This window comes from Parasteatoda tepidariorum, chromosome 10, assembly GCF_982258835.1.
Source record: "Parasteatoda tepidariorum strain Cologne lab strain chromosome 10, Ptep-v5.0, whole genome shotgun sequence".
Classification (NCBI taxonomy): Eukaryota; Metazoa; Arthropoda; class Arachnida; order Araneae; family Theridiidae; genus Parasteatoda; species Parasteatoda tepidariorum.
In genome coordinates, this window is record NC_141764.1 from 100,047,895 (window position 1) to 100,119,983 (window position 72,089).

Below are 72,089 nucleotides of genomic sequence, written 5' to 3' on the forward strand. Positions count from 1 at the left end.
ATTGTTGTACGTTTTTCATGTTCGCATACTTTTCGACTAGATAAACTTCAACTCCCAAATCACAAGTAAAGAGTTGGTAAGAGTCATAAAAATCAGGCTAACACAAGCACTAATAAAAGAGTAGCACTACAAGATGAAACAAAAAAACAGGTAATAATTGGGTACTTGCACTTCAAGACGAACCGATACTCACACATGTAACCTAAGATGTCAGCACCAGCTAAATCTTTATCAGCGAAAAGGCGTGTTAAAGTTCAGCTAAATTTCTCTACATAAGTTAGAATGTTAATGAACGATACAGAACAATTGAATACAGAGTCGTTTCGGAACATCGAATGAGTTGAAATATAAGTCTTTCTCGTCTACTTCTTTTACTTAACTTAGATTTATTATTTGTTTATATATTTTATTGTAACCGTGATATATTTTTGTTTTGTGTACCTGGCAACTTCCATCCATAATGAGTTTGTTTATGTTCCGCATGATTTCGTGTCTGTCTTTGTGTTAAGTCTCCGTGTCAATATAGAGTGAAAGAATTGAAATCTTTGGGAAAGAATCTTTGTGAAAGAATGTAGAATGTGTCACTTAAGAGAATGGGTTCTTGATGTGCTTGGTCTACTCCAAATGGAATGGAAAGAACGAAGGACACGTTTCAACAACCCATCAGGATCAACATACCCACACTTCCCAGATATCCTAATTTTAGAATTTTTTGGAGTTGATTGTTCTCCAAACTGTTTTGTAAAACATACAAAACAAACTTTATAAAAGTACTTTTCTTGGAAGATTAGATGTTTAAACAAAATCTGTTTACACACGTTTCAATTAAAACTAAAGATGAAGCATCTGAAAGACAAACAAACTTCAATTTTTGTAGTTTTCATTTCAAGTGTCTTTGAATTGCGATTAATGAATGATCCGGAAATCAAGCACAGTGTTTGCAAGAACAAATATTTGTTTTCTCGCCTTCTTATGCCAAAGACCCCACGTGCTTCTTTCGATCAATAACAGGTGTGAGGGGGGCGCTGCCAAACTATCTCTCTCACTTTCTGAGAATTTGTTGGCTCCCTACCTTGCCACAGAGGGCGCTGGATAAGATCTCCTTTTCACCCAAACTATCCTTCCTTACATACTGTTTCTCAGTTTTCTCCGTTTGAGTTCGGATTGTGTGAGTTCTGTTTCATAAACTTTTCCTATCGTACACTCATGCTGTAGAATAAACAAAAATTGTAATAAATATTGACACATTTTCAAAGAATTCATTTGAAATCGTGATGCCGTATCTGTATATCGAGACAGCTAGAGAAAGATTGTGCAGAGGCAGCAGGTAATAATATGTTTATGGTTTAAATAATCTGGACAAATAGTTTTTTGTCATTATTTTAACCCTTTATAAGGATGTGGGAAGTACAGTGTACTTCCCGATATCTCAAAGTATAAGGGAAGCTAAAAACAATTTCGAAATAGCGAGTTTTCCAGATAAAACATTCGGAACTCAATATGTTCTAAAGCATAAAAAATAGGTTCGAAAATATGACTCTAAAAATTAGAGTCATAAAACTTGAGAATAACTACTAATAAATATGTATGTCATGATAGTGGACTATAAGTCTAAATACAACAATAATAACTTCATTTTTAAAAGTAAGGCAAAAATGTTAATGTATTAGACAGAAAAGATTTAGTTTAAAATAAACTTACATTGTGCTTTTTAAGAAAAAAATGATTTTTTTTATTTCGGCGTAACAAGGTTTTGAGAAGAAATTCTTCGACTTAGGAATTTAAATTAACTTTAGGTAAATATATAACACCAAGGGGAAAAATATTTTTTTGACGTGACAAGGTTTTCGAGACATCGAAGTTCGAGAAATCACTCTGAGTACACTGCATATTTCTCCTCACTAACTTCTTTTATTTTTAAATGTCAAGATGCAGCTATTTTCCTACCTATAATTTGTGCAGCCATTTACTGATCATTTCAGAAATTGCATAAAGTAATGAAGTGAATTTTCTCCAAATTCACTTATTAATTATTACATACATGCATTTAGACTTGCGCGCTTATTACGAAGTATGATTGGATAATCCCATGTCAAATTGAAGAGCACGCATTAGGAAAAGACATCACTCAGAAACATACAGGGGCGGGATTCGAACACTCTACCTCGTTGTGTTTGGTCACTCAACGGCGAGACCGCACGCCATTGAGGCCTTCATTTTAGTTGTAATGAATCTCTAGTTGTAATGTTGAGTAATGAATCTCTAATTGTTATAGATTAGTATATTTTTTATCCTGGGCAAAAAATAAGAAAATAGGCTAATGATAATTATTGCGCCGTTAAAAAAATATCCAAAAAAATATCATTTTCAATATAAATATTATTTAAATATTTTTAATAATGAATAAAATTGCTTAATTTTGTTTAAATTTTTAATTTAAATAACTATATAAATTAAATAATTAATTAAATTAATTTTTTTAAAATAATTAATAAAATTTTTATTTTCATCGTCTAATATTTTAAAAAAAAGATAATTTCTCAAGGAAAAATGTAATATTTTTTTCCGGCTACTTGAGCAAAATTTAAATTAGCTTGGGATATTAAATCAAGCCTTGTTGAAAGTCTTGAATTTAATTTGTTTCAGTTTTATAGTACCTAAAACCAAGGATAATTCCTCGATTTTAGGGCCCAAAACAATTCTTTTACTTGGAATGTTTAGTGAAATCGCAAGATCTTTATAGTGGGGGGAAGTAACGAAAAGGTATGATATTTAGCTGGAGCATAAATATAAGATGAAATTTCCTCGATTCTATTTATCTGTATCTTTTAACTATACACTATCTGTATCTTTTAACTATACACTATCTGTATCTTTTAACTACATTCTATCTTTCTATATCTTTTAACTATGCAGTTACAAATGTTTTGAAAATTAAATTGATAATTTCTACGATGACCTTGTATGTATCATTAGAATTCAGATTTTGATCACTTAAAAATCTCTGAAATTTTTCATAAAATTGAAACTAAACTCATTTGAAATTAAACAAAAATTTCAATCTTAAACATCGTTACTCTCCAAACCTTTTAGGTAATTAGTAGACTACGTTCAGCAAACCGAGTCTTTTTGACAAACTGTATATTATGAAATTTTTTTAGGGTTTTGACCGGCTACTAATTACGAATATAATGTCAGATTTTTCAAAATTCATTGCAATTAATCTAATACATCGATGAAATAGGATTATATTGACAATATCTTACAAAATGGTATTGCGACACTTTGATAAATGAGATTCTATTTATTTTCAGTATTTCTGTTTGCTAATACAATGTCAATCGATAAAAAGTTTAATGCGGATGTAAGAGTTTTTATTCTCAGGAACTCTTAAACTGATTTTGCTCAAATTTTGTATTTTGTCATGTAAAATTATGTTCCTAAAAATGATGTACAAAATTGCATATCTTACTATTAAAAAATGTATCAACTATTGTTAAATGAAACAAAATACAAAAATGAATACAAAATAATAAATACTCAATAAAAAATAATTTTTTTGCGTGGAATTATATTTGGGTGAACAATTTTTTCAATTCGCTTACAAATTTTTCTCAATATGGTATAATAAGCAAAAAGTAAAAATTACAAGCTTTGGATCATTCTCCTGATCAAATAATTGGGACCTTATTTCGAAAATTGCGGTTACCCCCCCTTTATTTTGGGGATCAGAAATCCAAAACCATAGAAAAAGTATGTTTATTCAGAGAAAGTACGGTTGTGTGACTCATTTCGTCATCATCTGAATTAATTAATTAGCATATTTGAAGTCACCCCCTAAACCGCTAAGATTGAGTCCTAGAACAAGAAGATCCGATCATTAAAGAAAAAGTTATTTAGGGTGGACCTCTTATTTATTTTTGCTCACTGTACTCTTAGATGTTTGTAATATGCACAATATCTTAACGTACGTAACAAATTGCTGCTAAAAATGAATTTTGCTGTTAAAATTTACAAAAAAAAGTTAATGTCTGTTTTTACTGTTAGTTCCGATGATAAAAAATTCCAGAAATTAGTCTGGTACAGTATAAAATCCAATAAAATCTTTTTTGCGTTTGCATTGTCTTCAAAGTAATTTTGTTACTTATTTTTAAAGGTTTGATCAGTTTTTATAGCGTCAAACGCCCGCAGAATCTTTTTACATTTTAATTTTCAACATTCTTTGATGCAAATGGGAGATTATTATTATTATTCTTTTTCTTACTGAATGAACGTTTTTTTACAAGACCCATACAGTTTCAAAACTGTCATATGCACCTAACATGGAATTCCACAATATTTAAATAATTAATGTTTGCATGTTCTGAATTCTACAATGTGAAATACAAGTTTAAAGAAAGTATGTAATTGGAATTTTTTTTAAAATTTGATTTAATTTATTTACACTTTTGCATTAGTTAAATACAATATTTTTATAAGATAAAAACATTTTGTCAAAAAATATTTCTTGATATCAAAAAGTAGTTATAATCGAATTTTTTTTTTAAATAACTGTTTTAAATTTTTAGCCATTTTGTTTTGGATGTAGACTACTGTGCGGTGTTGTTTAGGATGTATTAAAATAGGCAGAAAACTTACTTTTCATTTTTTTGTCGTTGAACTTTTTTCCTTGTCGATATTAATGTAAGATTTATAGTAATTCTTTTTAATTTACTTTGCTTTCCTTCTCAAATTAAATAAATTAACACATATTTTAATTATCACACAATTTAAAATTGAGTTGCATCAAATTTCTTTAAGATAGTGTTCTTTATGGAAGAAATAAAGAAGAGGGCTGTTTATAACATTGCATCCCTCGATAATTGGTAATGCTAATTAACGTAACTGTTTCCGAAGAAAGTTTCTCAGAATGTTTGCTTCCAGTCAGAATAATTCCTTGATTAGATCTCTAGTGATTCCAATTAGTCAACGTTTGTAGCTAATTTGGGAAAATTATTTGCTAAAGGCATTGTTTTTGAGATTATCTCTTGTAATTATCTGGAAGAAGATGCTTATTCATTGATGTTTCTGGGAAAGGAAATTTGCCCTAGTGATCAGCTAATAATATTTTATTTTACAAGGAAACTCCTCACCTTGTCCGATCCGCTCACATAACACTACGATTACTTCAGATTTATCATTGTTGTCCCCTCAAAAATGAAGAATGTTTTGTTAATAAAAATATATATTTATTATAGCTTTAACATTTTATTTACAACAAAATAAAAGATCACCTGGATTCCAAAATAGCCAACTACGTTTTTTTAAGAATACAGAATACGACAATGGGGAAAAATGATTGAGAAATAATTTCACTTTTGCAAAACAGTATAAATGGGAAATTACTTTTATTTTTTATGAATTCAGTTTTTTATATTTTTGAAAATTTAAGATTATCTTTGGATGATCAAGATTTATCTCCGGATAAGAAATGTTAAGATTTGTCTCGGGCAGCACGTTATATACAGGCAAATAGGTTAAATGTTTGGTTTCATTTTTAGCAACACATTATGCTTTGAAAAATATGTTTAATGTTAAGAGTTATCACTAGCAATATTTTACAATTAAATGTTAAGATTTATCTCTGGCAGCATGTTATCTTCAGGCAATTATGTTAAATATTGAGATTTATCTCAATATTGCGACATTTTACAATTTAGTGTTAAGATTTATTTCTGCCTCTTTTTTTGTAACTTTTTGTGACATCATTTCCAGCACGTGCTCGTTAAAATAAAAATCCTGAGAATAAGAAATGGGTTCAGCTTCGTTTTTCACCAATTCTTTATTTTTAGTTTTTAAAAATTTAAAAGTATTTTAAGTATTATTTCAGTAGCGATATCGTTGGCAACATGATTGTTAACTGTGGCTATATCAATCTGGAATTGATAGTTTGTTTACCATTCTAAATATTATAAAAAAAAGCAAGAATCAACGAGTATTGAAAAAAAAGAAGAGATTTGTGAATAAAAAAAAAAATCTAAAGAAAGAAAGGGCATATTCTGCCGGTGCATTTTAGCTTGTATACAGATTTCCCTTGAGTTTGTGTCATCGTGAATTGCATTTAGTATATTTTAGTATTGTTTGATAATATAATACTCTGATTATTCGCGTGCAGATCGTCGGGCTACCGAAGCGGGGGAGCCATCCCCTCTGCAGAGGATCAAAATTGTGATAGCATATCTTCGGATCATCCTCAGGGGTGCTTCCCAGACCGTCGCCAATAGCCCATCGTGCAGCTCTAGTGCGACGTAAATTAACTGCAACAACAACAACAATACTCTGATTATAATTTTGCTTGTTTTTGAAAATTGTGTTCATTTTTTTGAATTTTAAAGCATCTCATTATGTAAATAGTTCATAACATCATGTTTATAGTTATTTATTTAAAAAAAAAGGAAACGTTTGTTCAAAGTAGAATTTAAAATAAATAACCAGTAAAGGAGCCATTTTTACATTTACGAATTTCAAACTGTTCCAGCCAAATGAATTTTTATTCTATTGAGCTGAAAACTTGATACTATATACTTCTGAATGCTATTAACTTTTTGATGGAAAAGTTTTTTTTAAATTTAGTAATTAATATTATATTTCTCTGCGATATTTTATTACGATCTGAGGATTCCTCTCCCCCCATTTTTTTCCTATCATTTGTTTCGACAGTAAAAAATAGGAAAAAGTTTTTTGTCACCTAATAAGTAATATTTTGAAAGAAATTTGTTATTTTAACAAATTTTCAGACTCAAGAAATGATATAAAAACATTAAAAATTTCAAATTTTTGAAATTTTCAAATTTGAAAATATTTTTTTGAAATTTTGTATATAGGTTGTTTTTAAATATACAAACTTATACTGAAAATTTCAAGCAAATCCTTTGATAATTCCTAAAAAAATTATTATTCATATATTATTTTTAAAAATAATTTTGTCTAGAAAATCTTCTAAATTCTTAACAGTGTTTTCGAAGTTTTTTCACTCAGAGAATAAGAAATTTACAGTTTCAGTGCCTAACACTTGAGGCAAAGCTATAATTTTAAACTATATATCTTTTTTTTTTGTAAAGTACTTTGCTGTAATTTTGAACTGACAAATAGTTAAAAAATTATTATTATTTAAAAAATCATTATTAAAAAATTATTTTTAGTTAAAAAATTATTATTATTTTTTAAATTTTGCTGATTTCGTAAGATTTTTCAATCAAGATGAAAATCATAAAAATCAATCAAAAATTCTCGAGCTATGTTCATTTTCGTAAACAAGTATTTCGAACTGTGTTCAGATTTAAAAACTCATCGATGGTATCTTCTTGACAAATCTGTCTTCAAACAAAAATCTGTCAACAGGCAAATCTATCTTCAAACAAAAATCTGTCAACAAACAAATCTGTATATATTATATTGCTCAATTCTGTATACATTATATTGCTCAATTCTGTATACATTATATTGCTCGATAGTTATAATATTGATAGTAATATATTATATTGCTCATAGTAATATATTATATTGCTCAACATGTTCGGAGCCGATATAAACTCTGATTTCTTACCCTAGTATGTCCGCCTGGGCATGCAAATCTTTAATAAAAATATCGCCAACAACAATTATGCGTCTTAAAAATATTAGGAAATAATCCAATATGTTGGATAGGGCACAAAAGGAAGAGGGAAAAAAAAAGATTTGATGAGACTTAAATTATATTGACGAATAAAGAATTTATGAGACATGTTTTACTTACACCTCTTTTACCACCTGTCATCGTTATTTTTATTTTTTTAACGTATTAGATACAAGAAGATTATTTATACGAAAGTTTAAATTGCATGTGAGAGTTAAAACGAGAGCTAGAGGCTACCTAACTTTTATAACATGACTTGAAACGATAAATGTTCAGTGATGAGCATGATATGTGATGTCTTCCAAAAACTTATTATAAGTAACGAAGTATTCTCGCCTACATACTAGCAAGTTCCTAAACGAAAACTTTCGCGTACATTTAAACTACAGTCTCATGATCTAGCAAGTGGGAAAATGCGAATAAATATTCTAAGTTACACTATTACTATTATTACTAAGTTACACTATTCTAAGAAACAAGGATAAAAATGAAGGAAAAATGATTAAAATTGTCCCAAATTAGTGAATCACGAATAAATTGTTTTTTAAAATTTCTCAAGTGAGGTGTGGGAGACATGGTGGCTCAGAGGATTGAGCTTTCGCCTCCATCAGCTATGTCTTGTCAGTACGAATTCTGCTACTGGCTCGCACAGACACACAGTGCTGACGTAAAATATCCTCAGTGGTGGATGTATCATGGGCTAGAGTCCCTTTGCCTTCGGGCTAACCGTGAGAAGATTTTGCGGTTTTTACTCTCCATGTGTTACGCAGATGTGCGTTAGTTCCAGCAATTATGTCCTCCAAGAAAACTAGTTTATCCTAATGCTTGATCCAGGGGTTTTCTTGTTTTCTGAGTTTGGTTCAAAATTACAAGGCTACGCTGTCGAGCAATGATAAGCGTAAGCTCAAATTCATGTTGGTTATTCACTTGCAGTAATAAAATAAAATAAATAGAGGTGCTGGTAAAAACCGCTTCTCCTTTAGCAATACCATTGCTGGCTAGTAGCACCTAAGCAGCAACCAGACTGTTGCTGGCTAGTATCAGTAACCAGTTGTCTACCAGTCCGTTGCTCTTTAGGACTTAGTGATAGAGCAGTTTTTTAAGCTGAACAACTTGGAGACTCATATTTTAGATCCTCCAAATCCATTCTTGATGTACCTTGTACCACCATTCTTGGACTAGATCTACCTTGGAACTTGTACCATTAAACTCCAGTGACCTTTTCTTGATTTTTCTTTAGTGGACTCATTTAGCAGCTTCAAGACTTATTTCTGATTTTTCAGAGAGAACGTTTTTCGTTTGGCTACACATTGTTTGTTTTAATTCTGCTTCAGTAGTTCTGAAATAATGAAAAATATTAAAACTTGTAAGAAAGAGTTTTCTTAAAATTTATATTTATGACTGGAGGGACAACAATGCCGAATGAAGCAAAAAAGACTTCTAGGACATATACATTTCGTGCCATAAAAATAAGGTTTTTTTATTGTTCAAATTGTTTTTTTATTTAATATTTTATGGTTGTTGGTATGAACTTTTAAAATCATGAAAATTATGTTTCAAAACAACGTAAAAGGATATAAATTATACTGTTATTATAGCATTCACTTTTTCTTAGCTCTATTTCAGTTATTTTCCTTTCAAAGTAATGCATAAATTTTTGAGAGCGAGAAATCACAAATGGCTTTGTGAAGAAATCAAAAACATGTAATTTCCTCAAAGCTTTGCCGCTGTAACAGTTTTAAAAGTCCTCCTACTATCCAAAATAGAAGGAAGTTCAAAAGACGGTAAAGTGCAAGTTTATTGTTTACATAGGATCTATTTATTCCAAACAGTCTACTTTTGCTTTAAGATAAAGAAGTCAACAAACCTTATTTCCATCAATGACGAATCAAATTGAACGAAAGAATCAAAAGGTGAATTGTTTTCGTCTTCTGCAGTGGCCTCATTGATAAGTAAAAGGTTCCATTAATTGCTTTGGAGTTTGGGGATCATAAATATTTCATTATCTCTTTGATGTTTCATTACGTTCTTTTCTAAACATTCAAGGAGAAAGCTTCGTCCGACAAGTAAAATAAAGTTTGAAAAATGAGTCAAATTTGAATTCGTATACCAAGCATATCATTACTATTTGTTTTATAACTTTGTAAAATGGTTTAAAATTTCATGATTGACATATACACTAAATCATGCGTGGTGGCTCTTATAATACTCACTATCTTGTTATTATAGACTTTATCATTTTGATAAATTTTAATTATAAATTATTAACTTCTGAGCTAGAGATAACTAACACTTAATAAGAAATTTAAGTGTTTATTTGGTAATAACATAAGCGTCTTGATAGAAGTGAAAGTATGGATAGTGTTTTCTACATTAGCGTTTTTTTTCTCCAAATGAGCTGCACAATCGGTCTTGCCGATGAGCAGACCTACTGCGTTCTCCAGAGTTGGTATCCACTCTTTCAGGACCACCACAATGAGTGATATGCCGTTGGTCATGTTAATTTGGACGTCTAGTTTCTGCCACACTAGACGGCAGCACCGAGACTCTTCTATTTGGATGCTAAAGTGCACTAGGAATTTAATTTTGCCGGAAATGCCAAGAGCCAATAAAGCACTTCAGGGATCTTTTACATGCCGCATAATCATACGACATGGCCGCTGAGGATTTTCTGCATCCCGAAAATCCGGTGTCTGGGCAGGGGATCAAACCCGCAGACTTGGGCTCAGAAGGCCGACGACAAACCAACTGCGCCACCCAGCCACTTCTACATTAGCGTACACTAGCATCATTCGCTCTTTGATGAATGCACCAAATATTTATATCATTCGCTCTTTCATGGATTAATGACTTTCGCGTTAAAAATTTTAAATCATTCGCTCTTTCATGGATTAATGGCTTCATGCGTCAAAAATTTTAAATCATTCACTCTTTTATGGATCACTTAAATATTACACTTAAATATTGCACTTAAATATTACATCATCTGTTGGATCAACAGCTTCTAACTTCCAACGTCAAAAATTTATATTATTCGCTGGCACTCGAATTTGGGGCTTCTGGTACAAGAAATTTACTTCATTTTTCTCTCTTAATGATCAATGGTTTCTTGCTCCAAAACTTAAACTTCATTCGCTCGCTCAGAGATCAAATAGTCATACACCATGTTACAACTCCTTAAGGAATCTTATAAATATTAAAAATAATGCGTATATTTTAAAGTACTTTGTCACTCAATGACATTTTCAGAACTCCGTACACGATACAATTTTAAAGATATAGCTATGAGTCTTATGGCGTTGTATAAATTAAATTTTAAAACATAAAAACAAATTTTGTGCCGTTCTGAGACTTATAGAGAGCCTATAAAATGTATGAAATGTCCAAAAAAGGTATTTAAAATGCAGAAAATCTTTTTAATTGTGGATATTACTCAATTTTTAATATTATTTCATAAATACTATTTTTTTGGCTGAACACAAGATTTTTTTTTTGATGTTCTTTACACTTTATTCTTATGAATAGCCACTTCCATAAACTTCCTGTAAAATAATGGTGCAAAGGTACTCTATTAGGTTAAGGTCGGGTAAAATTGCAGGCCAATTCCTTGAAACGTAGAAAACAGTGATTTTTGCTCAATCATGCTGGAAAAATTTTGTTGATTTTAAGACGTAATTTTCTAGAGTGGCCATAGACCACCTTTAGATTACATAACGTAAACGCAATATCCTATTTTTCACATCATGAAAATGAAGCCCAAATAATAATAATAAGTCCATTTACCGACTAAATTTTACATCTTGATGATTTTTTCCATGGAGACTGTCCAAATAACGTTTAGTAGGAACTTATCGGTTAAAAAAGATGGCAAATTAATATTTAATTTGTGACGGCGGCAATTAAAGAGCAAAAAGTGGTAAGCGGAAATACATCGTGCCCTGTTTAATTGCCGTAGGATCAGATAAGAGTTGACTGGTGACGCTTGAACTCTTTATCAGGCAATCAAACTGATTTTGATGTATTTCACAGCTCCCTTTCCCACTTGATGATTCAATAGCAATTTTGGTTTTGACTAGTATTCTTAAAATATACATATTAAGGATGGTCATTATAGGCATTAAAAAAGCTATCTAACGATTTTCATCTATTTTTTTCTTGGGGGGGGATATTTCTTTTTCAGGATAAAAATACGAATTTTTCTTTGGGTAAATTTATAAAAAGCTTATAGTGTTAGCATTATCGAGCATGTGAACCCAGGAAACCGAAATGTTTCTTGTTTGTTTTCCTTTTTTTTTAAATAACACAATAATAAAATATTTTGAAGAAGTAACATTGATTACAGTTCATATGCTTCGTTTTTTCCAAACAAGATTTTGGAATATTTTTGCTATAGTTTCCTTTTTTCAAATAAATTTTTTTTTTCTTTCTTAAAGTACACTCAAAATGAAGTCATCCGATTTATAATATTTTAAGCACTTAACGCTTCAAAAGTAATTTTTGGGAAAAAGGAAAAGAAAAAAAAATATTAGAACTGTTTCTGATTGGCAGTTCCGGCACCACGTGTTATTTCTAATCGATGACAGGTGTGATTTGAGAGGGCGCTGAAAACGTCCACCCCCTTTCGCATCGTACTTTTGCAATAAGACTTTTCCAGAGGAAGAGCCGACGTAACTTCGTTTCTCCCAAAATTTTCTCCATCAGTACAATGTTTCCTCTTCTTGCATCTTCAAATAATTCCAATTTATTCAGTTTTGATTTCTAAGAAAAAGGATTAGAAATAGTTTTTTTTAAAATCGGAAGTTATAAGGTATAATCATGCCGTTTTTATACGTAGAAACTGCCAGAGAAAGGTTATGCAAGGGAAGCAGGTAAGCTAAAGAAGCACTTTTAAAAGTTTGATATCTTACTATACAGTTCCTTACCAAATTATTAGACGTACGATAAGATTCTATGTAAAATCTTAATGATCAGCCTATACTATACAGCTTTATTGTTTTTACGCTACTGAAACCGGTTTACACTTGTTTACCTTTGTGTATCAATGGATTAAATTATTCTGTATATAATATAAATTCGACGATACATTATATAAATATAGAATATTTATTATATCATGTATTATATTATAATAATTTGACGAAATGATTAGACGCACTGTAGTGTTTTAAAAATGACGTGTTCTGCACTAGTTTACATGCAATACTTTTATATTTAGACATACATGTACCGGGTTTTTATTCAGGAGATTTTTTATATACTTCCTATTTGTATTTATTTTTAACGCATTGCATTTCAATGTTAACCAACTGATACACGAACATAAACAAGTGTAAACTGGTTTCAGCCGTGTATAAACAATAATGCAGTATAGTATCAAATGATAATTAAGATTTTACATAAAATCTTATATAGTGTGTCCAATAATTTGACCAGGGACTGTATATAAAAATCTAATGATGGTGTCGCAGTTTTTTATTGTTGTCAACGCATTTTTATTGGTCGGAAAATCACATGGTAGGATCCAGTTTTCCCGCATTAATTTCCATATTATTGGTTTGGTTGTCATCAGCATAAAATTCATATTAGTCATAAAGTTGTTGTTTTCCTATAAATATTTTTGTATCCCTCATTTAAAGGTTGAAATCACCTCTACTGTTATTATTAAAGTTTAGGAGGATTATCTATATTATATAAAACGCTAATACGTACGTATCAATAAAACCGATGATATTTCTTTTCTCGCGCTGGCAACAGTTTTCATTTTGAATTGATTGGATTCGGCGCGCAAGAGCACGTAGTGAGCATCATATGGCTAATCAATATTATATAAAACGCTAATACGTTTTAATTGAAAGGCTTCGGCGCGCAAGAGCACGTGGTGAGCATCATATGTCTGATCAGGTGAATTCTCACCGAATTATTAAAAAAATTCTCACAAAATTATCTTCATCGAAGCAGATGCTTTTCATCCGGCTTTCAGTACTATTTCATATTGTTTTACAACACATGGTTTTAGCCCTCTGGTGGGAAAGACTTTAAAACAAAACTTACAACAGTTACTTTTCTCAACAACTAAATTTTAGAATAGTGTAATTAAGAAAAATATGTGAACTGTTTGCAATTAATATTGAAATGCACAGGTTTAGACTTTTCTACAGTGAAAACTTTTCGGAACTTCAGTGTTCAAAAAAGTATACAAAAGCTAGACGTTAAGAACGTATCCTATGAGCGAGCATTGGATTGCAAAGCAATCCGAAATGAACTGCAAAAGCAGTTCCGGGGGTTGGCGAGCGGCAGCGAGCAGGGGGCGTAGCCTGCTAGTTATTATTATTCGAATAATGATAATAATAATCCTCCATCTAATGTAATTATGCGTTACATTTTAAGATTAAGTTATTTAAATCATTAGCTGATCTTATTAACCGTTTTACAATTTTTATCTTTTGATGCAAATTACATTAATATACTATTACTGTTAAGGAGATTCGTTAAATGATTTAGAACTTAACTTTCTGCTTCATGCACAAAGTTATGAATGCAAAAATTGTATTTAAAATATACATCAGTCCATTTGGCAAGCAAAAATAGCAAACAACAGTTGTGAACTGACCAAAAATTTGTTTATAACAATATACTTTTAATTTTAAAAGTTATTTCAAAAAATGATTGCTTAGAAAAATGATTTATAGTCACTTATGGATCTTAATAGTATCATAAAGGAAAAATTTGGACGTAGGAAGTGGCGGGACAAGTGTTCTTTTTAACTCACATCTTTTTAATTGAATCATTTAAACTGGTTTAATGCCAAGAAGCAACAATTATTGCGAAGCAGTCATCGGGGTGGGGGAGCGCCAGCGAACAGGAGGCTGATCCCCCTATTACGTTAATTAATGTTGAATATAAGTTAAAAAAATGCTTTAGTTGAAGAATAATTATGCACTGTAAAGGTTCCCAATTTTTTTTTTTTTTTTGACTGTGGAACCCTAAATGAGCGATCTTTTTTTGGCGGAAAGGCCAGAATAAATGAATGAATTGCACAATCTACTGTAAACATATTGAAAGAGTATAAATTAGTTTGAAAATAAGTTATGTCCTAAATTTTATTAATTACTTGAAAATATTTGAGGAATGAATAAATGCATCATATTGTTTTACCAATACAGTTGAATGAAGAGAAGCTTTGCAATGAATATCCGATCATTAGATCAAAAGCTATTTAGGGTGGTCCGTTTCTTGTTTTGGGCACTTTAACAATTTTTTGAGTGAGGAAACCTCCGAGTGCTAGGTCAATATAGCCATTAAACTGAATGTAGATGATTGTAGACAATTATGTAGACAACTGAATGTAGACAATTTATGAATTAATGTTTTTGGTAGTACACTCGAATCCTCTATAATGAAACTGAGATGTAGTGAATGCTTTTTAACTCCTGATTACCTCCTAATACTGATTATCTCCTGAGCTCCCATTTAACCAATGTTATTTTATATGTTTTTAGTGGAGAGCTTTATTTCTTCAGTTTCTTTTTCATTTCCCTCACTTCAAATTTGCAGGAGCTTCGATTGCAAATGACGTCATTTCTTTACAATGACCCAATCTTATTTTTGCAAGCTATTCCCTTTTAAACTAGGACGAACAAGTTGATAAGCAAAGTTTCTACCTTTCCCCATACTATTGTAAAAGAGCAAGAAATTTCGGCAACTTATCTCGGAAGTGATCATGTTTCTTACTGTCGAAAATAAAGAATAGAAAGTACTAGATTCTCTAATCACTGCAGATACGAAAATCGGCGAACTCTAATTAAAATGGAATAGCAGTCAATCGAAAATCACTGATGTTTTTCTTAGAATTGAACAATAACTATTTTCCTTTTTAATATTTCATTTATTATCGTTTTAATCAGTAAATATTACTGTTTGTCCCGCAGTGGACTGATCGTTAAGACACGGTTCCCAGCAGATCACCGAAGTCAAGCATCACTGGCTGCGGTCAGTGTGCGGGTGGGTGACCCACTTGGATCAGTCTGCATAGGGACCGAGGGTGTGCGGTATTGGTCCTCGTTAAACTGTGCTACCGTAAAGTGCTCGACTTCGCGTGCAGGTCGTTGGGCTACCGAAGCGGGGTTGCCATCCCCTCTGCAGAGGATCAAAATTGTGATGGCATGTCCTCGGATCATCCTCAGGGATGTTTCCCAGACCGTCGCCAATAGCCCATTGTGCAGCTCTAGTGCGACGTAAATGAACTACAACAACTACAACAATATTACTGTTTATATAAATCTAATAATGGTGGCGCAGTTGTCCGTGCATTTCTATTGGCCGGAAAATCACGTAGTAGGATCCAGTTTTTCCTCATTCCTTTGCATATTGTTTTGACCGATATCAGCATAAAATCATAAAGGTATTGTTTTTCTATAAATATTTTTGTAACCCTAATTTTCCTGTGTTGCTATTATTACGCTTTCAATTCCATAATTGAAAACTAAGATAATTGTTGTTTTTTGTATTTACAAGTGTACTTACTACGCATAAATTTTGTGTACATGCATACATAAGTAGTATATACAATGCATGTTAGTATGCATATATACACATGTATATACAATCTATGCAAGGATGTAAGCAAGCGTACGAATATGTATGCAGACGCACATACAGTGTACATATGTGCGTAAGAGCATAAAATGTATATAATGTGCGCATAAATGTAAATGTTTGTAACTAAAAATTTAAGTACGTACGTGCATAAACGTATGCATATGTGTACATGCAAAACACGTACAAAAGTATAGATACAATACGTACGTTCACACAATATATTTACTTATGCACTATGTTAAAAGCAATGTATATACGTTAGTTAGTTCATACAACGTATCTCCATATATATGTACAAACGTACATAAAAGAGTTGGGCATCGATTACAGTAATTGATTACAGGCAGTTACAGCAATGTAATCAATTGCTTGTAATCGCGATTTTTATTTTCAGTGTATGTATTCACGTTTGCACACTATATGTGTGTACAATTATACATATAATGTGTATACATATATTGTACATATGTACAACATACATTTGACATGCATACATACTACACATGTACCAACATACATTCGACATGCATTAATTGTTATTATGTGTATACATATATTGGACATACATTTTTGTACATATGTGCGCACAGGTTTGTCCAATGCATATATTTATGTACAATGTATGTATATCTTAATATATTTACAATACAATATATACAATTTGTATAACTCATCTAAATTTCAAAACTTCAATTATAACTGCCTCTAATAACGATTTAAGCAATTTAAATGACTAAATCAAACGATATTTAAAATCAATAGTCAGCTTTAATTGTTCTATATCATTTTAAAAATATTTGAATAAAAAATCCTTTTCAAGTATTTTTATAAAGTTTTTGAGGCTTCAAATTTACTTTTATGTAACATAATGCATAGTCCAGAGAAATATTCACATGGCAAAAAGCGTTTAATTTCTTAAGTTGAAATTATATTTATTAATTTAAAATAAGATTATCATTTGGTTTCAAAAGCGATAAGAAATTGAGTTTTATAGATATTAGAACAAATTTTAAATTGAACTTAAATAGCTAAACAGTTATAAACTTTTTTTTAACTCAATTAAGTTTAAGAACTAATAAATTTTACACTGGAGTAAATTAAAATAACATAAAAATAAATATTAATACATGGTTTTAGTCTTATGGTTGAATTCCTTGTAATAAGACGTTAAAGAGCAAACGATATTTTGCATCTCGGTTCGTGGAAAGCCGTAGCATTGATGGTTAAAGACTTTGACTTACATACACATAATGTATGTATGTATGTACAAACATTGGTAAATACATATATTTCTTGTACTTGCTCACATTTATGCATTATATGTACTTACGCACATACATACATTGTATATGCATACGTATAATGCAAGTACATACAAACATTTTTGTACGTACATACGTACATACATATGAACATATAATACACGTACAAAACATGCATGTCCTTACATGAATTTTATATGCATAAATATGTACATTATCGTATGTATAAACAAAGTTCTTACTTATAATGCATGTACATATCTACATTCTTACTATGAATGTACTTGCGTGCATAAATACATGCATAAGTACATACATATACTGTCCCTACATACGTTCATACAAAGTAGCATACATGTTAGCATGTATATTATATGCAAAATTAAGTACGTTTAATGGACGTGCAAATAACGCTCGTGCAAACATACGTAGGGGAGAGGGGGGCACATGTGAACAAATTTTTTTATTTCTTCATTTTTCAAAAAATATCATTAATTTTTCATAGTAAAGAAGTCCATACGTTTAAATAGTCATTTCTTTGTCTTATGGAATTTTTTGAGATTTTTCAATAAAATATTTCTTTACTTTATAATTGTTTAGAAAAATGACTTCAATTGTTCACATGTGCCCCTATTGGGGGCACATGTGAACATGCCTGGGGCACATATGAACAAGATTAAAAACACAAAGCAATCATCATATTTCAAAGAAAAAAATCTTTAATATAACAGATATAGATACGCATTATACTGAGGGGATTGTAGCTTACTATGTGAATTTAAATTGTACAACAGTACTGTCAATAAGAAAATAATTTTTCAGCTGTACAATAATTTTTCCGCTATTGGGTTTTTCGCAACTTCATGTTCCACGGGAGTTGTAATGGGCCTTTTTCTTTCTTCTGTAATACTCTTTCATGCTTTTTTTTCTTCATTTTTTCTATCTTTTCATTTGTAGCTTTAGCAATTCTATTTCTCAGTTTGTATCAGTTAATATGCGTGATGCGTGATCAATCATTCAATAAAAAAATTTTTTTAAAGGAAAAATTAATAAATTAATTATGGAAAATTAAATAATAATAATTTTAAATGCATACATATTTTTTAAACTTATAATATCATGAGGATAATAATCTTAATACTATGTAGGGGCACTTGTGAACTGTTCACATCTGCCCCAGATGTTTTGTTCACAAGTGCCCCATCATCCTTCTTAAACCTAACTTGAAAAATAAAGAATTTTTAATTGAGTAAAAAAAAAGAATAATTGTCATAAACTTGCCTGAATGTTCATATAATGATCTGCAATAGTTAATTTTAGTTTATTAGTTGATTTATATTATGCTTTCACTTGAAGAAGCGAGTGATTATAATATATGCAACACCAGCTGATGCAAAGAAATTGTCAGAATAGAACAACAAAATGTCTCATTGTTCTGAAAGTTTCTCAGAGAAGTAGGACTAGTACTGCCATCAATTGAAAATTTTTTGAGATTTTTTATTTCAAATCATATTGGTAAAACATACCATGTTCACATGTGCCCCCCTCTCCCCTACATTGTATTTACATCTGTGCATTTATACATATATCTTAAATGTACACGCAAGTACATACATGCATACGTACAAATATGAGTTTAAAATGTATCTATGTATGAGCAATTGCACATATGCTACTGATTCATATATACGTCTACATACATACGAACCCTCATGCATGGTTCGTAGATTAGCGAATTTTATTTATATACATACGTTTATTCTACGCACATAAAAATATGTGAACACGTACATATACATACCTACAAAATGAATGCTTGGATTTTTCACTGTTTACTCAAGATTTTAATCAGAAAAATGAGTCATGACTAATGAATTCATTCATCAATCATTATTCAAAAATACATTTGCAAAATGAATGATGAAAAATGACTAGATTTGCATATGAATAATCATTCAGAATAAATTTATTCTGACTAAATTTAGTCACGAATAGAATTTCCGTGAATGTTGTCCATCACTGGTTAAAAGGCACAACAAACAGAATTCCTTTTAGTACATGCATGTTAAGTGAATAATTTTAACTTTAGAAAAACTGTTTTCGGCCAAGAAGCAACTATTATTGCGAGCCAATCATTGGGGTTGGTGAGCGGCAGAAGACAGGGGGTTTAGCTCCCTAGTCATTAAAAAAATAATATGTACCATCGTAATCACTATTTATAAAAATACTGCTAAATTTTTTTTCTTCTTCAAAAATGTAGATATATGTGTGCTAGATTTGCAGACAGGTAACTGTAACGAATTTCCACTGTATTCATCTCAATCTTCCATCTTTAGTACGCGGCCTTCATTTAACACAATCTTTTTACATTCATCAATGTTAGAACTTTATCTTTTTGTATTGAAAAAACCGTAAACAGCGCAGGTGGCATTTTTAGATAATGTCCATCATTGCGCCATATTTTGTTCTACTGCAATAAGACTTAAATATGTGAGGGTGACGAGGATGTATGAAAAAAGGAGCAAAAATAAAATGGATGACAAAAAATTAGCATTTGATAGTTAGTTCAAGAGTTATTAACTGTTAAATTTGTAAGAAAAAAAATGTAATATAAACCACTCTGTAATCCGCAAAAATTTCATAATAAAGTTGAAATTTGATGTGCTTAAAAGGCTATTTTTATTTATGAATAAAACACGAGTCATTATAAGTATCTTTTTTGTGGTTTTTTCACTTTTTTGCATTCAATAATTGACTAGGAATAATTGTATAAACTCTATTTCTTTCGAGATCTTCATAAGTTCATGCTTGACTAGATGTTAAAAGTAACAAAATGAATAAAAAAAAGAGCGTGAGAGATTAAATGCTGGTAGATCTAACAGGAAACAGGAATATATCCTGAGAAATTGAATTTGAAAAAAGTCATATGTACTTAAAATTTGAATTTTCAGGAACTATTGGACCAGTTTGGCTCAAATTTTGTATTTTGCATTATAAAATTATAATCTTTCAAATGTTGCAAAATATTTTACACCTTACAATTCCAAATTTTTTTTGATCATTTAAAAAAAATGATAAAAAATAATAAATATTGACTAAAAATTATTTTTTTAATGGAATTATCTTTGGATAAACGAATTTAATAATTGTGTACAAAAATTTTTCAATTTGCGTAATACACAAAATGTAAAATTAACATTAAAGGATCCAAACTTATGAGCGCTCTCCTGAGCAAAATATTGGGACCGTATTTCGCCGATTTTTATATTTTTGAGGTTAGACATACGATTCTGTCAAAGAAAGTCATCTTTTATTCAGACAAAGTACATTTTTATGTCTGATTTCGCAACCTAAAATGTCGTTTGCAATAACTAATTAACATATTTGAGGTCTCACTCTCGGCCCATTAAGATTGAGCCTCAAAACATGAAAATCTGATCATTAGACCAAAAGTTATTCGGGATGGTTAATTTTTTTGGCACACTGTACTAGCATAGAATTATAACAATCATCTATAAATTAAAGGAACTCTTCTTAAAGACTTGCAAGACGAAAAATAATGAATGAGAAACAACCACGGGGATTGGTGAGCGAGGTGAACAGGTACTTCATAAAAATTTATTTTATTTTTATGAAAAGGTTGAAATGCATTCAAATATGCTCTAGCTTGTATGCTAATAAACTTCAATTGACCAAGAAATTAAATTTTTTTTCTTTGTGCTGCATATTAGCAAATGTCAAAAAACATCGGCAAAACTAAAATATTTAAAAAATCTTAACTTTCCAATATAAAAGACAATTACATTTGGAGTCGGGGGTGTTATAATTTAAAATTCGTTTTTTTCTCTACATATAAAAGGTTAATTCATATTTTTACTATGTGCAAATCCAATTCTGGAAAATTCGGGGCTAAAAATCTGTGCAAAACGGGCAAAACATGTTTCTTTTTTAAATAAATGTTACTTTTCTGAAATCATTAGAATTGTTTAATTAAATATCGACATTATTAATTATACAAATGAACTTTAAATTATCCAGTATAATGTAATTACCTCGGCCCAATTCAAGGTAACTAACAAATCAAACGCGCTTCTGTACTGCAGTAAGAATGAGCCATAAAGGACTTTCTTTTTACGCTTCTAACACTTTTTGAGCTTCTGTTTTCATATTTTGTAATCTGGCAGTCTTATTACAAAAATAATTTAAATCATTCTTGAAAGATGTAGGTAAGTGTAAGTTCATTTGAATTCGCTACTCGCTTTATAGATTAGTTCTGCGTTTTGTTCTGTATTTTCTTTACATTTTATTTTATGTTTTTTGGCTTAATATGTTTTATTTCATATATATTTTTTTACTTAATATGTTTTATTTCGTATACATTTTTTACTTAATGTGTTCTATTTTCGTTTCAATTTTTTGAGTGCTCCTCACACTATTGTATTGATGTATTTTGCTTTGGCTATATTGATGCAATATTAGAAAGCACTCCCTTTTGCGGATATAATCGTGTGAGCTGATGAAGAGATATCTTATCATTGTTTTGTTTTCCGATTTTTAAATGCATATTTTTTTAAAATTTTTTTTTGCTTTAATAATTTTTCTTATTCTCTTTTCATCGATCGTTATTATTTTCCATGTTCTCTTCACATTTTAACTTATTTTATGAGTTCTATATACTTACAGCTTATTCTCAGTAAATAAAATTTATAAATTTTTATCCATTAACATTTTGTACTAAGATATTTAAAAGTGTATTTAAAAAATATTTTTATTTCAACATTTCTAGAAAAAAAATTTGACACGTGCACTAATGACAACTATAATGCGTTTTTCTTGGGGCAAAATTGAGGAATTTTGAAAAAAGTATTTTATAAGAATGAAGTAGACAAATTTCTTGTGAACGTATTTTAAAATTAATATGGATCAATTCAACTGTTTCCTATTGAAAAAATGACATCTCGTCGAAAACATTTTACAATTTTTATTACTCATTGGGAAAATGAGTGTTGTTCTAGGTTTCTTCTCGATCAACCTCATTGACTAAATCAACTTCAACACCATTTTCACAAATAAGGAGTTGTAAGAGCTTTAAAAGAATTAAAAAAAAAAGAAAAAAAATAGCGCGAAATAAAAAAATACAAGCAGTCGATCATTTAGGAATTTTTTAGGGTAGTTTTCCAGACTGAGATTTTTCTTTTAATTTTCACCAGCGTGCATTCTTCATGTTTTTACATCATATTAATGTTATTGTTGTTGTTGACGTATGCCTGTTTTAGGCAGAGGGGGTGCGATTGTTCTTGTTTTCCAGTGGTGCCATCTATGGCAGGGAATTCGACTTCGCCCACACTTTACGTCACACCCCTTTATAGGGCGGACCCATTCATGCATCCACAGATCGTAATTTTGACCTGAATCAGAGAACGATCGATCTCCAATCCAGTACCCCCAGAGGTGTTGATTTGTTATGGGAACATGGAGGACTTTTGAGACTCGACAGATTTAACGTGCATCAGTCACTTTACCACATGGAGAGTCTTCGGCCGGCGGGGTTCGAAGCCACCAACTCTCGGACATGGGCCCATCGCCCTACCGACCAGGCTATCCCGGCCACATGATATTAATATAAAGTATTTATATTCTTTTTATAATTAACTTATTCATTGGCAGCGATTTTTTGTAAAAAAAATGGTGACAGGAGAAAGAAAGTAATGTTGTGGCTTCTTAATTAGGTACTTGCACTTCAAGAAGAAGAAGATCTCGGAATACCCCCAGACATGTGACCTATGACGTCAGCGCCAACTGATAGTTACTAGCAAAATGTCGTGTTAAAGTTGAGCTAAGTTTCTCTGCATAAATTAGAATGTTAATTAAAGTGAACTCAATTAAATACAAAGTCCTATCTCACCTCAAATTTGCTCTTCCTTCTCGTCTACGTCTTGTTTACTTAACTTAGATTTATTGTTTTCTTATGTATTTTATTGTAACCGTGATATATTTTTGTTTTGTGTACCTGGCAACTTCGATGCATAATGAGTTTGTTTATGTTCTACGTGGCTTCGCGCCTGTATCTGTGTAAAGTTTCCTCGTAAGTATATAGTGAAAAAATTTAAATCTTTGTTAAAAAATCTTTGCGAAAGAATATAGATTACGTCATTTGAGAAAATTGATACTTGACGGATTTGGCTTACTTGAAATAGAATGGAAAGAACAGATGCCACGTTTCAAACAAATGCCACGTTTCAACAACCAATCAGGATCGAGATACCCTCACTACGTCACTTGCAGGTATCCCATTGTATATTGGCTGGAATTGGAAAACAATCACGCCCATTGGAGGACAACAGAACAAGCATTGAATTGAATTTTTCTACCCATGACTTGAAATGTTGGGGCTTTTATAAAAATCCATTAAGTAAACATAGGCCAAATAGTAAACGAGTAATGACAATAATACCATCACGATGTTTCCTCTTATGTAATTAATCACCATTTTTATTACTTTAAATATGCCTACATAAAATCTTGCATTTTGTGTACGCATTTATCGTTGCTGTCATAACACAGTTGACATATGTTTAATTAATATAATGACACTCTCTTTTTATGCTCATGTTTATAAAGAATCAATGTCATTTTCAGAAAGAGTCTATCATGAATAATTCTTTCTGTTGGAAATTCATGGGAAAGTTCGAAAAGTGATTTTTGTTTTTGGGACACACTATTGATTCTTCGAATTCATCTAAGGAAAGCTCTATTTTTTTCTTCTTTAATCTCTGAATAAGAAAAGAAACTGTTGCTGTCCAATAAATGTAAAAGCTTTTTATAAGCTTTGAAACCATTTTTCTTCGATGTTTCCAAAATATTTCTCTCCTCTAATCCCTTATTTTCAAGAGAAACAATGCAGTTAAATTTACTTGTTTACCAACGTAAACAACTTCTTACAATCTTTTGAAAAATTTTAAAAGTTCGCAGCGTTGTGACACATTTTAGATACTTTTAAGTTGAGAATTACAAGGAGAACAGAAAATAAATATTGTTATTTTTCTAACAATAAATTTAAACACATATGAATTAGAAAACTGTGAGGATAGAGAGAACTCGACTCTCAATGAGGTGGTGAGTGTTCAAATGACAGCGATGGCTGGTCGATACGAATTTTACACAAGGCTCACACCGACCACGGTGATGACGTACACATATCCACCGTGGTAAACAGATCATGGGTTAGAGTCACCTTGACGTCAGATCAACTGTGGGGGTTTCCGTGGTTTTCCTCACCAAGTAACGAAAATGAGAATTAATTCCATCAAAAAGTTTTCCACGAAGACTGGTTTCTCCCATTATCTCCCATTGATCCAGGAATTCCCCTGTTTTATAGATTGGGTTTTTAAAATTACAAGGCTACGGAATTGAGTTTTGGTGGTTGTAAACTGTTTGCTCCCGCTCACCAACTCCAATTATTGCCACAATAATTGTTGTTTCTTGCCATAAGACATTTTTTCTACGAAAGTTGAAATCATTGATTTAAAATATATCTTACTATGTATAAAAATCCCCGGCCCAGACACCGGATTTTCGGGATGCAGAAAATCCTCAGCGACCATGTCGTATGATTATGCGGCCTGTAAAAGATCCCTGGAGTGCCCTATTGGCTCTTGGCATTTCCGGCAAAATTAAATTCCTAGTGCACTTTAGTATCCAAATAGAGTCTCGGTGCTGCCATCTAGTGTGGCAGAAACTAGCATGACCAACAGTATCTCACCCATTGTGGTGGTCCTGAAAGATTGGATACCACCTCTGGAGAACGCACTAGGTCTGCTCATCGGCAAGACCGATTGTGCAGCTCATTGGAAATAAATTGGGTATACTATAGCCTACGTCACAGGTTGTGTTATTCCTACTAAATTTAACCCATGAACGGCATTTTCTGCGAGCCTAACTTCAAGCCACAAATAAACAAACGAAGTGTTTGATCGTTTAAATAGCTGCTCGCCAGATTTTATTGCATTATAAAGAAAAGTAATTGATATTAGATTTTTGATTAATAATTGATTTATGTGGATAGTGGCAAAGAATTTAGCATTGCGTCATGGTAAATGTTATTCCTACTAAGTGGAAGTAGTTGTGTTTTTTTTATATTATACCCAATTAAAATAAAAAATTTTAAAAATCTGATGATGGTCTCGCAGTTTTCCATTGTTGTCGGTGCATTTTTATTGGCTGAAAACCACAGGATGGAATCCAGTTTTCTCACATTAATTTTTATAGTATTGATTTGGTTCTCATCAGCATACAATTGATATAAGTCATAAAGTTATTGTCATCCTACAAATATTTTTGTATCTCTAATTTAAAGGTATTTTGCCTGTACTGGAATTACTACGTTTTAGATTTTGTTTATTTCCTAAAATAAGAGTTGAAGTGGGTTGTTCTTATGATTATTATTCGAATAACATAATTCTACTTTATATTTTGAGATAACGTTATTTAAATCGGTGGCTGCTCTTATGAACCGTTTTACAATTATTTATTACATTAATATAATGAGTTACGATTAAGGAGATTCGTTAAATGAACTTAACATTCAGCCTCAAGTGATGAATGCAAAAATTGTATTTATAATATACATCCGTTAAACAAAAATATTAAATTGCAGTTGTGAGGTCACCCAATTTGTTTCAACTCACCAAATGTTATTTCAAAAAATGATTACTCAGAAAAATGATTTATGCTCACTAATAGATCTGAATAGTATCACAAGAAAAATATTTGGAAGCGGGAAGTGGCGGGACAAGTGTTCTTTTTAGTTCAAATATTTTTAAATAAATGATTTCTACTGTTTTATGCCAAGAAACAGCTATTATTGTGAAGCCATCATCGGGGTCGGCGAGCGTCAGCGAACATGGGGAATAGCCACCTAGTGAATTAAAAATAACTAGTGGGCTGCGCCCCCCGCCTGCTAACGCTCTCGAACCCCCGAAAATTGCTACGCAATCTTATATGGTTTGCTTCGTAAACCAAGATCGCTTCGCTCGCTACTAACTTAGGTACATTGTAAATGCACAAAATTCTAAGAATTCAAAACAATCATTCAAATCCATATAAAAACTTTTTTTTAAAAAACAAATTACATCTTTTTAGTAAATACTAAGTCATTAAAAAAAGTGGAATTCAAATAAATGACATGCAATTCGTTAAACCTATTAGAAATGTGCTATAGTGCAATTCGTGATATAAATCAAAAATCGTCAAATAAATTCGTGAAAAAAAGTGCTTTCGACAAAATACTAAAATAGAGATCTATCGACAAAGACTACTCACTTCTGCCTAGCTTAATAGTATGAGATTGCCGCAGCTGATGCTCTCTGGTTATTTCAGTTTCCGTTTTTAAAGCGCTATATATTGAGCCACCTCAGCTAGATTTGGCATGTGACATTTTTAGCGGCAATCATGGGTCGATTCGCCGTGTAAGAGAAATAGTAACGTAAACAAAACAAAGCCAACGTTGCCAGCGGCGGAAAAGAAATACAACCAAAATTAGGAGCCACGTAAGAGAATTATGTATATTAGATTCTGCCGGCATATGCTTGTGCCTACACTGCCTACGTCCAAACGTTTCCTTTATTACTCTATTAAAACCTGATAAATAATTTTGCTCAGTAATCTACGTTTTTCATTACCTGTCAAATCATTGTTTAAAATAATATTATATGTATATTGTTATAACAAATTTGGTGACTTCACAACTCTCATTTTATATTTTCAACAGTCAAACAGTGTTTCTTTATATATTAAATACATTTTGCACATGCGTTACATGAGGCTAATGTTTAAGTTCTTAATCATTAACTCTTTCTTAATTCAAAAAAAAATCTATAGAGTAGAGTAAAAAAATAAGTGTTTCAGATAAACAGCTTTATAATAAAGATACAAAAATATTTTGTAGGAAATCTTTATAATTTTATGCTGATGACAAAAAGAAGAAAAAAAATAAATGTGAGAAAACCGTATCCTATACAATATGATTTTCTGGCCAGGCAAAAGAGCACCGACAAGAATGGAAAATTATTACCTGATTTAAAAACTTCATTCACTTCAATAAATATATCAATAGAAAATGATCGTCGACATGTTTCAAGGGTTCAGAAACAGACACTCATGTTCAAGACCTGCCAGATGTAAAGGAGAAGAAAGAAAAGTGACATGTCTGGCAAGTCTTGAAAATGGGCAACTGGTTTCGAGAGCTTGAAATAGGTTGACTGTTATTTCCAATCGTTTATTTTTGAAACGAATAAAGTTTTTAATCGGGTAATACATTACCGCTTCTGTTTCATGGGATTATGTACTTCATTTACTATATATTTATGACCATTAAGTTTTTATGTTATATAAAAAAATTCTTACTGAGTTAAATTTTTTGATCAGCTGACTGAACTCAGTTTAGAAAGTTTGAAATACTTGGTTCTCCTAAGATCGTTTAGATAAGCTAAAAATCCGATCGTTACAAGTGATATCTTGAGTAGACGATCTAAAAAATCACTCAATCGCAAAAAGTCTAGATAAAATGTTTTTCTTACGATTTCCATGTATTTCATTTTTACTAGAAACTTTTGACGCTTCTTTTTCTATAATAAATTAAATAGAATGGACGTATTAATGCAATTGTATATTTATCGAAACTAGTGCGTTCAAAAGTAAATAATTTCAAATATTGTAAACACAGTTATATACAAATATAAATACCCATAACGCATAGACATTAGGGAGATTGGAAAAAAGAAAGTATAATGCTTGCTCTGCTGTGGTATTTTCATGAATGACAAAATGTCAAAGGATTTATTTCTTTGTCTGAATTGTTGCATTTATGTAAGTCAAATTATAGAAATACTTAAAAATTAATATTTGAGACAGTCACTGCTCTTGTATTGCAATTAGAAATTAATATTCTGAAAAGTTTCTTTTTGCACACTATAAATCAGTGGCCCCCGTACCATTAAATTATTTCCCTTTTAATAACTGTAGTGAATTTCTCCCATGTTTGTATGACTTTCCATGGACGAGAGGTGAATCGGGACCTGAGAGATGTCACCTTAAGCCGCATGCAATTGTATTTTATTTTGAAGGCATATTTAAATACAATTAAACTAAATCAGAGCATTCTAAAATCTAAACACTTAATGTCCCATTCAGGATAAAATTATTAAATGTTTACCGTCCCATAAAAAGGTTGGGGAACACAAGTATGCATATTTTTTCCTTCACGTTTTTTATTTTGCTTGAATTTTTTTCCCTATCTCCCTAATATCTATGCGTTATTTTTATTTTAATGTGCATATAACTGTGTTCACAATTTTTGATGTTATTTACTTTTGAATGCACTAGTTTCGATAAATATACGCGTATAATCGTCGTTCGATAAATATACTCAATTTCTCGTATTTTATGAAGATCAACTATAGATTTTTATTGTTATCAGAATTATTTTGTAGTTTGCAAAGAGAGATTTTGAGCTCAGCGATTGCATTTTTTCAGCAACACCTTCTGTGCCGTATGGCTATTTCAATCCAGGGCTAAAGAGAATAGAAGGGCTGGTTCACTCCTTTGAAGAAACTCTCGCCGCGCCAATCCTCCGATATTCTCTAGTGACGTCACTTTGGCGCAAAGCTCGCACTTTTACTTCAAGAACGGAGCGTTCGGCCTTACTAGCTCTAACTAATATTGGAGCATTTCTTTTTGTGACATATTCTAAGACATTTGTTATTTTATATAATGACTTTCCTCAGTTTTTGCAGTGAATTTACAAGAATTAAAAACTATTATCGAGATGCCAGTTTGCGCGATTGCAACTTGCAAAAATTCTGATAGAAAAACAGAAGTAAAAAATATAATTTTCCGCGTGTTCCCTAAAGTAAATGAACAACTATGTAAAGAATGGATTCCAAAATGACACAGTTAATATAAAACAGCAATACGTTTATTCTGTCGTTAAGAACTTTTATAAAAATTCATTATCTAAATCGAAACCGCCTCGTTACTTCAAAAAGAAAGGCAGGTGAAAAAAATTAAAAAATGGATAAAGTCAAAGAAAATTAAAATGTAAATAAAAAGTATAAATAAAATATATAGTATATAGTTGAAATTCTCCTAATTTCATAACATATTTTTTAATGTAGTTATTCTAAATATTTATGATTTTTTTTTAGATATTATATTCTCTTAAATTTAAATATCTATAAATTATATCATCGTAAATTTAAATATCTATAAACAATTGTAAAATTTCTAATGTCATTATGAACCTAAATCATTATTTTGTTTCAGTAATTAGCGTTTAAGGTTGATGTTTCCTAATGATGAAGTATGAACATATTGCTATTAACGGCATATTTTAAAATCGGGGATTCCAAATTTAACTCAACTTATTGTTATAAAAGAATATGTAGATAAAAAAAAAGTGTTGATATATGCTTTCATTTTTCTTTATAATTAAAGTTAAACCTGAACTTTTTAAAATAAAGTATTTATAGTGTCATTTTCGCCAACTAGTAAAACATTTTTATAAGTTTAAAATGGTATTTTTTTTTTAATATAATGGCCAAGAAAGTTTTTTTGAACTATGTTTATGAACGGAAATAATGCGTTAATTACGTAAAGTTTGAAGGCTAATAACCAGAAAAAGTCTGAACTTATTTTTACAAAGAGAAAGATGCAAAGTTATCATAACATCTTTGCTTGCGATCTCCGAGATCTATAGACACAGTGACGTCATGAGGAGGGAAATCGTAGCTTCAGCTCTAAGACCGGAGTGAACTAGCCCTTCTATTCTCTTTAGCCCTGATTTCAATCTGCTACGCTTGTTATTTTAAGTATGGAGCGAATTTTTTACCACAGCTTTTCATTTTCAGACTTGACAAGTCAGCTTTTTCGCCTGAGAAACTTCCATCTTTATTTAAAAAATGAAATAGAAACTATTTCATTTAACAGTATTTCCCTTAGAAGCTATGTTCCAATTTTAGAAGATTGCAACAAGTGGGTAAAGGACTTTGGGGAACTGACAAATACGAAATGGAATTCCAGAACTACGAACCTCATAAAGACTCTAACATAAGAGATTTTTCTGTACAAAACTTTGACATTCGTTTTAAAATTGGTATGATATATATACTAGAACTAATTTATGATTGATTTGCATTTTGTGAAGACTGAGAAATGATATTGGGGAGGAGCTACAAAAAGACGTAACAGAAGGCTTTGACGAGAAATCCAATCTACGCGCTTAAAATCCCTCTTTACATACTGTAGATGTAAAAGTAGTTTACAAGCTGCCGGATAGATTTTGAATTATTACTTAAACTCAATAAGTAGAGAACTTCGACAGTATCACGGACATCTCTTGAAAAAAGTTAAAATTAAAATCGAAGTATTTCCGCGAGTCATTGGGCTACCAAAAACGAAAGCCATCTTTTCTTCAGAGAATCAAAATTGTGATGATATGTCTTCGGATTGTGCAGCTTTAGTGCATAGTACATAAAGTACTAAAAGTTTTACTCTGACGGAGGCTACGTCATACTTAAGAGATAAATATACAGCTAAAAGTAAAACATTAAAAGGAAGCAAAGTTAAAAAAAAAAAAGAATAAGGATTTCCAAGCATTTGACAAATGTGGTATTACAGTAAGATCATTAAGAATATATTTTTTGTTTTTGATGATGTAGTAATTCCTCCAAAAACCTAGGTCAACGCATGCATTGCATTATGAATAATATGAAGCGAAGAAAAATCGAAGCCACGGCCTTCTGTCTGCAATCCAAAGATTTCACACTTTTACGTCAGCATCCGTATGCATCCCGTAAGTGAGATTTCAAGTTATAGCGCCCGTGAAAAAATATCAAACTTAATAAGTTAAAATCCGTCAAAAATCCATAAGTTAAAAACGCTAACGTAGTAACTTTCAACTTTGACCGCAAAATCAAAATAAACATTTGCAATGGATATAGATTATTTCTTTAAAGCTATGGCATACGATTCAAGATGTTTTGTCGTTCTAAGTAAAACTGCGGCTCTGTGAGAAGAAAAATGAAATAGATCATAGATTTTGATGAATTTATTGATAAAGACTGAAACTTATTATTATTATTATTACTATTAATATTTAAAAAATATTATTGAACTTACATTAACATTTTTTAATTAAATTGTATAAATAAAACAAATATAATTTTGAAATAGTGAAAATGTGTATCCAGTTCCTTATGGAACGAGTACAATTGGAAAACCATAAGGTTAAGCCAAAACCTGTCAAATTATTTTTTTCATTGAATGAACCAATTGTTGTAAGATCACACAATTCATTTCTAATTTTTATCAATACATTTCTTCACAATCGCATTCCATATCCATGTTTTTAGTTCGAAGATAGGCTTAAATAGAAAACATTTAACAGTTATAAACATCGTGTTTGTAGCCTAAATCACCCCAACATAACGTAAAGATATGTAGCATCTAAGATAGACGTGAGCATGCGCAGTTACTTCAATTTTAAGTGCAGTAGTGTACGGAAGCTAGCGTAAAAGTGTGAAATATCCCTAACGTTTTGCGTTAGATGAACGGTTGATTTCTTGCTTTTTGCCGTAGCTTTGATGTTTTTGGTCTGACGTGTGAGTGCTCGTTTGTCAATGGGTTGTTTGAGGTTCGAGAAAGTAAGTTTGTTGTTCGGAGAAAAAATAACTCGAAATGTGCGTTTTATCCCTATGTTGATTCATCTGCACAAATTATTGATCAACCTATATTTATCTCTTTTATATGGCGTAACTTCTGTCAGCTTAAATTATCTCTGTGTTAACATCCCAGCTATTTATCCTATTGATGAAGGTGTCATTAAAACACGTAGAGGTTTTAATAAAAAATTAAATATCATTTGTGATTTCAAACGTTGTTTTTAATGAAATTTAATATTATAACAAAGAATTACTCCTGTAACTTTTTAATAGTCTTTGCAACATCTAAAATTGCCTTATTAATGCTGATATTTAAAGATCACGTTTTTTACATGCATGTATGAACAATTTTAAAAATTTTAATTACAAGAACACAAAAATTTCATAGACTTGTTCCTTCGGCAAAGTTGATTTTAGCATTAAATATTTCATTTGAATTTAATAAATATTCACAAAAAATTAATATTCATTTCATTTGAATTTGTCCAATAAAGCAATGATATTATCTTTAAGATATGGAAAAACACCGATTTTTCTCAGTTCTTGTGAAGCAGCAGATTCTCTAATGTTTGCAATCTTTTCCACAAAACCGATTTCGTTTATTATGGACTGAACTACTTTTTTTAGACCGGAAATTAAAATCTTGGAGAATAAATAGCTTTTGTAATGAGACACCAGTTCTTGATTTTCAACGGAAATGCATTATTCGAACGATACTTAGTTTTTAACTTGTGTTTTCGTGTTCAAAGACATCGAAGTAAATAATCGCCTATTTAAGCTATTAATAGGGTCTACTAAATCCTACGGCAATATATATATATATATATATATATATATATATATATATATATATATATATATATATATATATATATATATATATATATGTATATACATATATACTATATATACATATATACTATATATATATATATATATATATATATATATATATATATATATATATATATATATATATATATATATATATATATATATATATATATATATATATATATATATATATATATATATATATATATATATATATATATATATATATATATATATATATATATATTAAATTATTCGATTAAGTTGCAGCATTATTTTAAAAATATACGGATAGGTTGTGAATGACCTAGAAGAAGAAATAATGGTAGAATAAGGACTTAAATACGGACATAAAATATCCTCTGCGGTAGACGGATCATTGGTTAGAATCCCCTTGCTATCGGGCTAACCATGGGACGTTTTCGTAGTTTCCCTCTCTATCAAAAGTTAGTTCCATCAAAAAGTTCTCCACGAAGCTTAGTTAGCCCCTATACTTGATCCGTTATTTCTTTTGTTTTCCTATCTGGGCTCAAACTTAAAAGGCTACGGAGTTGATCATTGATAGTCGTGAATTCAGGATTGGGTTGGCTGTTGAACTACGGTTATTAAATTATAAAAATAAAATAAAATTAGTATAGTAAAGGGGTTAGATTTAAAGTTAATTTACATCAGGAATGGCGAACCAATGGCACCTTTACTACCAGTTGGCATGCGACAGGTATTTTGAAGGCAAGCGAGAAGTATACATTAATTTACTTTTATTAACTGAAAAATTAAAAAAAAGGATATCTCCAATGCTAGCGACCCTAACAGGTAGATTTCGAAGAGGAGCATTACTTTTGGTGCCATTATGATATTTTCCGAGATGTAAGGCTGTGCACCCCTCCATTACCCCCACCGAGATGTACTCCCGCATTTTGGAAGTACACGTCGCATCATTGAAAAATTATGAAGATCTATCATTTTTGTTTACTAGTATTTATCGCAAAGATGACCCGCTTCATGATATTTTACCTTTGCTTCATATTTAACTGAATTGCTTTTAAAATACTGTTTATTTGAAGCAAGTTATTGCGTAACTATAGTAACTATATTTGCCAAACAGAGAATACAGTTACTCAATGTAATTCGACAGTTTGAAATCAAAATGCAAAGGGTTAAAGATTATTCAAGAACAAAATTAACAAGTAGCTCACTAGACACACGAAAGTAATGAATCGTAATTTAACTGGCACATTAAATCGAAAGGGGTTCGCCATCCCTGCCTTACATCTATATCCAACAATGAGAGCAATCATTAAAGTTTATTAAAGTGAAGTTAGTTGCGAAGCAGAACATTATTACGAAATTTGATTTTGTTAAGTAAAAAATTTGGCGTAGCAGGATACAGCACTTTCACAGTAGACACACAGTAGACAGCACAGTTATAACTTGCTTACCTTTTCTTGTAAGTTCTCTAAAACTAACTCTGAATTCCAGAATTGTTTGATTATGTCCAGGTTAAGAACATACTTTCACATGTTTTTGTGTGCAGCATACTTGAGTTTTATATATATCAGCAGTTTCATGCTGGTTGACAAAATCTTAGCAAGACAGTCTTCAAATTTTTTTTTAAAACTGGTGTTGGAAATCCGTCTCAATTTGGAGACTATCAATGTTCAACTCGGTAATTTTGTACCCAACTCAGAAAAGTCAGAGAGAATAATATGTAATTTTTTCATACTATATATCTTTTTTCAAATCGAGTAATGTGCACTTACTGTTATTTTTAAATTAATATTATAGAATTTTGCTAAATGATAAATCTTCCTTTAAGGGGAATTTAAAAAACAGTTAGTAGAAGTCAATTTATCATGAAAGAATTAATTATAGTTATTGCTATGGCAATATTGAAATAAAAAAAAACAATGTCCCGTAAAAATTGATATTTACGAAGTTAGAATGCAAATATGCAGATTTTAATCTAATGAATGAAGTCAATTTATTATGAAGGAAATGCAATTGATCCTCAGTCTCACCCAACAATTTCGACCAAAAGATTTCGGGGGTAAACTCACAAAGAATAAAACTCTTCCTCCAGTTTTAGAATTCCCTTATTACGCTTCAGCAATTTACCCTATTAATCATATTGCCTTCTCTCGTATGTTTGGTAAACTTTCATTCGCTTTCCGATCGATGGTATTAGAAGAAGGTGTTGCCCGACTCGAGAATGCCCGGTTGCCCGCCTTTAACGCTCGGACAATTAATCTCGAGTAAAGGAATACCTATCTGACAAGATGTCGTCGAAGCAAAAGTGAAGAGGCTTTAATCAGGGGCATTTTTTTGTTTTGTTTGTTCGAAAGAGAATGCAGGGGCTCTGTCGATGTGATAAACGGCGTGTGACACATGCGGTGTCAGTCTGAAGGGTATGTCCTCTGCAGAGTACATTAATCTCTCTCTCTCTCAAAGAAATGAAAATTAGTTTCCGAACTTTATTAATTGCTTAAATTAACGAAGCTAACACTTCAATCTATCGAAGAAGCTTCATTAATTTTAATTTGAGCAGTCGCGTACACAGCTTTGTTATTAATTTTGTGAATTACCAGAGTTTTGTTGTTGTTTACGGAAGAAATGTAGGGGGGGAGGGGCGGAACATGCCAATAAATAAATAAAATAAAGAAAAAATGGTGTTAAATTGATGATTGAGATAAATGGTATTGTTTAGGTTTATTTAATATTTAAGGGTAAAAGAAACGAAACTGTTAGTATGTTGTTGATCAACATACATGTGTTAATAACATGAAATTGAGCTATAATTATAATTATAACCGTCATTGAAGAACCGACGCAATGTTTAGGGTTTACGACAGGTTCGAAATGTTCATCTCCGTAACCTTGTAATATTAAATCCAATTCAGAAGACAAGGGAACTCTTGGATCAAGCATTGGGAGAAATTCGCTTTCCCGGAGAACTTTTTGATGGAACTAAGTCGTATTTGCGATACATGAAGTGGAAAACCTCAAGAAACCTCAAGATGGCAAAGGGACCTTCAGGAACCATTAAGAACTAGGAACCAGGCCTATGATCCGTCTACCACTGAGAATATTTCTACGTCAGCACTGTGGCCGGTGCGAGCCAGGTGCAGAATTTGTATCGACCAGCCTTCGCTATTTTCAGAGCCACCGCGGCTCGAAATTGAGCTATATTATATTATATACGTCGTTGAACAGCCGACCCAATTTTCGGGTTTAAGACTACTAATGTTCAACGTCCATACCATGATGAAAAAATTGAGCTATAGTCAAATTTGATTATATCTTAAAGCATCAATTAAAAATAATATACAAATTAAAATTTAGAAGTCATGAAAAAAAAATACATTTCGCACAAATTTTTTTTCAAAATTTAAAATAAGATATTTCCGTAAACTTTTTAGGTTTTTTCCCGAAACATTTCTTTTTTACTCGTATTGTATCTTATTTAAGAACTATTCAAGTATATAATATTTTCAAGCTAAATAATTTAGCCAAAAATACTTCACTATATTATAGGCGCAAAGTGTTTGGTATTTACCAGTCACCGTGACATAATTTAACAGAAATTTTTAAAATCCTTGACTAGAAATGAAGTAAAAGTATAAAAGTATGCACAATAGAAGTTGAGAATTAGTATTTTCATAAGTAAGAAAAAATTACGAATCACTAGTGAGGAAAATGGAACTAAAAATGAAAACTTAAGCTTGATTCCAGATTAAACTTGTGAATGTTTTGTAATATCATCTTTCATCCCCTGTGCTTTTTCAGGCAATCAAATAGTTTCTGATATATTAAGTTTTGCCTTCTTCAATAGTGATTCGATTGATTTAGAAAGTGTTTTTGTTCCTCGCTATGATATTAATTAGGTGACCATTAATCAGAAGTCTATTTTTATTTCTCCTTTCACAAGGATTGTAAACATAAATTTTAAGGGTGGTCATTACTTAACTCCTGATATAAAGTGTTATTGTCATATTTTGTTTCAAATGTGACACTGAAAAATAGTTATTATTTTAATTAAAAAAAACTGTAAATATGTATTAATGTTTGAAATATATTTATCAAATGCAAAAACACAAAAGCAGTTTTATCCATGTTTATGAAAAACCCCATCATTGCATGATTTGGAATTGAGCGGCAAATACCTTCTGATATTTTAATAAAATGATAAATTACAATGAAATATAATTCAGGTTTTATGTGTGTGGCCTCATAGCTTTGCAAGAGACCTGTTCTTTTTTACAAGGAAACCTGTTCTTTTTAACGAGAAAACATGTTATTTTTAAGGAGTAATTTTTTTATTTTTAATAAAGAAACCTGTTATTTTTAACGAGAGAACTTGTAATTCTTAACAAAAGAACTTGTTATTTTTAATGAGGAAACCTGTTATTTTTAGCGCGAGAACTTATTATTTTAAACAAAGGAATCAGTTCATTTAACATAGTTCATCAGTTTATCTAATTAATTTTGAATTGCATATTTTTCCTCTGCTGTGAAAATTAAATGATAACCGCTTTGAAACAATAAAAGTAGATAGAAGAAAAAAAAAAGAAAAGAAAAGAAACAAAGCAATCATTATATTCCAAAGAACATATGAATTGCAAATTTACCAGATTTTTCTGAGCACAGCTGTAACTCGAAATAAGAAAGATCGAAAATTGCCATAGTGGGGAAAAAATGAAGAAATAAAGACTCAAGATTTCTCTGCAGGCAATTGCAAAATGGCAAAATATATTCTGACTGTGCTATTTTTTATAGAAATGGAAAGAAAATCAACTTAAAGTTTAGAATTCTTTTCATAATTTTAGCTTACTTGATGTAAAATTTATTGTGAAAAATTTCTGGCTTTTTATGTATTTTGTGTAAATGTGTAGATTTAAAGAGTAGATATGAAACAGTTTAAGAAATGCGTTTCGTATTTTTTCCATCCATTTTATGCTCCATAATTATACAATATGGATAGACATTCGATTTAATTTTCCTTCTCCAATGGAAAGTTAACTTACTAATAGTGTTCTTAAGACTGTTTTCGTCATCACATGAAAGAACTCTTTAACATGCTGCGTTCTTAACAGTTCTTTAAAACAGTTATTCATGACTGTTAGGTTTCAATAACTGTTAGACATTCATGACTGTTAGCCTTTTCCACCCTTTTTCAGTGAATAATATATTAATTTCGTAACTGTTATTTGTAAAAGTTATTGATGGCTGTATGGTTAAGACTTTTTCAGAGAATTATATACTGTTTATCTAACTGTTGTTTGTAACAGTTATTCATTTCTGTTAGGTTCAGATTTATCAATTTTTAACCAGCGAAGTCTATGTTAAAAATAATGAAAATAGCTCAAAATGTTAATACTAAGAAAAGAACAGTTTTTTAAAAATAAAAATGTTTAGGATCTAGTTTTCTAATATTTGGAAAGTTAATTCAATGCTTCGTAATCTGTGTTCATAAAAATTTAAAAAAAATTGAGAATAATTCATTGAATTTCATAATTTTTTAAGCGTACAAAATTCGTCAAATCAGCAGTTTTTAAAAAAAAGTTACATAAATTAAAGTTATTTGCCCTTTGCATAACCGAGATAATTTTTTGCAACACATTTTCATATGATATTTGAAATTATGGCTTTGTGTCAAATTTAACCCACTTTGTGTTGGTTTTTCGCTTTCTTTATATATTAAGATGTATCATATTTTAATAATTTGTTCATATTTTAAAAGTCATTGGTCACACACATTTATTGTTTTTTCTATTTCATAAATGTAAGATTTGTAGAATGAAAACACGAACTATAATATTTAAGAATATCCACTCTGACGTCATTACGTCGATTTTTTAAAAGGTTCTCCCAACCCAATGAGCCCCTGAACCCTCGAATCAAGATTTAAAGGAATGGTTAGCTGATATAATGAATTCAAACAGTTGACCATCCACAGTTACAATTTTAGTGTCTACATCATATTTTTGTTTATTTCCTTACTATTGAACCAAAATTCTTAAGGACATTCCCCTCCGACATCCTCACGATGCTTTTCTTGAAGTTTCTATTGGGCATGTGGGCCCTAGCTCCCTCTAGCAACACTTAAAAGAAACGGTTAGTTGATAAAATAGATTTCATTATTTGTCACTCTATGTTATAGTGTGTAATGTCCCAGTCAAATTTTTTTATACTTTAAGGCGATTATATTTGTAGCATAAGCAAATCACAATTCTTGATGATTTATTGTTTTAAAGCTGAGTTTTTATGCTTCATTTCAATTAAGAAATATTGAATTAATACTGAATGACGTGCATTTATTTTAGTGTTTTGAAATCTTTTTTTTTACAATGTGCATTTATGAAGAAACATAAAATTTTCTAATCCATTCCAAATAATTTATTTTTGACTTTTGTTCCATTATAAGTAAAAAGTGTTTCTTTCATATTTTTATTTACTCCAGTCTATATTTCTATTCCGTTATGTAACTAATTCTACAACAATCAGAAAAAAGATGAAAAACCTACATTAATAACGCTTTTCCGAATCATTACTTTAAAAGAATAAATGTGGTACATGTCATCCATGTTGATATGTATTATATTCAAAAGTCAATATAATACTTAATATAAAACTTAAAATAAATATAAGAACAGGAAACATTATGATAAAATAAAATATTTAAAATGAGTCATAATTCACTTCATAAAATGTACACACGATACATACTTGAAGAATTAACGTCTAAGCTTTTCAGAGAAAAGAAAATTAAACAAATAACCGAACGATTACAAAGCATTTCGTAAATACTATAAAAAATTATAAAAGAAATCGGTAAACTATAATCTATCTAGTAGTTAAGTTTTTATCCGTAGCGTGGCGCTAAAAATGTTATGCCTAGAGAGTTGCTATTTTGGCATGTATTATTAAAAAAAAAAAAAAAAAAACTCGTCGTTTTTTATTTTTTATGTTCTCTAGCTTTAGAGTGGAAACTATCATTTCTTTGTGGATTATATCATCATAAAGGATGATTATATTTTTAGCAAGAAAGAAAGTATTACTTCGTCTTCAAATGTGATTAGTTTTAAAGTTGTGTTTATTGTAGCGACATTACAAGGAGAATTATCGAATAAATATAGAATTGCGTGATATGTTTGTGTTTCGAATTTTTTCCCCTTCGTATTGTGCATTGATTTAGAATTTTCTAATCGATTCCAATCTTTTATTTTAGATTTTAGTTAAAAAAGTATTTCTGTCATATTTCTATGTACTCCTCCTCATTTCATTTTGTCATACAATAAATTCTACAATAAATAAATAAACGAAAAAAAAATCTACGTAAATGACGCTTTTCGTAGTAATTTATTCTTTAGTTTAAAAGGAGTAATGGTGCATATCATTCATATAAACATGTATCTTATTCAGCATTGGAATAAATTTAAGAACAAAAATATATTGAGAAATTATGATATTTAAAATAATCCTAATTTACTTAAGGGGGTTCAGTACCTAAAAACCTTCAAAAAATCGAATTTGAGATTTTGATCAATAATTAAACTAGAAACTATTAGCTTTCTAACGATATATTGCTTTTGTTTGAAATCCACGTAGAAGTACACTTAAACTTAATTTAAAAAATGTAAACAAACCGAAAACACCCATGCCACGCCCACTTTTGACAGACAATTTCGTAAACATAATGTCCATTATTTTTTGCATGTCCTATTACCAAGTCATTAAAAAAAATTTTATAATTTCAACTTTACAATATCTTTAGTTGATTGTAACTTTAACTGGATTATTTGTTTGCTCTTTATTTCCATGCGATTTTCGAGAATTTTGAATATAAAACTGAGATTTACATTAGTTTGATTTGTTAAGTCTATTTTTGTTTTGTTCTTTTATTATACTGTTATTAGGTCATTATTTTTACGTTTTTTTTATTCTTCATTACGTTTTTGTTTACTTACGTAAAAGAGAAGAAAATAAAGTACTGAAATGCAAAAAAAAACATTGCTTATGGACCAGGATTGTTTTGAAGCTGTCATTACCGGCATAGATTAGGAATTTCGTTTACATTATTCGAATTTACCTTGGACTGGATTTTTTTTTCTCCCTAATTTCTAGTTACATCATTTTGATTTTTTGTTTAAATGTTCTTTACAAAATATTTCTAATTTTGAAGTAAATTCTTATTTACAGTTCTTTGTTAATTATTTCTGTGTTTAGAATGTTCATCTTGAAATATGCATTTTCTAAGATTTTTTTTGTAATATAGTTATTTTTTTAACAAAAATACTTTTAACTCATTTAAATTTAAACAAAACATCTTGGTAAAGACTTGAATATTCAATTTTCATGAATAAAATTTATGGGTGATTTATGAATTATACAATTTTACAATTATCGCATTCAGTTTGATCATTTTAAGGGCTTTTTATTCGCTCAAAAAGTGAGGAGAGTATAGTATAAAAACCTATTTTTCAATCAAATAAAAGAAACATTTAAGAGTAATTTGTTTGAAATGTAAGCAGTACGAGATTTATAACGTAGAAACAATTTGATTTTTGAATTTAAATTTTAAATATTGTTGGTAGTCTAATATTTACGCTTTAAATGCAAATAACTCAAAACTATGTTTTTTTTGCTTCGATGTACCTTTTCTTGAAAACTATTCATCACAACACTTTGATATTTGATTTAAAAAGTTCCTTTAGTACTGTAGTTTGTGCTGAAGTGAGCAGTTTTTTAAGAGAAACTTAATATTTTTTTTTAATTCAAAATTTTCGGATGAAAATGTGAAGATTTTAAAATTTTCAGACATGCTGAGTAATTTATTTTTTTTCAATTTCTTTTAATTCACTAAATTAAAAAAAGTTCACTTCAGTATAATCTAGAATACCTATTACATACACAAAAAAAATTTCAAAGCTCTAACTACGATACTTTTTTTAAAAAGGTACATCGAAATATGCCATTTTAACATTGTCAACATAGGAGGTACCGAACCCCCTTAAGAACATTTCGTCTTTATTGAAGACCGACATTTTTAAATAACTAATATTTAAGAATTTTCAGAGCTAAAATAAAGCAAATAATCAAACAATTACAAATAATTTTAAAATTTTATTAAAAATAATAAAAGAAAACGATAAACTTATCCATCAAACTAGTAGTTAAACTTTTTATCGTTGCTTGTCACTAAAACTGCTTGGGGTAGTGCTACAATTTTACCATGCATTAAAATATATACACGTCACCTTTTATGTGCTCTACATTAGCACATGAGAAGTATTTATATATTTCTCTACGGATAAAGCGCATCTTCCTGAATTTTTGTGTTTCTAAGCTCGACTGTTATTTTTTGAACTATATGGAATATATTTTTTCTTACGTTTTTCATTTTAGTAACTTCTTAATACATTTTATTAACTATATTTTGTTTCCCCTATTTCATATAACCTTATTGCAATTCGAATTTTAGTCTCACTTTATTCACTTTTAAATTTACCTGTATTTTTTTTTTATTTCTTTGAGGAATATGAAATTACAATATGTATTTCACATTTTTATCTGTTTTAACGGTACTTATCGGTTTTATGGATTCGGGTGTTGACGATTGCTATCGCCAAACACGAATAATACTCCATGTCAATTAGAAGTACGCATTTTAATGAGATATGTAGTAAAATGATATCAATATTTAACTACGAGCCGTGATGGTTTATGGGATAGAACGTTCATCTAACAATGAATTGATTTGGGTTCGAATTCCAGCAATGGCTGACCAATAAGAATTTCGCATCCAGCTTGCCCCGACCACAGTGCTGACGTAAAATATCCTCAGTGGTAGACGGATCATTCCGATAGGCTAACCGTAGGTGGTTTTTGTGGTTTTCCTCACCATGCAACGCAAATGAAGGTTAGTTCCTTCAAAAAGACCTCCACGAAGGCAAATTTCTCCCTATACTTAATCCTTCTACCTAAGGACCTAAGGAGTTCCTAAGGAATACCTAAGGAGTTCCCTTGTTTTCTGGATTGGGTTCAAAATGAGAAGTCTACGGAGTTGAACATAAGTAGTCGTAAACCCGAAAAATTGAGTCGGCTGTTCAACGATGGTTATAAAATAAAATATTTAACTATATCACGATACTTTTTGAATTTAACTCATTTATTACATTTATTATAATCATTATTATCGTTATCCAAACAAAATTTGTTACCATTGACAATAATATCGTACTCGCTATTTATCGCTATATGTTTAATATACGCGATATTATCACTTTCATTTGTTATACTATCAATAACGATCGAAATGTTATTGTATTCGGTAATTATAGTTATAACTGAGGATTGCGATATTTTCGTAGCCCATATGCAATATTATCGTTAATTATCGCTGTATTATGTAAGTAAAATGTACCTATGTAATCATTAGCCAAAGATCCGTGTAAGTCAGTATCGGCTAATTCTACGTGTTAGAGCAGTGCCCTATGACCATTAAATACAGTTTCAATGCATTGTTTGGCTTTGCATGTCCTTTTTTTGAATTTTTGTCACTAAAATATATTTAGTTCAATCAATTAATCAATTTAAATTTTGCAACTAAAATGTTTACTATTAGAAAGCTTGATTTATTTACGAATGAATTCTAACCCTAGAACGATAAAAATGGAGAGAAAGAGTATGACACAAACAATGTAAGTTCTTATTAGTTATTTAACTTAAATTTTGTGCTTTATGCTTAGAATTACTCTGAGAAGCTAATCTGTTCTTAATCTAAGATCTTGTCGGAAGGTTTTCAATTTTTAATCTTAGGTCCACAAAGAAAAATATAAAGAGTTTCCACTCTAATGTTAGATCATATAAAAAAAAGGCGGTTTGTTTTTTTTCGAATTGCGGGAAAATGACAACTTTAATCATGAGACGGCTTTAGCGCCACGCTGCGATAAGAAGCAGAACAATCAAGAAAAATGATGAGTTTATCATTTTATTATTATTTTTTTCTTCAAATTGGGTGCCTGCAACTCAAAGTAAAGAAGGCTGTTGAAATCACATGGTTGTGCATGGCATGGTAAGGTTACAACTATTAGGCCCAGTTTATTATCACGCTGAATCCATTTTCAGGTCAGTTTAATTGAACACCTGAAAGCAATGTCGCGCGTCAGTGTTGAAAATGATTGTTTGCTGAATCGTGGCATAAACGAAAGCTACTATTTGCCCACGCGTGACGCTGTTCCTTCCAGGTATACAATCGAATTTAAAAAGTTTTTGGTGATCGTTTGGTTATTTGGTTTACTTTAATTCTATAAAATACTTAGATGTTAATTCAGGTTTTCGTGTGTTAATGAAGACAGTTGTAAAGCAAATTACTATTTATGTTGAATCTTCTCACCATTTTTTTTTGTTTTTAAATTTATTTCACTGTTAAATAAAATGCATATTTAAATGGATGACATGCACCATTACTGTTTTTATAATTTAAGAATAAATTCCAAAAATATTCAATTTATGTATATCTTTCACTTTTCTCTGCTTATAGTGGAATTTATCATACGATATATTGAAATAAACAGAAGTAAACAAAAATCTGGCAGAAACACTTATCACTTATAATAGAACTAAAATCTAAGATAAAAATTTGAAATCGCTTAGAAAATTTTATGATTTTATACAAATACACAATATGTAGAAAACAAATTCAAGCAATACTATCTTCATTCAATAATTTTTATTGCAATTAAGTTAGATGTCATAACTTTAAAACAGATCACACTTAGAAAAACATTTCATTCCAACATGAAATCCATCATTGATTCCAACACGTTCCTAAAAACATAATCATCGCTTATGATATAGTTGCAAAGAAGCAAACTAAAATATGACTAACACTCAACAAACCATAGAGTTTCAACTATTTAAATCTACAGCATCAGCTAACCGTTTCCTTCAAGGGTCGCTAGAGGGCGCAGGGTCCTTTTGGGCTCGGAGAAACTTTCAGAAAAGCGTCGTTATGACATCAGAGTGGATTGTCCTTAAGTATTACAGTTTATGCTTGATTCTTATCGGAAGGTCTTATCTTAATCTTAAGTTTTATCAGGAATTTTTTTTTAATTCGTGAAATTTTTTTCCAGGAATACAAGGAAAAGAAATTGAAAAGCGTCTTTTACTATTTTTTGTTAACGGTAGGCAGTAAACTTATCATTCTTCCCCAAGGAATTGTTGCTCATTTTGCTTTGCCTGGTGAGCATCTTGTGACCGGAGTCACGGAAGCGAGCAACAGTACCAACACTGATACCAATGGGCTGCATTCACACCCCAGAGGACAACGCAGAGAGAAACATTCATGCCCTGAGCGGGATTCGAGCCCTCACCCATTGGCTTCGCAGTCAGGCAAGATAACCGCTTGGTTACCTGGCGGTCCGTCTTTTATTACACTATCAATAATTAGTAAAAAGAAATATTTTTTTTGAAGTGTCGCTTCAGTAGGTCATCCCTAGCCTTCCGAAAAATGTTATAGTAGTACCAAAATTTATAATTGTTTCTGAATCCGCCTTTGATAGCCGCAAATATCGGACGATTTTTTTAAAAATGTTCCCCTCAGTGATTGTAATTGAATGAAAATAATTCATATGAACTTCTTGCGAGCCACTCAAATGCATGTAACTAGTCACATATGTTCAATATTTTTGCTACAGACTGAGATAAGCTATGCAAAAATTCAAAATTGAGTAAAACCTTTTTACTTTTTCGCTGTTAAAATTTTTGTTCCATGACATTTTCATTTTAAAAGTAAGACACTCAATAAAAAAAGTTACTTTTCCAGAATGTCGATTCATTTCGTATTGACAGGAATTGTTTTACATTAACCATTTTTAATAATTAAGTTGCAAATGTTTCCTACTGATAAAAACTTCACAAAAACTCTGAAATCGTAAAACTTTACACATTTATCTAATCCATTCATTGAAAGACAAAAATTTATAATTTCGTCTTCAGAAGTTAAGAGTACTTTATTTCCATCAAAACTGCCGCTGTAGTTAAGATGTTTTTTTAATAGCATGCCATTATATTTAAGTACTCCCATAGCAGGGTGTACATTTATCTAAATAATTGAATTACGAAACTTGCTTCTTCCAAGAAATCAAATTATGTAATAAAAAGCTTATTTCTGAGATGGATGAAATCCTATGAAGAACTTAAATTCGATAAATTCCTTGCCAGTACTTTCACCACCATTAACTGCTCTCGATTTAGGTTGCCCTTCTTTATTTGCCCTCATAAAGCTGGTTAAGTATTAAGTACTTACATAAATGTATGCTACATTATGAAAGTTTAAACTTCGTCACCATTTGAATTTTCTTTTCAGTACAGCTTGTATATCTTGCAAATTATATTTTAATTTTTATTAAGTGTATAAGAGAAAATATGCACTTTTAGTTTGAAATTGTTTTCATGAAATTGATTAATATTTTAAAAATATTTTTAAGATCGTTTAATTATGATCATTAGGCTCTTCCTCGGTATAAATGGTTGTATATGAGAACATACCATCTAAATAATAAAATGAGAAGAAAAAAAGTGTTACTTTTTTTCAATATAATTAATTTTAAAAATTGTTTTATTAATGTGTTATCTTTCTTGTATGTTTACCAACCATTCTTGAGAAAAACGATTTAAAAAAGATGAAAAATATTACTAAATGGATAAATCAGTTGCATAAATCAGTGGTTCCCAAAACTTTTCAGCAATAAGACTATAGATGTTTTTCCCCCGGCTTCTTTTGGCTAAAACCTGATACCCGTTTGAAGAATGAAGTTGATCAGCAACCTCTGAATACATATATATATATATATATATATATATATATATATATATATATATATATATATATATATATATATATATATATATATATATATATATATATATATAATAAATAAATAAATACAAGAAAGCACTAAGAAAGTTAAGAAAAACAATAAGTAACATTTATTGCGCTTAAGCTGCAAGTAAACAGCACTCATTAGATAAGTTCAAAATGAAGAATAAAACAAAGAAAAATTATAGACATATGAAAAAAAGGGGGTGGGAAATAATAAGTAAAAAAAAAAAAAAAAAAAAAACAAACAATATTTTATTTTAAAAAAAAAAAAAAAAAAAAAAGTGAAATGTTAATTAAAAAACCGGAAAAAAAAGATATAATCTTTTCTTCAGCCCACACGATTATATCCGCAAAACAGAGTGCTTTCTGATATTGTATCAATAAAGCCAAAGCAAAATATATTAATACAATAGTGTGAGGAGCACTCAAAAAAAAATTTTTTTTTTTTTTATAAAATAACTACGTAAAAATAGATCATAAAAAGTAAATATAACATGTAAAAACAGATAATAAAATAAAATAAAAATAAAAAATAAAATAAAAATAAAAAACATTAAAAAACATTATATATATATATATATATATATATATATACACACACATTAAGGAGGGAAATTAAAATTAAGGGTACCAAATTTCCGCACACTCACCTGCCTAAATTATTGGGACCATATTTACCAGATTGTTGCTACCTCCTTATTTCCCCCCTCACAAGAATCTAAATACGTAAAAAAAAGTATAAGTTTACTTAGAGAAAGTAGCGGTTTTGATGTCTGTTCTCGAAATAGTCATCACTAACTAATTATCATACTCAAGGTCACTTTAAACCATTAAAATTAGATTTTACTTTGTGAAAATTAGATCACTAAAACAAAAGTTATTCACGGTGATGATTTTATTTTATTTTATAACCGTTGTTGAAAAGACGGCCCATTTTAGCGTTTACGACTTTACGACTATTTATGTTCACCTCCGTTGTATTGTAATTTTGAACTTGATCCAGAAGACAAGGGAACTCCCGGATCAAGTATTGGGAGGGATTTTACCTTCGCGGAGGATTTATCGATGGAACTAACCCGCATTTGAATTACATAGAGAGGAAAACCACGAAAACCTCCCACGGTTTGGCTGACGGCAAGGGAAGTCTAACTCATGATCCGTCAACCACAGGATATTTTTATGTCAGCAGTGTGGTCGGTGAGAGCCGGGTGCGGGAGTCGTATCGACCCATTATGTCTGGGATTCGAACCTGGTTCATCTTATTGGAAGGCGAACGTTCTATGCCCTGAGCTACTACGGCCCTGATGACTTTATTTTTTGTTTACTGCGCTTTTCAAAGATAAGAAATTTAGCGTTTAGTTTCATTTAAAACATGAAACATTAGTTTTGGATCACTCTTCGCACGATCTTGTGTACGATGCTCTGATGGTACGGAATTTTGCAACCATCGTACCACTTTCAGACCTGGTGAAAACATTTAACTATTAGTACTAATTGCTCAAATATCAGTACAAAAATATTTAATGAAGCTAAATTTCCTAATCAAAGTATTTCAAATGAAACTGGAAATAATTTGTGACCGTCAAAAAGTTTAAAGCGAAAAGTGATACTATTTAGCCGACTGTCGACTAGAGAAATTAAATTTTTTAAATATTTTAAATTTGGATTGTAGTGCGTTTATAACTTTCATGGTTTTGATCTATATCTACAAGCTGTTTCTTCTGGGCAGCTTTTTTGAACATGTGTTTTATTGAACAGCGTGATACTTGCAAGTGACGTAGTGTGGGTATCTCGATCCTGATTGGTTGTTGAAAAGTGACCTTTATTTATGTTAGCAACTGTTCTTTCCCTTCTATTTCGAATGAACCGAGCCCGTCAAGTATCCATTCTCTTAACTGACACACTCTGTATTCCTTCTAAATAATTCGATCACAAATATTTCAACTCTTTCCCCACGTACTTAACAAAAAGGCAGGCACGAAGCCACGTAGAATATAAACAAACTAATTATACATCGAAGGTACCAGGTACACAAAACAAAAATATAACACGGTTACAATAAAATACACAAACAAATAATAAATGTAAGTTTAGTAAAAAACTTCGTTGAGAAAGAACTATATTTCATCAAAATCGATGTGCGCTAAGACGATGTGTTTCATTAACTTCACGTTAATTAACATTCTAACTTATGTGGAGAAACTGCTTAACTTTAACACGCCATTTTGCTTACCAACGATCAGCTGGTGCTGACTTCATAAATCACATGTGAGGGTAATCTGCGATCGTCTTTTTGAAGTGCGAGTATCCAATTCAATTTTTAAAACGCAAAATAAGTAAAAAATTTGAGTTGAAAATTGATTTAATATTGCCCATTTTATAGCCCTTCTTTTCAAGATTGATGGACAACGTTTATTGAGTGGAACATTTTAGAAAAGCAGTTCCCCCCTAAAAAATAATAAATATCTAAAAGAAATTGTCTATGTTTCGTAGACAGAGAAAAATCAATAAATAAGATTTTGACTCTAAAGTTAACTTTTTTTTCTCATACGAAAGGTTTTAATTTCTTGAAATGTAACATGAAAAGATGAAAAAAATGAAGTCATGAAATTTCAGTGAAATACAGGTCTTAAAAAGAATTTTTTGCTCTAACAATTTTCTAAAATAAATCTTTGTATGAAATGGGTAAAAGAAATAACAATAAATCTTTTTTTTTTCATAAAAATAAGTAAAGGGCATCCATAAATCTTCAGTCAATAAAAAATGAAATATAAATAAAAAACAAATTTAAATTAAATGGAATTTTATCGTAAGATATCTTTGAGCGCATCTCGCGGGATCGTCTTTAGAAAATGAAATTAAGATAAAATCAAAATTTTTAACAAGAAAAGTGATAGAATTAGAGTAGTTTTTTAAGAAAGGAATTTTTATGACTGAAATTTCGCTGGGATTAGGTGTCATTATAGAGGCTAACTTTTCATTATTTTTTATTGCAGAGTTTCAGTTTTAAGGTTAGTTTTATGTATAATAAATAAAACCTGGTTTCGACCTCTCATTAAATGATGCTGAATGATCTTTTTTACCGTGTTGACACTTTATAAAATTAAAACAACATGTGAGTAAATTTTGTATAAGGAGAAATTTTTTATATAGAAATTTATTATTAGGAGACGATAATATACTTTTATAAAAAAAGGGAAAGAAATTCTTACTACATAAAATTCATTTAAATGTAGGGCAGAAAAATTTACCCTAAATCAAAAAACCTCAAACTTTGTTCCATGGATACAATTAATCTTTCCACTTCAGTTCAGGTCTTAAATACAGTTCAACACTGGGTGTTTTTTTTTTTTTAGGCAACGTAAATTTGCTAAGTAAGATAAAAAAAAAATATCGACTGTTCTATAGCAGCAGTCTGTTCATCCAATTTACCGTAAAGTTTGAGGTAAAGAGCATTTTTTACCTCTTTAACCATTTATAATTAGAATTATCTTAAAACCGTAGAAAAGAAATTTAACCGGTCATTGGAGTTCAGCATTTGGTGAGTTATTGAGCATTGGAGTAAGGTAGTGGTTGAGTTTTTTCAAATGAACCGTGGAATGTGGTTTAATTAGTTTACTTGGCTGTTTTAAATATCGTAAGAGATGAGAAATGCTACACTTTTTTAAGTTAAGCAGCTTTATGGTGCTGCCATCTATGAGTGAATGAGAGTATCGTATTCTAATACTCCGGGGTTACGAATTCTGAAGAGCAGGGCACTGGAAACTCAGTTGAAGGGAATGGAGGAAATATCTTGGTGTCAACGTTGGGACTCAAACCCCTGTTCTGTCTGTCATGAGATTGACAGATTAGCTCGTTTGGCCATAATATATAGCCAGTCGCAAAGAGCTAATTGGAATCATTAGGTGGGCCTAGTTGGTGCGATAAAATTCAGGTTGTTCGACCGTATTAGGTGAAACTGACAGTTAACAGTTTGAATACCGTCTTATTTATGCCGATTGGACTGTTTTGTTGGAGTATGGTAAACTAACAATTAAACGTATTGTTATTTATCCTTTTGTTCTCAGAAATTTCTAACAGTGTTCCATAGCCATTTCTGGTTCAAGTGCTATTAAACTTTAACTAACCGAGTGTATAAATGTCTATTCTTGCTTTGAACCCTTCAAACAATTTTATTACATTAAAAAATGCATTTTATGAAATTTTTTGTTCCCTTACATCTTTGAGTGTTTTTAAGAATGTTAATTTTTCTTTTTCAACGTTCTCCTCATTTTGTGTTTTAGGTTAATGCTGGGCGGCCTCTGCAATGGGACCCTCGTTCCGAGCGCCCTCAAGGCTGTTCGAGAGAAGACTCATCATCAAACAGTTAAGATTATTTTTCCAGAACAGTCAACAGATGCTGTTATCTACGTAACAGTAAGTCTCTCATATTACATCCGTCACTTCTTCAAAGGGTAAATAACGTTCCCTTTTCCGGAAAATGCAATAAGTTGTAACATATAAAACGAAAAATACTCTACGACAGGTGGCAACAGTCTTAGGAATAGGTTTGTTTTTCTTTTAAATAAGAAACAATTTTATCTCTCGCTATGTACTTTTAATGGGTAGATATTTTCCATTTGATATCAAATTAATAACGAGCTTGTCAACTTTTGAGAGTACTTTTTTTAATACTTACAAAAAAAAAAGGTACTTGTGTGAGACTCGAAATGTATTATAAATGCGCCAACATCTTTAATTCGATTCAATTGAGACATAAAAGTATTCGAATGAGCAGAAGCATAATTTTTCTTTTTGTTTCAACGAAATGTGAATAAATATTAGTCAATATTTTGCACTTCCAATTTAAAACTAGTTGCTCTAGTTATTTAATTCGTTTATATCCGAGTTACTCGTACTTTAATGCCAACCTATTTGCATTGATTTTAATTGAATTACTTTAACTTTAACCTAGTTACATTAATTTTAGCCTAGATTTAGGGGTAGATAGGAAGAAGGTCCCGGATTAAAGGGTCCAGAAGAAAAGGTACCAATAAAAAGGTTCCTTGCGGAAAAAGGTCCTATTAAAAAGGTAGTAAGAATTGTAGAGTAAAAATTTGTAAAGTAAAAATTTTTAGGGAAATAGACTTTTAGTGGGATGTATTTCTTTTCTTTCTTTTTAAGAGTAAAGTTTATTTATTTATTTATGTTTTAATTGAAGGCATGTTTTGTATTGGGAGTTGCTATTTAGATTAGCTGATTGAGGTAAGGGAAGGGAACTTTCGAATTGTTAGTATCTTTTTTTTTTTTTAATATTTTGTTTATTTCGAGAGGGATTGTTTAAAACGTTTTTTTTATTAAATACATACATATTTTTCAATTATTAAGATAAATGTTAATAATAAAATTTAATATTTAAATTCCATTAATTTAAAAATAGATTTTTTATTAATATTTTTCGCATTCAATAATAAATTTGGAATGAATAAATGTCATAAATGGGAGATATAAAATTGATTAAAAAATTGCACATAGAGTCAGTGCATCACCCGAAACTCAACTTTGTATAAGACAGCAAAAAGGAGCTTTAATCTCATCTTCTCATTTCAAATATTTTTCCCAACAGGGGTACCTTTTTTACCGGGACCTTTTTTTACTCGCATTAGTTTAAGACATCATGTAGCCATGTAAAACAAGGTGCTTGCAGCAAAAAGTTTTATCAATATCAATGAAATAATAAAACAATTAATAAATAATTTAATTAACTGATAAATTAAGGCGATTGATACACAATTTTATTTACATCCCCGCCATCATGCCTTTGGTCATGAAATTCTAGTCTTGACCTTTCTAGAACATCCAGGCTCACAATGGGTCTTCTCATTCACGTCTGTCAAGTTTTGGAAATGGGTGCTTGTTTGTGAATGCTTGAAACATGTTGACAGTTATTTATAATTTGTATATTTTTGAAGAGAATGATTTTTTAATCAAGTAGTCTTTTTACTATGTTTTTATGGTTTTTGAAGAAATATGGTAAAGATGACATGGTTATAAAATACCTACCAGAAACGGTAAGAAAAGAAAGTCATCACAGCCTTGTTAAGGAAATATTTATAAATAAATAAGGGATTGGAGGCATACAAAGGAATATAATAAAAAACAGATAAATATTTGTTTTTAACAGAAAGAAATACTTAAAAGTGGACACAAAACTTGGCGATTTTGAAATAAGTTGGGCGAATACTTATTTAGCTAATATCTTACCTTTATTTATTGGTTTTTTTTTGCACATAAACACTTAAAAATTGTTAAATAAATCAATAAATATTGTATAAAAGTCATATTTTAAATAAATATATACTTAAAAAATGCAATTTTCAATGAAAATTCCTATATTTGGTACGTAGTTAAAAACTGTACAATTCAGGTAACCTTGAAAGTTATTCACTTGTTAAAAAAAAAACAAAAAAAAAAAAAAAAAAAAAAAAATGACGAAAACAAGCATTCAAAAACCAAATTCTAACAACTTAATATCGTTTATATACTACATATATAAGTAAATAAATCTAAGAAGTTATAAATAAGAGAGTATTTGCCACACATAACTCCACTTCCATGCTGTCAGTTATATCTTCTGTAATTTATTATCCATTTCTTCTTTATTTTCAAATTTGAAGGAAATTTGAACATTCAAAATCCCTTTTTCTGAACTGCTTGTACAATTTACAGCTGCACAACCATCCATATTAATAATTTTTGGTATAAAAACTCTCACGCTAATACTAACATTGCGTAACTTGCGAACTTGTCAGTTCCAACATCGTGGATACTTCAGCTCTCATAGTTTAGAAGCCTTAAATTAACCCAATGATAGAAGACTAATACAACTGCTTTACTTGTTTTAGCGAAATCCACAGTACGTTATTGCTTTTTCTATTTCCGCGCAACTGCAATGACTAAGTTACAGGGACCGACTTACAGATTTGGGGGCCCCGGGCACAGATGAATTTGGGGGCCCCAGTTAAAGAGCCGATAAATTTTAGTTAACATGCAAGGTCTTAAACTTAATATTGAAAAAGTATTTTTCAGACCATAAAAATTGCAAGTAAGATGAAACCTTATTTAGAAGTACGTCCCCCAGATATTCAGAATTTAATTTAGTGAAATTGTGAAAAGAAATATATATAATCAGCTAAATACTAAATTTAGCATCAGCTAACAAAATTGGTGCAAAAATTTAATAAACATATCTAGAGGTTTTGGTTAGAATGTTAAAAATTATGAAGGAAACAAGATATTTGTACCGATTACCTATTTTTCTTTACCGATTACCTATTTTTATTTTCCTTTCATCATTGATTTTCCATGAAATGAAGGTACTATAAAAGAAAGGGAAACTGTAGTTCTATTAGAGCAAGTACTTGACCTTTTAATATTTCACTCATTTAGTATTTCAGCATTATTAGAAAGGGGGGCATTTTGTAAATTTGTAGCTAAATCATTAGAGTTGGTCTCTAAATTTTCTGAAATAAGGTTATTGTGTGATACAATCTCAGCATCAGTTAACAAAATTGGTGCAGAGTCAGAACAGTCATTCAGTTTTTCAGCATTTGCATCAGCAGTTTGAGTTTTAACAGTATAGAAATCCATTGATCCTTTAATGCGTTTTAATTCAGCATTTTTTTTCGCCTTTAAATTTTTTTAGCACAACCAGACGGATAAGATCTCTTCATGATGAATTCAATGTGTAAGCGAATAGCAAAGAAAATTTTTAAAAAATGTAATAAAAGCAAAACAGATAATGTAACAAAACAAAATATTAAATTTAACAACAATAAAAAAAAACTTAAGAATGGTTTTAAAAAAAACTTTTGTTTGAAATCTGATAAAAGTAATCATCAACATTCGAAAATTTTTAAGATACCATAAACAACAATGATTAACTAATGCAACAAGCTTCAGAGAAATTACTAACAGAAGCTTATAGCTTAGTCTTGTAAAAAGAATGGCCTTGCACTAGAGCATTAAAAGTTGTTATAATACTGTGATAAATAATGTCAATAGCAAATTATTTTGCTCTAGTGCGAGTGCAGAGTAAATAGTAATGATATAATGGAATAATGATGTAATGCAAGTACCCCATTCATGAAATGTGATAGTTGTCCCTGTTCTAAACATTCTTTCAAAGGGATCTTCTACACAAGGTTTTGCATTGGCCATGTTATGTAAAAGATCATTTATTGGGAAAGGGGGCCCCTCAAATGTTGGGGGCCACGGGCACGTACCCCGAATGCCCTCCTGTAAATCAGTCCCTGCTAAGTTATGTTAAAACTTCGCCATTTTCTTTGTGCATTCGCATTGAATACTCTTTTTTTATATTTAGAGTCAAAACAAAAATCTAATTATCATAAATATTTAAAAAAAAAAAGATTTGGTATATTTTTGAGAGAAAGAAACAAAGTTATTTTTATCCTTTGTGTTCATGCTTACTAAACTGAGTACTGTACAATTTGTTTTCATTTTTCATAAATGTAGAGTAATAGGATATCTTTCGGTTTAGTATCGATAACGACGCCATAAAATCCTTTATGGTGACACACTAATTCATTTTATACGTTCGAAACTGACACTAATGTCCCTAACTATCTTGCATTCATCGATTTTTCAAATACTTGATTTCGAATTCCCGATTTTTAATCACAGCATAATTTTCTCACATTGGCAGAGAAGAATGTAATATTGTAGTAACAGTGTTTCCTCACATTGCCGAAGTATTGTAGTTGAAAACTATCGTTTGCATAGTTTTAAGAATAATTATTATTTAGCGTTTTTTATATCAATTATATCGATTGCTTTCAAATTTTAAAAATCTTTTGTTGAATTCTAGTTAAGAATTGATTTGTTCAGTTTTTGTTTGTTTTACAAACAAAAAATCAGTTTCAAATCTATGAAATTTCTATGTCTGTCATTTGTAGTTTATAAGTAGAGCTTTTCTTTAGAAACAAAATAAGTAACTTTTTTTTAATAATAAATATCTGTTAAATGTTTATTTAAAGCAGCTGAACTAAAATCTTTAACTCAGCTATTAACAAAGTTAAAGTTGAAAATGATTACACTTGATGATAATATATATTTTAATAGAACATTAAATATTGCGTATGAAATATTTTTATTGAATTATTTTGTGGGGATGATTTAATGTTTTATGCTTAGTTAATCTTAATGTTATTATTAAACCAGGAAATTTGTTTCCTGTAAATGAGGTTTAAAAAAAACTATGAAAGTTTGAAATTTTGAAGTAATTTTTCATCTTAGGTCGTAGTTGTTTTCTATGCCGCCATAATCCTAATACTGGTTGGAACAAACATTCATCGATTTCGGAGAAACAGAGCAGGAGCTTTGGGGAATGGTGAACCAAATGAACCACCCAAGCACCAAGTTGTGGTGCGCATGGACCACAGGGAAAGAACCTACCAAACATCTGCACCACCTGAAGATATCAAGGCTGAAGTGGAGAATCAAGAGACAGACGGTGCTTTGGTCTGATGTTTTTTTATCAGGTGCTTCGAAAAGAAACTCAAAACAGTATTAACTGTCTAACTAAAGAACTTTTCTCGCCAGTTGTCTAGAGCACTGCTAGTGGCCGTGTGTTAAATTATTTCGATTAAGACTGTTTTTCGAAGGCTAGCCATCACATGAAATGAAACTTTATAATGCTATTTTTTTCATTTCTGCTGTGGGTTTGCAACAGTTATTCAGAACTGTTAGACCAAGCTTATCTTACCTTAAGTCAATTCCCGCTAAACTGATTTGGAAGATGATGCAAAATGTCGATATGCAGAAAAGCCACAGTTTTGAAAAAATGAAAAGTGTTTTTGACATAATTTTTTAATACATAAAATGATACTGTGACACTGCTTTCTCTGGGTACCTATTGTAAAAGTTGAGAAATTGATTTTGATGATTGTTTTCTATTTAAGTGAAAAATCTCGCCAAATTGGCGATTTTCAGAAACATTTAATAACTTTTAAATTACTTAAGTTATTGATTGCAATTATCTAAATAACTTGATTACATTACTTAAGTTATTTTTAAAATATTTGCTCATTTTAAAACCCAGATAATTCTTTACGAAAAGATGGTTTATATAATTTAAAATTACAGCTTTGAATTATTTCGGTTAGGGTTTCGGAGTAACATTTAGAATAGCTTTTGACTTGAGTTTGCGGGAGAGATATCAAGAACGCCCCTTTTTAAAATGCTTTTTTAATTATTTATTTATTTTTACTTTCATAGCAGCAGGCCATCTCAGATTTAGTGGTGGGAGAAGTTCTCTAGTTAGGCAGACAGTCGAACAGTTGAAACTGATCTTTGGCGAGAGCTTGAACTTAATTTAATTCACTGTACAATGTGTGGTGCATTTTGATGTCGCTGGCGATATTTTAGTCGAAGATGAGTAGACTTGTAGTCAAAAATATCTGTGTATTTTTTCTTCTAATGACTATACATATTTAAGAAAATAGTGTGAAAAAGTTTTTCGTATACATTTAAGTAAGTATGCACACAATTTTATTTTTCTTTAGCACTATTTCAGATCTATTTGTTGACTAATAAATTACTAATTATACTTTATTCAATAGAAATTTCATCCTTTTCTTTGAGAAAATTGTAACTGGTCATAAAAAGTTATAACTTTGCAGTTACAGTTTGTTTTCAAACTTTCTTATATTGTTTTAGCTGGGCATTTGTTTATCATAACATGAGCAAATCAGATCATTAAATATATGTGAATGCTTCTTTTTATAACATACAGTTATTTTGTTTAAAAATTATTTATTTTTAACTATGGATGTTTTAAGTTTTTTTTTTACTATAAGTTGATACCACAGAAGAGGAACAATTCAAAATTATATTTTTATGGTGGTATTTTGTGAATATAAATAAAATTGTTGTTATATATTGACATTTTGTATCAATATATTTATATCACAAATGCATTGTTGCAAACTATTCTTTTGACAAATTTATTGATACATTTCCAGCCTCACAAAATCGTGGAATCGCCTGATTTGTGTTTCTCTTAAACGTTATTGAGAATAATATTTTATCAGATTTAAAAATTAATTCTGTCAAAATGTAATCATTTTTGCTAATTATTATTTGCAGTTTCAAAAAATGTTTTACAACTATTTTTAATTATGCTTTTAAAGATTTTCATTAATTTAAGAAAAACAAATTTTCTAGAGTTAAAATAATTACATATCATGTTATTTGCTTTAATTGCGAATCAAATATTATTTTAAAAAAGGCAATTTAATATTCTTCTATTGTAGTAAATGTGTACGTGTATAGCATCACTGTAACTCTAACAGATAAAATGTAGGAAGTGTTCTTCCAAATGTATTATACGTTCTGTGTTCGAAATAAAACCATTTTTAAAACAATTATTAACATTGTATGTAAATTAAATCTGAAGAATATTTATTAAAAATATATTTTATTCACTAACTACGTCTATCTAAGCATTATATTAAGCACCTTTAAGAATTGTACATCGTACAACATGTTATGTACCTCCACAATCAGGGTATGATTTCCGTTTTTCGAAATCAGTAGAAATATTTGCTAGTGCTAAAAAAATTCAGCAAATTTAAGACTTATAGAAGTATTTTTTTTAAGAATTGTAGAAGTACATTCTGGGATGCAGAAAATTCAACGTATTATTTGTTGTGTGACTTATTGCAATTATATTATCACCGTGAATGGTAAATTTTAGATATTTATCTTACTATACATAAAAGTCTAATGATGGTGTAGCAGTTTACCATTGTTGTCCGTGCATTTTTATTGGCCGGAAAATCACGTGGTAGGATCCAGTTTTTTCTCATTCATTTCCATATTGTTTTGGTAGTCATCAGTATAAAATTAATAAAGGCATTATTTTTCTATAAATATTTTTGTATTCCTATTTTGAAATTATTTTCTTGTACTGCAATTATTACGCTTTAAATTCAAGAATTGAAAACTAGGAGAATTGTTGTTTCTCTTCATTATTGTTATAATGTAATTCTGCTCTACATTTTAAGATTAAGTTACTTAGGAAGGTGGTCTAATCTTATGAACCATCTTACGATTATTATTTTCGTGAGAATAACATTAATATACTGTCATAAATTACAGTTAAAGAGATCTGTTAAGTGATTTAGAACTTAACGATCAGCTTCATGCACAATAAGATGTAAGCAAAAATAGTACTATTTATTTTATCCACCCGTTTGGTAAGCGAAAATATTAAATTGCGGTTATGAACTCTTCAAATTTTCTTGAACACTATAATGTTACAGTTCGTGGGTTCGATACCCGCCGGCCGAAGACTCCCCGTGTAGTAAATGTTGACTGATGCGCGTTAAATCTGTCGAGTCGCAAAGTCCTCCATGTTCCCATAACAAATCAATACCACTGGGGGTACTGATCCAAGAGTTTCCTTGTCTTCTGGATTGGTTCAAAACTACAAGGCTATGGAGTTGAACATTAGTAGTCGTAAATCCAAAAATTGGGTCGGCTGTTGAATGACGGATATAAAACATAAAAAAAATATAATGTTACGACAATATAAATGATAAATTAAAAAAATGATCACTTAGACAAATAATTTCTGTTCACGAATAGATCTAAATATTTATAATACTAATAGATAATAATATTTCAATGTGGGAAGGGGAGGCACAAGCGTAATCAAAAGAGTACTCTTTTAGTACGTATATGTTAAGTGAATAATCTTAACTTGAGTAGAAAAACTGTTTTCTGCCAAGAAAGGACAGTTATTGAGAAGCAATAATCAGGAGCCTCAGCTCCCTAGAGCTCGTATAAAGTTTAAATACTCCAAAGCGTGATTCCGAATATGTCGACTGAAATAATACTGCATTTAAAATATCGAGATTTCAAAAACGATGGGGAAATTTCTGGACTGGAAATAAAAAATCTGTAATAACTGCGGAGAAGACAATTAAAAAATGACGTTGATTTACGACGGCATAGTCGCGAATTGACCGCATTAAAAAGTGATTACTCAAATTTGAAATTCACGCGTCGTATTTATTTATTAAAAATATTGTTATTTGAAAAATCATGCGAAAAATATAGCAAAAACGAAAAATGACTGCCGAGAAAATGGTCAGAAAAGGACGTAGGGGAACGATTGAATAATCGCGAATAAAGTGCGTCAAAAGGTAATTATTAAATTCGAAATTCGGATGTTGAAATATCACATTAATGCAATTTAAAAAATCATGTCGAAACGGCCGAAAAATATTTAAATATCTCCCAAAAAAACGAGGTGGATTTAAGACGGAGTTATCGCGAATTGAGTGAGTCAAAAAATGAGTCCTCGAATTTTAAATTCTCGAGTCTAATAAAAAATCGCAGTAAAAACATCGGAAATTGGGTGACCATCTAAAAAATGATGTAAGAAAACAAAAATTACCGAAAATAACTACCGAGAAAACAACGTGGATAAACGACGGAATAGCCGTGAATCATGCTCATCAAAAAGTGATTATTCAAGTTTGAACTTCGTATTACATAGACTCGATCTCGTTAAAAAACTCAAATAGAAATTACTGATAAAGCGATAATTAAGTTTTAAAAAAATTATCTGATAACGAAAAGGATTAAGGAGGAAGTGACTTTGAAATTCGCATGTTATAATAGCATGGTATTAAAAGCATCCGAAATTGAAGAATTACGCGATAAAAGACGATAAAACAATTAAAAATCCAAACCATCAAAAGTTGCGTTTTTCATCTTGCTACTGCGTTTTTCTGTAACTAGCATTTAGTTCTTTCAACAGTAAACATACTAACACTTTGCAATACAATATAGTAACTGTTCTTTTGACCGGTTATGATATGCTTAGTGTTAACTAGCAATTTTCTGCGTGCTAGTGGACAAAATCGCGTCTTGGTTAAAATAATACATTTTTTTAAAAGAGAGAATGATAAACAAATGCTGAATATATTTAAAAAAAAATACAAGTAATTATGAACAATTTAATCAGAAAGAGTCTGGAATCTTTATAATGTATGTTATAAAAAAAGTCAAAATCTTATGCTTGTGAAAATAAAAACCAACTTGGCTTATTGATTTGCAAGTTTCAATTCCGGATATTTTTGTTGTTATCCTTTTTCATATTTCAGCTCTTTCCAAAATTTGATTTTTTTTAACCATTGGCGATATATTTAAAATATTTATACATTTGATGATTACTGAAAATTTCTTTTTAGTTTGATAGAACCAATAAATATTTGATAACTATTTTTATTAACTAAATCATTTAAGAACTAAAACTTTTTATTTTATTTTATGCAAGTCTCGTAACAGACAATTATTATATTCGAATTATACTCTACAGCAAGTTAAGAAAAGACCATTGTGGTTTAGGATTTAAGTAATAATCCGCCACTGTTTACAGTTCCATTTTATTTCGTTATCAAATTAAAAAAAATATGCTTTCGAAGCAATATAAAGTCTTTTAAAAGTTAAACACGTCAGGCAGAAATATATCTCAAGCTATCTCTTACGATATATAACATAAAATTATTAAAAAAAGGTAATAATTTCGTAGCCTTACTGGAATCCTAGACTTTGCAACATATTTCGATAAATAGGGATAATTATTTAAAAAGAAACAACTATATGACGTTGCAAGGTCATTAAATTTCATTGAATCACTAAAAATGGTGCGTTAGTATGCTGACATGCTCCCAACAAATCAAATGTGAGATAAATTTTTTTAAACTTTTGTTTCGTTGTAGAAGAAAATCGTCTGCACGAAACTATATTATTCTTTCATCAGTTTCTTTAAATGGGAACAGAAAGGCGAATATTTGCTAAGATTTGACATCATTTTTATAAATTCTTATTACTTGTTAATTGATTATTGCTGGTAATAACTGTTATTATTATTAATAAGAAAATAAGAAAAAAGAGGCTATGCAGCGTCGTTTCAAGATTTGGCGATATTTTTATGCGTTCACGCTGGATGCTTGACCTCAAAATGGCGAACACTTAGCTGCTAACAGGCTCTCTCCATAGGGATAATGGTTTTTTTCTTAATTTGCCACAGAGTATAGTATATTTTCTTAAAGAGTCGCCAAATTTAGCGATAAAAAACGTTGTTTGGAAAAACCATTATAGAATGATGCAAACAGGATATCGTGGCCTTCGTAATATTTAAAAGTTAGCTTTGCTACCAGTACAGATTTATTCGAAATAAACTCTAAAATCACAGAATTTTTAAAAATAAATTATGCGAAATTAAATTCGACAACCTCCACTTGAAGCACAATAGATTAATGGGAATATCATGACGGTATAGGAAATTTGAAAATTACTATCTTTGTTTGAGGCTTCGTAACTCGAAAACTATCAATTTATGGATTTTGGTACCAATGGAGAACATTTGATCAGAATGTTATGAGCTGCAACATAATAAATTTTCATCCAATATGAAAATAATTAATTTCCGTAAGAATTCCGAGAAGCTCCTTGTTGTAGTACCTATTTCGCAATTTGATTTTTTTCCTTAAAATCATTCATTTTCCTCTCTGGACCTTTCGTTTTTTTTTTGGACCTTCTGCCTTAAAACACTACGTTCAATTCAATTCACTGCAACAAGTTAGGAATAATAAACTTAGTAAAGATAAAGAAAAGTAAATTACAGCTAATTATGGAACTAAAGATTAGTGTATGAAAACATTAAGAAACTAGCCGAAATCTGGCTTTCGCTTTCACACCAATCAGTCTTAAATACCTACGTACTTGTTAAATGCTCACGTTTCTTCTATTAAATTTGTATTTGTGTGTCATCGTATTTCAAACTTGATATTAAGCATTGCTGTTTGAAAATTTACTTGAATGGTGCAAACAGCGCTGATCCAAATTAGATTCAGCATCGAGAGCTTCGGTTGATGAAACTGCTATATAAGATATAATTATGTAAAATTTAATTCTAAGACAATTGTAAACATATGTTGTATTTATTAATAAAAACAATTTTTTTTAATGTTTGATAGATTTTTTTATGCTAGAAATGTTATATATTATACACTTTGTTTTCAAAAATCTTCTGTTTAAATTAAACTTAATTATACGGAATAGAGAAAATAGGCTAATATTTTACAAATATCTGAATCACAAATATGAAATAAATATATATATTTTATTACCACCATTGAACAACCGACCCGATTTTGAGTTCAGTGTTCAACTCCGTAATTTTGAACCCAATCCAGAAGAGAATGGGACTCATGTTTTGGAGGAAATTTTAATGCATTAAGGATATTTTGATGGACCTAACCCGCACTTGCGTTACACAGAGAGGAAACCCACAAAAAATCTTCACGGTTAACCTGACTGCCAGGGAACTCTAATCCTTGATCCGTTTACCACTGGGGCTATTTTTACATCAGCGCTGTGACCGATGCGAGTCGAGTGCGGAATTCGTGTCTACCAGCCATTGCTGGGTATCGAACCCGAGTCACCTCATTGTAAGGTGAGGGCTCTAATCTCTCAGTCACAACGACGATTATAAATATTAATGATTGTTACGTTTGTAAATTATTTCATCAAATTCAGTACTCCTTTTTACACTTGTGGAGCCGCAATTGCTCTGTGGGTTAGGTACTGAAGTGTCACAATGAAGGACTGGGGTTCAGTGTCGATGTTAGTTTGGTGTCCACACAGCTTCAGATAGATGGGTACTAGTTTGTCTTGAAAGTACAGGTGGTAGTGCGCAATGCTGACTAACCTTCTTGACCCACAGTGGAGTCGCAGTAGTGTCAGTTGGCCAGGTGAAGTGGACCTTTAACCTTTTATTATGAGGTGTGGATCGTTGAGGTGGTATACCTTCTGGTCCTTGTAGCCTAGAAGTAAAAGTAAGAATTAATAAGTGGGCACATTATCCGTGTAAGTATCATCAGAGATGATGCAGATTGTACATACATAAATATAAAAATACAGATATAATGATAAATATAAATACAAAATACATGCACATAAATGCAGAAATATATAAATAATCACAATTACACTTTCAGTACGAAGTTTGTCAGTATAACAAAACAACAAAAACGTGTCGCAACTGTACATCACATAACGCCTATTCATTAGTTCAGAGCTCAGTTTAGTTAATAGTGAAATTTAAAGCAAGTTGATTTGTGTGAAAGCTTTAGCATATATTTATATTATTTTTATAATTGTACATTCATATCGAATATCGTCATATATGTTGAATATTGTCATATATGTTGCCATATTAAAAAAAATCACTATAGATGCTCCATTGACTCGACTCAAATGGTCAATGTTGTATCACTTGTTTTGCGAATACTTATATAGTGGCACTCAGAAAGGGTGCCTAAGGGACAACCATCCCTGATATCTAATCAATGACTAAGTATGTTAAATCTGTTTACTAGATTACTAGCATTATTTTTATCAGGTATCCCATGAAATGAATTGCAATGGAGATGAATGTCGTTATGAATGAGTGAATGATTTGTCGACTCCAGCTGTTTTAAAATTCGATTTGAAAAGTTGCGATTTTTACACCGCCAATTTAATATTGTAGTCTCTAATTGCTTCACGATTTATTTCAGTTAAGTTCACCCATTACGTCAGACTACTGTTAGCTATGGTTTTAAAGTGTTAAAACAAGTTTTTATCTGTTAAATGGAGCTAACGGATAAAATCGGGACATTTTCAGTTTGACACAAACGGGTGCCCAATTTTGTCCGATGTCAAACTTTTTTTAATAACTTGTTGTATGAATTAAAAAGATAGACGAAAAATGAGAGATTATAATCTATGAAATAATGCAACACTTGAGTGTTGATTTGAGGAAATAAAGCGACCCCAACGAGTTTGCGTAACGGAAGAGGGCTTGAAAGGGTTTGAAATACATAAAAATGGCTAAAAAAAACAAACGAACAGAGTTTTCTGTTGACATTATTGATAAACAGCGGGAGAAGCTTGTAAATTGTTTAAAACTTTGGGCACAGATCGCACCATGCTGAGCACATTTCGTTGATAGAAATCAATCAACTCAGAATAAAAAAATGTTTGACCTGCCACTGGACATTAGAGCAGGTATTGAAGTAAAGATTTAATGAATATCTAAAGTATACTTTCTGACGCGCTTTTCTCAAGATTTACTGACTGGCCGGGATAGCCTGGTTGGTAGGGCACTGGGCCCATGTGGAAGAGAGCGCGAGTACGATCCCAGGCTAGCCGAAGACTCTCTGTTTAGTGAATGGTGACTTAAATTCTAGCTGACTGGGCTCGTTCCTAGGCTGCGGTGGAGCCGAACCAGTAGCCACGCTTTGGGCTATATGGTAAAGAGTCCATAATGACCTAGGCACATGTCCAAAGCTTGTAAAAAAGAAAAGAAAAGTGAATGGTGACTGACTCTTGTTAAATCTGTCGAATCGCTAAGTCCTCCATGCTCCCATAGCAAATCAATACCTCTAAGGGTTCTGATCCAGGAGTTTCATCGTCTTCTGGATTGGTTCAAAATTACAAGGCTGCGTAGTTGAAAATTAGTAGTCGTTAACTCAGAATTGGGTCATCTGTTCAACGACGGATAAAAAATAAAATAAAAAGATTGACTGGCTAGTGCGCTTGATTATTTTTAGATACACTACAATATACCGAATTTCATCCCAAAACAAATTTCACGTTCTGTCCTTCCTTTTCAAGTCAAAAAATAGACCGAAATGATAAAAAAAAAGGAATGGAGTAAAAACAGTTTAAAATGCAGAAAATGACAAAAAAAAGGTAACCTTCAAAGTAAAAGAAAAAAAATGAAGTAAACAAAATATTTTTTAATGACGTAAAGTCAATAACACTTTTTTTGGTTGAAAAAATGTATTTTAATTTTTTTCTCATGATTATAATTCTCATAATTTTTCTCATAATTTTAGAAAGAAGATTCTATGCTTTTATAAACACTATTATACATACATCTTGAAAAAACTGATTTTTTATAACAACATTTTTAATCAATGAAAAATTTAAAAGCAGTAGGTATTTATAAAAAAATTCTAATTAAAAAATTCGAGTATGCATTCTATAATACTTACAGGAAAAACCGTTCCTTCATCCTCAGTACGATAAAAATTTCAATTGAGAAAATTTTTTTAATTCTTTTTCATTCATGCACATATCCGGTTTTATTTGATCAGGGAGAAATAAACCAGGTTTCAATATACTTCCAAAAAATAATGTACCTTCTCAAATGTAATTTTTTTATATTAAATAAATTTTATTTATGGTGCTAAAGACCTATTTAATCATTCATGTAAAATTTTAAGTAATTTTATTCATGGAATTTCTTAGGAATTAAAAACAAATATATATGAATACATACCCTTACTTAAAAACTAAATATTTTATGAAGAATAAAAGATGATTTTAAAACATATTTTAATCATTAAAATTTGTAATATTTTTTTAATTAAGAATTTTCGAGAATACCATGTTAGAATTTTTTCTAAAGATTAATTTTCTTATTTATTTATTGAAAAATGTATTTAAGATATGAAATAAAATTTTTCAGACTGCATTTTGTTTCTATGTCTTTTCAATTTAATATAATTTTTAAACGGCTTCATAAGATTACATCATTACTCCTTCTTTAAGCGGAAGCCAGAATCCTCCGCAGAAACAAAAGGTTGTATATACAGTGAGCGAAATAAAAAACGGACCACCCTGAATAGCTTTTGATCTAATAATCAGATCTTCACATTCTAGGACTCAATCTGAATGATTTAAAAGGGTGACCTCATATATGCTGCTTAATTAGTGCAGACGATATTTTAAGTTACAAAATAAGAAACAAAAACGTATTTTCTTTGAATAAACATACCTTTTTTCCAATGGATTCCAATTTTTTTTTACCTCGAGTGCAGCCCCTAGCAGGGAAATAGGGTCTCTATAGTTTGGTCAGGAGAGCGATTGAAAGTTGGGATCTCATAATGTTAATATTATTTTTTTAGCGTATTTCGCCTTAACTCGATATCTTTTTAAGCGAATTAAAAAATGTTTGCACACAATTATAAAACTCGTTTATTCAAAGATAATTTCATGCAAAAAATAAATGTTAGTAAATATTTATTATTTCATGTCAAAGAAAATTTGAATTGTAACGTATAAATTTTTTAACATACCTTCTTTTTTAAACGGATTCCGATTTCTGAACCCCAAAGTAAAGATATTAGCGACAATATGGGAAATATGGTCTGTAATTTTACATAATATTATAATACATAATTATATAATTAACATAATTTTGCATATAATATAGTCAATCAAGGAATGTAATTTTATATAACAAAATACAAAATTTGAACGAAATCGGTCAAATAGTTCCTGGGAAACATAATTTTAAAAATACGATTTTTTTAAAAGTTCGATTTATCATCGATTCGATTGTGAACGACTTTGCTCGAATTTTGAATATTTTGTGTCGTAACTTCGCAACATAAAATTTAAAAATTTCGTAACTTAAAATCTCGTCTACACTAAGTAATGATTAATTTAACTTAATACATTTTTTAAATCTTATTCTACATATTTTAATCTTCCTTTTATCACATTACAAATATGTCTATTTAAAATATTAGAGCATGTATAAAAATTAGTGCTTATATAATACAATATCTATTATTATATAATACAGTAATTTTCGCGAGATGCACCGCATAACCAATTAGAATTGGGTCTAAATAATATAAGTATGAAGCAAACTACCTTAAAATAGTTTTTCATGGGGAGAAAAATTAATCATAAAAAATTAGGATTTGCCATTGGTGAAGACTTTCGAAAATTGGCTAATTGATTGGCTAATAATTTGAAATCCTTAGGGCGGGCCCTGTAAGTAACAACAACAATTGTTCTTTCAGAGTTATTGGTTAAAATACCAATATAAAACTAACTAAATTTGAATATCGTTTAATAAATCAATATTTGTGCAATTATTGATAATTGCAAGGCGAATTTTCTCTCGTGTTTTAGTATTCAATTATCTTTGAAGAACTAGTACTCAAATGTCACTTAATGTCAGTTTTTTTTATTTATTTTAAAAGAATCCCATAATTTTCTGCCAACGAAAATAGAAAGAGAAGTATTTCATAGAACTCGGTCACTTTTTTTCTTTCAAAACTTGATTCAGATAGATGTGAGGTATTAAATGAATAATGGAAAAAAAAGAGAATGTGAAATTCATATTTTGGAATGGAATTCAATTTTCATTCTGAATCGATTTCTCTTTCAGTTTGTATAAGATTTCAGCGCATTTCTTTGAAATAACTTTGGTTCAGTTTTTACGACACCCTTCTTTGGCAGTTTATTTCAAATTGGAAGCAAGAGTATTTCAATTCCTGCATTTTATTTCATATCCCACGAAACGGATTCAACTTTTGTATTTTTTTGCTCCATTTTAGTTTTTGCGTTGCTTGAAGTAAGTTTGAATCTACACATAAATGCCTAATAGCTGTTTATGAATAATTAATTTTTTGCTTAAATTTAGGTAATTATTTAAACAGGGAGATTTCGCACTTTTACGTTAGCTTCCGCACGGAAGATAAAAACAACTGCGCGTGCTCGCTTCCATTTTAGATGCTACGTATCTTTATGTTGATTTGGCGTGATTTACACTACAAAGACAAAGCTACAAGTACACTGTTTATAGTTCTTAAATACTGACGAATTCTTTTGTGTAAAGAAGTGGTTTTAACTATCGTGATCTGAACGGATTTCATCAATTTTCTTTTTCTTGACATTCTCTATTTTATATCTTATACTTTTGAATCAATTTCTATAAAACATTTTGGTATCGTTCCAATATGAAAGCTACATTCATTAACTGTGTAGTTACTTCGGAGGAGTCACACCGATAAGTGATGGAGAAATAAAAAGAAATCATATATTGTTTACTTTTTATTTTACAAAATGTATTACTTCATTTAATACAAGTAATATTTAAAATGTTTTTTTTTTTTTTTTAAATTTAGTGGCGCTACATATCTATCTGTAAAGTAAATACACAGTTAAGTAAGGTAGACGCAATAATGGGAAAATACCACCATTTTGTTTGGGATCTCGAACCATTAAATCCTGCATTTAATTAAATTCTATAAAACCAGCACTTTTGCCTTCGAGGTTTATTGCAAAATATTTGATAGAGTGCCAGGTAATCTAAAAGTAAAACTTTCGGAATGTTTGCCAATTTAGACAATTTTTTAAGAACTTTTTAAGGGGAAAGCAGGAACAAAAACTGAAACTTTTTAAATGGACTTTTGAATCCCTTACATGCAGTGGTGGGGAAAAATAACTTTAAATTCAAATTTATTAAACAACTCGTTATAATACACCAAAAATAAACCTTGCTACCACTAAAAGAACTTTTTTAAGAATTAAGTTGGTATCCTTGCCCAAATCAAGTGCTGGATGTTTCAGATCATTGTATTTGAGTACAAAATATAGCTCAGGAGTTTTTAAATAGTGAGGAGAGGGAAATGTTTTTCCATGTATTTTTAATAGCTGATACATCAAATTTATTGTATAAAGGGTTAAAACAGATTAGAATATCTGTCTTAACTCTTTACAAGGCTGTGGGAAGTATTTCTGCCACTAATTTCATTCATTGTTAAATGTTGATGGGTAGTTATTTTACCACCGATGGTTTGTGTGGTCATCTGCAGATGAAATACCTATACCTAAAAAATACTTATGAGTTATTCATTAACACAGAAGTTCAATTTTATGGCAATTCTTTACAATAGGTTGAAAATTCAAAATTTAATCCTTATGCAAACTAAAAAAGAAAGTCGATAAAACCAAATTAGCCTGATGGCAAAGGGACTCTAACTAGCATTTGCGATACACGGAGAAGAAAACCACAAAAAATTTTCACGGTGAGCTTGATGGCAAGGGTATTCTAATTCTTGATCCATTTGCCACTGAGGACATCAGCATTGTGGCCGGTGCGAGTCGGGTGCGGAATTCGTATTGACCAAATAAGTTTAGGCTTTATGAATAAATTTTTGTAATTTAAACTCAATCCCAAAAATGTTTTAACATATCATTATTGTACAAGATGCACGTGATTTAAACAAATCACTAAAAAACTGTTTAAGAAAAATAGTTCATTTAAAACATGAGAGTTAAATTTTGACAACCTCGCATTATAAATGTCTGATAAATAATGAACTACAGGAAATGAAATTTAGTTGTAATAAAATTATAAATTCAGGAAATAGGGCGAGCCTATGAACCATTACTAAAATAAAATGATTTTGTAAAGGGTTAAAACTGCTTGTTTGGCACAACATATCCTTCTATAAACAAACCCCACTGTTAATTTCATTTAAATGAAAATCTACAACGCATTTCTAACACATTGAAGGCTATGACATACTCGGCTGACGCGTCACAATTTGCTGTATCGGGAATCTCTTTCGTCTTGTTGTATGATTCTTCGGTTTCATTCCCCACGTGACGCAATATCAATCTTTTAACAGGAAGATTCCGAAAATTTACGTTAGCTCCCGTATGTAAGGTTTCAAGTAATTGTGCATGCGCACTTATAATGCGCATGCCTCACTTTTGGTTAAATGCGCATGCGCCCGTGGTAAATTATCAAACTTGCGTTAGGAAAGATTTTTCAAAAATTCGTAAGTTAAGAACGCTAACGTAATGAAATACTATTTAACTCTGACCACAAAATCAGAACAAACATTTACAATGAACGTAGACGATCTCTAAAAAGCTGCGACATAAGGCTCAAGATGCATTGCTCTACGACGTAAAACTGTGGTTCTGAGAGCCGAAAAATTTGGTAGATTTTGATGAATTCAGCGATCAAGAATGAAGTTTTTGCGACTGAAGAATGAAGAAATTTAGCTTATGCATGAGTATAGAACTTACAGTAGTTTGTTTTAAACTACACAGATTCGTTATTAGTAATATAACTCAATTCATTTCTAAATTTCATCAATACATTTCTTCAAATTCCATGTCCGTGATTTTAGTTTGTTTGAAAGTCGGCTTAAACAGCGATTTAACAGCTATAAACAGCGTGCTTGTAGCTTTGTCCATGTAGCGTTAATTACATCAACATAACGCAAAGATACATAGCATTTAAAATTAAGGTCAGCCCAGAGCATGCGCAGTTGGCTCAAATCTTACGTACGGCACAGCACGGAAGCTAATGTGAAAGTGCAAAATCTCCCTATTATCTATTGAAGATTTCCCTTTTTAAGTAAAAATGGGTTTCACGTTATTTGGAGATCTTTCTCTTTTTCGAGCTAACTTAATTTACAACACTGCTTAACCATACAAAATCCTTTTAGCGTTGGCTTTCAATTCAATGGGTGAACTCGTTGGTGATCCATTCTGGCTGGCTTTATTTTAAACTCAACACTCGAGTTATGTCTTATTTTTGATGGGACTCGTGAATAAATAATGATGTTATAACACCTTTTCCCATTGTAACCTTTAACTGTATCATTGTAAAATGAATTTTTTAATGGAATTAAGAAGAGGGACGCTTTCTGAAGACAAAAGAAAAAAAAAATACTGCATAGAATTACAGCCATTACGTGAACATTTTGTGATGATAAAAAGTAACTTTGGCTATCTTTATACCCCGAAAGACATTTACGACTCATCATCTAGATAAGTTGATTCGGATCATTACCCATGTCTCCCTCGAGGACTACTTTTTCTGTGTTCATTCCTATCGCTGAAATCGGCAGAATAGTAAATGATCGGGGATCCCTCTATTTAATTGCCAAAAGAAATGTCTTATCTACTAATGGACCGATGGGGGTTTGGAGACCCGGAATGTTCGAATGAAAAAAAATCTAGAATGATGTTTTTAATATTAAAATGAGGATTTGATTGCAAGTTGTCTGAAAATAAAGAATAGAAACAAAAGAATCAGAGTTTAAAATGAAAAAAAATTCATAGACTTTGGATAGTTTGAGGGAAAAACAATTTACAAGTGTATTAAACAGTATTTTACGCCAAATGCAGAAAAAATCCTTAAAGTATAATGAAAATTAAAAAAAGCTGTTTTCTTAATTGAGACGATTATAGATATA

General features: G+C 30.5%; 1 protein-coding gene across 2 annotated transcripts; it reads left to right on the forward strand.

Moving 5' to 3' along the window:
* Positions 1-1,101: 1,101 nt before the first annotated feature.
* Positions 1,102-58,366, forward strand: LOC107438419 (uncharacterized). 2 transcript variants are annotated; one of them, XM_016050712.4, is made up of 3 exons: positions 1,102-1,327; positions 51,231-51,363; positions 56,242-58,366. In XM_016050712.4, exons 1-3 carry the CDS (start codon positions 1,275-1,277, stop codon positions 56,470-56,472), a joined length of 417 nt encoding a protein of 138 aa, XP_015906198.1. In that variant the 5' UTR covers positions 1,102-1,274; the 3' UTR covers positions 56,473-58,366. The 2 variants fall into 2 exon arrangements, with proteins under 2 accessions (XP_015906198.1, XP_015906197.1); XM_016050711.4 differs by lacking the exon at positions 1,102-1,327 and adding an exon at positions 12,264-12,522.
* The last annotated feature ends 13,723 nt before the right edge of the window (positions 58,367-72,089 follow it).

What these genes read in the sequence shown, in the direction of transcription:
- LOC107438419 (XM_016050712.4), top strand. Translation starts at nt 1,275, where the DNA reads ATGCCGTATCTGTATATCGAGACAGCTAGAGAAAGATTGTGCAGAGGC. An exon ending in AGATTGTGCAGAGGCAGCAG is followed by an intron (nt 1,328 to 51,230) that starts GTAATAATATGT and finishes TTTGTGTTTTAG; the next exon opens with GTTAATGCTGGGCGGCCTCT. An exon ending in ATGCTGTTATCTACGTAACA is followed by an intron (nt 51,364 to 56,241) that starts GTAAGTCTCTCA and finishes TTTTCATCTTAG; the next exon opens with GTCGTAGTTGTTTTCTATGC.